Source organism: Hordeum vulgare, chromosome 4H (genome assembly GCF_904849725.1).
Source record: "Hordeum vulgare subsp. vulgare chromosome 4H, MorexV3_pseudomolecules_assembly, whole genome shotgun sequence".
NCBI classification, from domain to species: Eukaryota; Viridiplantae; Streptophyta; class Magnoliopsida; order Poales; family Poaceae; genus Hordeum; species Hordeum vulgare.
Window position 1 is genome coordinate 7,306,768 of NC_058521.1, and position 72,089 is coordinate 7,378,856.

At 45.2% G+C, this 72,089-nt stretch overlaps 1 protein-coding gene across 1 annotated transcript; it reads right to left on the reverse strand.

The window, feature by feature from the left end:
* Nucleotides 1-42,930: 42,930 nt before the first annotated feature.
* Nucleotides 42,931-43,506, reverse strand: LOC123450957 (ethylene-responsive transcription factor 2-like). Its single transcript, XM_045127972.1, has one exon. The coding sequence runs from the start codon at nt 43,504-43,506 to the stop codon at nt 42,931-42,933; it is 576 nt and encodes a 191-aa protein (XP_044983907.1).
* Nucleotides 43,507-72,089: the final 28,583 nt, after the last annotated feature.

Here is a 72,089-nt window from a genome sequence, read left to right on the forward strand (position 1 = left end):
TGGGAAAAATGTAGCACAAGTAGAAAAAGGGCCTTTTGTCCCGGTTAGTAAGGGCCTTCTCTCCCGGTTTTGGAACCGGGACTAAAAGGTCGTTACTAATGCCCTTGGCCTTTAGTCCCGGTTCTTACACGAACCGGGACAGATGGGCCTCCACGTGGCCGGTGCGGCGAGCCCGGGCAGGGGGCCTTTAGTCCCGGTTGGTGACACCAACCGGGACCAAAAGGCATCCACACGTCAGCATTTCAGGTGCTGGGTTTTTTTTGAAAGGGGGGGAGTGGGTTTAGGGGGTTTTGGGGGGTTAATTTAGGTGTTTCATATATTGTGTTAGCTAGCTAATGAATAGAGAGAAGTGTGCTCTCTTATCTCCGTGCTTGGTCGACGCTACATACTATACGTATAGAGAGGACTAGACACGCTAGCTAGTAAGCAAATGAAGGAAAGAGAAGATCGTCATGAACATATGCATACAAAGAGAAGTGATATCGACCACCTCTCCTTCTCTGAGAGATTGGTCGAACAACAAGTTCTCGTATATCTATCCGACGCTACTGGCTACATATATACAATATAATTATCTCTTACAATATAATCTCCTAATTAAAATTCAACTGATTACGGTTCACATGGTATTCTCAGTCTTCAGGGATCACGTGGTCAAGAAAGAATGCCGCCATACGATCTCCTGGTAGGAGTTCATTCCACATCCGATATAGCTAATTTGAAGAAGGGGGTCAATACAAATATATGAATAAATGAAACTGACCACAAATGATGGTAATAAAATAAAATTGTGAATATTATTATTTACGCACGTCATATTGTTTGTCACAGTAGCCCCCGCTCACAGGTCACGTGGCGGATGGACTCGAAAATGTAGTATCCACAGTAATCATTCCCTGGTTCCTGCCACAACCACTTTAGAAGAAATAGAGGTCAATCAAACTGATAGTTAGCAAGCATTCTAAATGGTATTGATGAAACTAGCGCTTGAATCACTAGGAGATGCGTGGAACATGCTACTATAGTACTTGCTTTCGGGTGTCTAAATTGCAGCTTCTTCGGCAGTCCCGGAGTTTTTGCGGTGAATTTTTTCCAAACCCTGTCAGACAAAGAAAACAACTACTTGATATCAGGAAATGAACAAAGTTGCCGATATGGTGCGATAATGATCGATTTAACTTACTTCTCTAGAATTTCAGTCATGTCTGAATACTCGTTGGGATCTTTTCGTCTTGAGTCCAAGACGGTTGCTAGTCCCTGCTCAAGCTTAATCTCTAGGAGAATATAGTGGAAGCTGCGCACGCATGCATAACTCATCAATTACATTACTATAACCTTGACTAATAAGGGAAACCGAATATGCACAAGACAGTAACACTCACTGGAATTCGTAAGGGAAGAGTATTATAGCTTTGTTTTGATTCAATACAAACGATTGTAGCAGGTTGGCCTCGGTATCTTTGGCCTCAGATTAGTCATAAATGCATCTACGAGATTTGTGTTAAGGAACCCAATATTACCGATTTGTCTTTTCTTCAATTCGACGATCTTCAATCTGCATATAATATAGTGAGGATAATTAAAAATACATGCAATGAAAGAGCTGACCTATATATAGAGACTTAATGACAGAAGTAGTACTACTTACAGGCAGTAGCAAGTGATCATTAATTTATCGAGGGCCTTTAGATTGAAAAACGGGAAGAACTCCTCAAATGGAACCATCAACAGTTCAAGTCCAACGAGGTCATGCTCCTTTCTAACTCCCAGCGTCAAAATATTACTCCCCCAGACTCTTTGCAAGTTTTCATGTACGAATCATGGAATCTTCGCATCATCGTTGTTAGAGATCTTTCATCTTTGACGAGAGGCTTCCCGTACACGTATTTGTGTTCTTCCACCTCCAATAAATCAAAATGTGCATCATCGGGCAGGTAATCTGCAGGATTGGTACCGGGCAACAAGATCCCCGGATGATTAGCGACGATATCGCTAGACACCTTGAGCGGGGGGAACGATTGGTTTGCTTGTTCGCCGAGCTGGGCAACTTTTTTCCCAGCTCGTCATTCTGCTAACCTTTGATCACTGACAGTACTTCCCGGCCGCTGCTCTTCGATAAATGACTTTGTAATAATGCGCTCATAGTTGCCTTTCCTGGGAGACTTTGGTGGTTTCTTCAGGGCAGCCAGAGTACGCTTTGCTTTTACCGGATCTATCTTCTCCTCCGGAGGTGGATGTTTTTTTGCTTTCACCCCTTCAAAGAAGTTCTTCACTTCGGCTTCCACGATCTTCTCGTTTTCCTCCGGGCTCCTCTCGTATGGTAACTTCTCTGGAGGCTTTTAGAGAAGGACCGTATTTGTATTGCCTGCCTCTGGCTGTAGTGCTACACGTCGGAGCAGATGGAGCGGCTGCGACTGTCTTTCCTTTTGAAAGGATCGATATGGTTGGCTAGAGGGGGGGTGAATAGACAACGACCACTTTTTAATTAATCTTAGCAAGTTAAGGTAAACAACATACGGGTTCACAAATAATACGACAATGAGGTGAACCCTAAAGAAGCTAACAACGAGAACTATTAAGACAAGTAAGATATAGTCACAAGCATAAGCAAATACAAAGTAAAGGATAGATATAACCACAAGTGGAACCGATGGAGACGAGGATGTGTTACCGAAGTTCCTTCCCTTTGATAGGAAGTACGTCTCCATTGGAGCGGTGTGGAGGCACAATGCTCCCCAAAAAGCCACTAAGGCCACCGTATTCTCCTCATGCCCTCGCACGATGCAAGGTACCGTGATTCCACTATAGGTGCCCTTCAAGGAGGCGACCGAACCTTTACAAACAAGGTTGGGGCAACTCCACACAAAGCTTGGAGGCTCCCAACTAGACCACGAAGCTTCACCACAATGGATTATGGCTTCGAGGTGACCTCAACCGTCTAGGATGCTCAAACACCCAAGAGTAACAAGATCCGCAAGGGATTGGTGGGGGAATCAACTTTTCTCTTGGTGGAAGTGTGGATCTAGGCCTTCTCAACCAATCCCTAAAGAATCAACAAGTTTGATTGGCTAGGGAGAGAGATCGGGCACTTTTGAGCTTGGGGCGCAACAATGGAGCTTGGGAAGGTAAGAGGTGAGGTTCCACAGCTAGAAGAACCCTTTATATAGTGGGGGAAAAATCAGATCGTTTTCCCACTCTCTGCCCGAGCTCCAGCGCTACTACCACTGGCTGCAGCGGAACTACCGCTGGCACTCCAGTGGTACTACCGCTGACCAGGGGCGGTACTACCGCCGCCTAGCGGTACTACCGCTGGATGAAGCGGTACTACCGCTGGAACTCCAGCGGTACTACCGCTGGCCCCAGCGGTACTACCTCTGGGCCCCTGGTAGTGCGAAAGCACTACCACCGCCAAGAAAGTCTTCGCAAAAAGGTCCGTCCACGAACAACCGCTAGGCAGGCTGTACTAAGCTCCTGGAGCGGTACTACCACTCACAAGGGGCGGTACTACCGCCAGCCAGCGGTACTACCGCTAGCATTCCAGCGGTACTACCGCTGGGGATCATTTTGCAAGGAGGAAAGAAACAAAGTGGCGGGGGGCGCTCCAAAGATGAAGGTAAGGAAGAATATGTGAAGTGTGCGCGTGCAAAGATAGATTCCACCCAAACCTTTCCACTACGGATCCCCTCTTAATAGTACGGCTTTCCTATGACTCAAATAAAGAGAATCGTAGTGAGCGTCTTGCTTCCGTTCCGTGAATGAGGAGACGAGTCGTCTTGTGCCGTTGACGTGTGTTATCTGAAACCTTAACACACACGGTTAGTCCTTTACGGTACTGTCATCAATCACCAAAATTACTTAGGCATAAACTATGCCCCAACAATCTCCCCCTTTTTGGTGGATTGATGACAATACCGTATTTGCATAGAGAATAATATGAGAACAAAAAGATAGAGATATATGACAATACGGGGCATATGACTCACAACATATGAGGGAAATAAATCTCACATAAGTTCATGTCTCACAAACGATAGCAAACTAGAAGCAAACCAAGTTCGAAGAAAACCATGAAAGAAAGCAAAGCAAAACAAAGTTCGACTATGAAAGCAAATCCAGCTCCTAGACTCTCTCCCCCTTTGGCACAAGACACCAAAAAGGGGCACACCTAACGCAACAGGTGGTTACTCTTCATCCTCAGCATCGCCAAACTCGTCGGTACCCTCCTGATCGTCCTGCTCCTCCTCTGCCTCCTCATCGCCAGACCACTGGTAACCTTGAGCCTACATCCAAGCAGCCTCTGGAGTGATGTCGTCCTCGGATCCGCTGGAGATGTCCACATCAAGAGTCCTGAGAACACGCTTGTGCCTCTGGCGGCTCTCCTTCTGAGCCATGTGCGTCTGGTACTGACCCTTAGCCTGCATACAGAATAGAGTCTTCATCTTATCCTGCAGTTTGATGGCCCAAGATGGCATGGCAGAAGAGCGGGACTGAGAGGCGGTTCCTCTGTCAGCAGCAGTCTCTCTGTCAGTATCCATGTGCTGAGAGGAAGTTGACGGGTTGGCCCATTTATCCTTGATGCGAAGCTTGATCGGGTCGTGCACAATGTAGTCAGACTGAGCGTAGAGCACCTCCTCCGGAAAAGTCTCTTGCCACTTCTGACAAATATAAGCGAAGAGATAGGGCCCGTAGATGGGAACCTTACGCATGATGATGCAGTTCCAGAGCTCCGTGAACATCACATCAGAAATATCAAGAGGGGCAGACTCCTTAGTCATAGCCTCCTCACAAAGCAGCAGCATCTCAGCCAAAGAGCCATGAACCTCGTCGAAGTTACCAATGCGAGGGAAGAGGGTGTTGCGAAGGATCCGATGCATGATGTCCAGATGCTTGGGGAGCACACCCTTCCTCACATAGAGTTGCTGCAATCTGTCCTTTGCGGGGGGCCTATCGGTGGGGGCTGCAGCATGAGGACGCAACCCAAGTGGAGTGTCAGCTCCCTGGAATTCACGCCAGGTACCGGTCATCTTCTGAGTCCCAGTCATCCATACCATAGAGCGCTCTTCATCAGGAGAGAAGTGGACCGTGACATAGAACTGAGCAACAACAGTGGGGTCAAAATCTGTCTTGAAAGTGATGATGTCCTTGATGCCCAGTTTGTCAATCAGAGAGAGGGCATCACCAAAATAGTCCAGGTTCCGCTGAAGATGAGCGAGGTCAATCCACTGAACGGGGACATATTTCTTCTTGAATTGCATGACAATATCACGGTAGATCCGGCATTGATCCTTTGCCCAAACATGGTCAACATTCTTGATCACAGCCTTCTCTTTGAGATAATGGTTCTGAGTGCGAAACTGCAGAAAGTCCTTGGGGGGCATTGTTCGGACATTGATCCCCTTATCCTTGTTCGCGTCCTTCTTGAAGGACTGCTTTTTGGGTTGCAGACCTGAAGTGGCAGACCCCTCTGGAGCTTCTGGGTTGCGATAGTGCTTTGACTGCGTGTCCCGTGGGGGGTTCGAACGGCGAGAACCACCTGTGATACAAAACACACAGCGAAAAGAAGCAACAAAAAGAGTCAAGGCAACGAACTAGAAAAAGCAGAAAAATAAACACTCATTGCTAAGCACAAAAAAATGCACAGTGAATCCTCCCAGCAGTAGTACCGCTACCCCTGGCGGTAGTACCGCTACCCCTGGCGGTAGTACCGCTACCCATGGCGGTAGTACCGCTGGGGGTCCTAGCGGTAGTACCGCTACCCATGGCGGTAGTACCGCTGGGGTTTGACTTTCAGATCTGACAGATAAAAATAGACCTCATGCATAGGGCTACATGATTTCTACGAGGGGCATAGGCCGTATATGAACACTAAGAACTCCACCACAGCCCTACTCACATGAGGATCACAGGAATCACCGAAATAAGTATATGCCTAGGCAAGAGAGAGCAAGTTTTAGATCTAATCCAAACATAGTTCAAGTGCTAGATCTAAAACAAGTAAATCCTAGGGCATGGCAAAATAATCAGCAAGGATCCATAGGACCTATACTCCCCTCAAATATCTCCTTCATGCCATCCAAGAACAGGGCACAAGATTAAAGACACGGATCCAATCCCCCAATGCTCCTAACCCTAGAACAAGAACATCAACCAATAGAAGAAGGGGAGGAGTTTTACCGGGATTCATGGCCCTTGAAGGAGGAAGGAGAAGTGGAGCAACCCCTCCAATCCAACGGAGAGAAGGAGCTCCACGAAACGAGATCAAAACAGGGGGATTTCGGGCTAGGGGAGGGAGGAGCCGCGAGGAAGAAGAAACAGCCTGAGAAAAATGGGCTCCCCCTCCTTTATATAGCCCAAGGGATACGGGCCAGCGGTAGTACCGCTAAGGACCTAGCGGTAGTACCGCTGCCTGGCGGTAGTGTTGGGTAACGTAGCATAAATTCAAAAAAATTCCTACGCGTGTTCAGATCTTCCTATGGAGAGACCAGCAACGAGAGAGGGGTAAGATCATCTTCGTACCTTTGAAGATCGCTAAGCGGAAGCGTTGCTAGAACGCGGTTGATGGAGTCGTACTCGCAGCGATTCCGAGCTAGTGCCGAACAACGGCACCTCCGCGTTGAACACACGTGCAGCCCGGTGACGTCTCCCGCACCTTGATCCAGCAAGGAGGAGGGAGAGGTTGGGGAAGAAGTCCAGCAACACGACGGCGTGGTGTCGGTGGAGAGACGAGGTCTCCCGGCAGGGCTTCGCCAAGCACCGGCAGAGAGGAGGTGGGAGAGGAGCAGGGCTGCGCCGAGAGAGAGAGATGAAACCGTGTGTCAAACAGCCCCGAACCCTCAACTATATATAGGGGGAGAGGGAGGGGGCGCAGCCCTTAGGGTTCCCACCCCCAAGGGGTGCGGCAGCCCTAGATGGGAGAGGGGGCGGCGGCCAGGGCAGGGAGGAGGGGTGGCGCACCCCTCTGGTGGGCCTTAGGCCCACCTATGCTAGGGTTCCCCCCTTCCCCCCTTTCTCTGGTGCGCATGGGCTGGGTGGGGGCGCACCAGCCCACTTAGGGGCTGGTTCCCTTCCCCACTTAGCCCATCTAGCCTCCCGGGGTCGTTGCCCCCCTTCGGTGGTCCCCCGGGACCACCTCCGGTGGTCCCGGTGGTCCCGGTACATTACCGGTGACGCCCGAAACACTTCCGGTGTCCAAAACCATCTGTCCTATATATCAATCTTTACCTCCGGACCATTCCGGAGCTCCTCGTGACGTCCGGGATCTCATCCGGGACTCCGAACAACTTTCGGTAACCTCGTACAACAATTCCCTATAACCCTAGCGTCATCGAACCTTAAGTGTGTAGACCCTACGGGTTCGGGAGACAGGCAGACATGATCGAGACACCTCTCTGGCCAATAACCATCAGCGGGGTCTGGATACCCATGGTGGCTCCCACTTGCTCCACGATGATCTCATCGGATGAACCACGATGTCAAGGATTCAATCAATCCCGTATACGATTCCCTTTGTCTGTGGGTATAGAACTTGCCCGAGATTCGATCGTCGGTATACCTATACCTTGTTCAATCTCGTTACCGGTAAGTCTCTTTACTCGTTCCGTAGCACGTCATCGTGTGACTAACTCCTTAGTCACATTGAGCTCATGATGATGTTCTATCGAGTGGGCCCAGAGGTACCTCTCCGTCACACGAAGTGACAAATCCCGATCTCGATTCGTGCCAACCCAACAGACACTTTCGGAGGTACCCGTAGTGCACCTTTATAGTCACCCAGTTACGTTGTGACGTTTGATACACCCAAAGCACTCCTACGGTATCCGGGAGTTGCACAATCTCACGGTCGAAGGAAAAGATACTTGACATTAGAAAAAGCATTAGCATACGAACAATACGATCTAGTGCTAGGCTTAGGATTGGGTCTTGTCCATCACATCATTCTCCCAATGATGTGATCCCGTTATCAATGACATCTAATGCCCATGATCAGGAAACCATGATCATCTATTGACTAACGAGCTAGCCAACTAGAGGCTTGCTAGGGACACATTGTGATCTATTCATTCACACATGTATTACTGTTTCCTGTTAATACAATTATAGCATGAACAATAGACGATTATCATGAAGAGGGAAATATGATAATAACTATTTTATTATTGCCTCTAGGGCATATTTCCAACAGTCTCCCACTTGCACTAGAGTCAATAATCTAGTTACATTGTGATGTATCGAACACCCATAGCATTATGGTGTTGATCATGTTTTGTTCGTGGAAGAGGTTTAGTCAACGGGTCTGCAATATTCAGATCCATCTGTACTTTACAAATATCTATCACTCCACTCTGGACATGGTCCTGGATGGAGTTGTAGCGGCGCTTGATATGCTTCGTCTTCCGGTGAAACCTGGGCTCCTTGGCTATGGCAATGGCTCCAGTGTTATCACAGAAGAGTGTCATAGGACCCGACGCGCTTGGAACCACTCCAAGGTCGGTGATGAGCTCCTTCATCCAAATTCCTTCATGAGCCGCTTCTGAAGCAGCTATGTACTCTGCTTCACATGTAGATGCTGCCACGACTTCTTGCTTGCTGCTGCACCAGCTCACTGCCCCACCATTCAACACATACACGTATCCGGTCTGTGACTTAGAGTCATCCGGATCTGTGTCGAAGCTAGCGTCGACGTAACCCTTTACGACGAGCTCTTCGTCACCTCCATAAACGAGAAACATTTCCTTAGTCCTTTTCAGGTACTTAAGGATATTCTTGACCACTGTCCAGTGTTCCGCACCGGGATTACTTTGGTACCTCCCTACCAAGCTTATGGCAAGGTTTATATCAGGTCTGGTACACAGCATGGCATACATTAGAGAGCCCACGGCTGAAGCGTAGGGGACAGAACTCATCTTCTCTCTATCTGCTGTCGTGGTCCGCGACTGAGTCTTACTCAATCTCATACCTTGCAAAACTGGCAAGAACCCTTTCTTTGAGTTTTCCATATTGAACTTCTTCAATATCTTGTCAAGGTATGTACTTTGCGAAAGACCTATGAGGCGTCTCGATCTATCTCTATAGATCTTGATGCCTAATATGTATGCAGCTTCTCCAAGGTCCTTCATTGAAAAACTCTTGTTCAAATAGGCCTTTATGCTCTCCAACATCTCTATATTATTCCCCATCAATAATATGTCATCCACATATAGTACGAGGAAAGATACAGAGCTCCCACTCACTTTCTTGTACAGACAGGCTTCTCCATAAACCTGTATGAACCCAAACGCTTTAATCACCTCATTAAAGCGAATGTTCCAACTCCGAGATGCTTGCACCAGCCCATAGATGGAGCGCTGGAGCTTGCACACTTTGTTAGCACCCTTAGGATCGACAAAACCTTCTGGTTGCATCATATACAACTCTTCCTTAAGGTTCCCGTTAAGGAACGCTGTTTTGACGTCCATTTGCCAAATTTCATAATCATAAAAGGCAGCAATTGCTAACATGATTCGGACTGATTTCAGCTTCGCTACGGGAGAGAAAGTCTCTTCGTAGTCAACTCCTTGAATTTGTCGAAAACCCTTTGCGACAAGTCGAGCTTTGTAAACGGTTACATTACCGTTTGCATCAGTCTTCTTCTTGAAGATCCATTTATTTTATATGGCTCGCCGGTCATCGGGCAAGTCCACCAAAGTCCATACTTTGTTTTCATACATGGATCCTATCTTGGATTTCATAGCCTCAAGCCATTTGTTGGAATCCGGGCCCGCCATTGCTTCTTCATAGTTCGAAGGTTCACCGTTGTCTAACAACATGATTTCCATCACAGGGTTGCCGTACCACTCTGGTGCGGAGCGTGCCCTTGTGGACCTTCGCGGTTCAGTAGTAACTTGATCCGAAGCTTCATGATCATCATCATTAACTTCCTCTTCAGTCGGTGTAGGCGCCACAGGAACAGCTTCCCGCGCTGCGCTACTATCCTGTTCGAGAGGGGGTGCAACTACCTCATCAAGTTCTACCTTCCTCCCACTTACTTCTTTCGAGAGAAACTCTTTCTCTAGAAAGGATCCGTTCTTGGCAACAAAGGTTTTACCTTCGGATCTAAGATAGAAGGTATACCCAATAGTTTCCTTATGGTATCCTATGAATACGCATTTCTCCGCTTTGGGTTCGAGCTTTTCTGGTTGAAGTTTCTTCACATAAGCATCGCAGCCCCAAACTTTAAGAAACGACAACTTAGGTTTCTTGCCAAACCATAGTTCATACGGTGTCATCTCAACGGATTTAGACGATGCCCTATTTAAAGTGAATGCTGCAGTTTCTAATGCGTATCCCCAAAATGATAGCGGCAAGTCGGTGAGAGACATCATAGATCGTACCATATCTAATAAAGTGCAATTACGACGTTCAGACACTCCGTTGCGCTGCGGTGTGCCAGGCGGCGTCAGTTGTGAAATGATTCCACACTTCCTTAGGTGTGTGCCAAACTCGTGACTCAAATATTCTCCTCCACGATCAGATCATAGACATTTAATTTTTCTGTCACGTTGATTCTCAACCTCACTCTGAAATTCCTTGAACTTTTCAAGCGTCTCAGGTTTGTGCTTCATCAAGTAGATATACCCATACCTACTCAAATCATCGGTGAGAGTGAGAACATAACGATAACCACCGCGAGCCTCAACGTTCATTGGACCACACACATCAGTATGTATTATTTCCAATAAGTCGGTTGCTCTCTCCATTATTCCTGAGAATGGAGTCTTAGTCATCTTGCCCATGAGGCACGGTTCGCATGTGTCAAATGATTCAAAGTCAAGAGACTCTAATAGTCCATCGGTATGGAGCTTCTTCATGCGCTTAACGCCGATATGACCAAGGCGGCAGTGCCACAAGTATGTGGGACTATCATTATCAACTTTGCATCTTTTGGTACTCACACTATGAATATGTGTAACATCACGAACGAGATTCATCAAGAATAAACCATTCACCAGCGGAGCATGACCATAAAACATATCACTCATATAAATAGAACAACCATTATTCTTTGACTTAAATGAGTTGCCGTCTCGCATTAAGAAAGACCCTGATACAATGTTCATTCTTAAAGCTGGTACTAAATAACAATTATTAAGGTTTAAAACTAATCCCGATGGTAGATGTAGAGGCAGCGTGCCGACGGCGATCACATCGACCTTTGAACCATTCCCGACGCGCATCGTCACCTCGTCCTTGGCCAGTCTCCGCTTATTCCGCACTTCCTGCTTTGAGTTGCAAATGTGAGCAACAGCACCGGTATCAAATACCCAGGAGCTACTACGAGCGCTGGTAAGGTACACATCAATAACATGTATATCAAATATACCTTTAACGTTGCCGGCCTTCTTGTCCGCTAAGTATTTGGGGTAGTTCCGCTTCCAGTGACCCTTTCCCTTGCAATAGAAGCACTCAGTCTCAGGCTTGGGTCCATTCTTTTTCTTCTTCCCGGCATCTGGCTTACCGGGCGCGGCAACAGCTTTGCCATCTTTCTTGAAGTTCTTCTTACCCTTGCCTTTCTTGAAACTAGTGGTCTTGTTGACCATCAACACTTGATGCTCTTTCTTGATTTCTACTTCTGCAGATTTGAGCATCGAGTACAACTCGGGAATGGTCTTCTCCATCCCTTGCATGTTGTAGTTAAGCACAAAGCCTTTGTAGCTTGGTGGGAGAGACTGGAGGATTCTGTCAATTATAGCATCATCCGGAAGTTCGACTCCAAGTGAAGTCAGACGACCGTGTAACCCAGACATTTTGAGTATGTGCTCACTGACAGAACTGTTCTCCTCCATCTTACAGCTAAAGAACTTGTCGGAGACTTCATATCTCTCGACACGGGCATGAGCTTGAAAAACTAGCTTCAGCTCTTGGAACATCTCATATGCCCCGTGTTGCTCAAAACGCCTTTGGAGCCTCGTTTCTAAACTGTATAACATCCCACACCTGACCAGAGAGTAGTCATCACTCCGCGCTTGCCAGACGTTCAGAATGTCCTGGGCTGCTGCGGGAGCGGGAGGGTCACCTAGCGGCGCATTAAGGACATAAGGCTTTTTAGCTGCTTCAAGGATGAGCTTCAAGTTGCGAACCCAGTCCGCATAGTTGCTACCATCATCTTTCAGCTTGTTTTTCTCTAGGAATGCGTTGAAGTTGAGGTTGACGTTGGACATCTACAATATTTATAAAGACAACTTTTAGACTAAGTTCATGACAATTAAGTTCATTTAATCAAATTAAGTATGAACTCCCACTTAAATCGACATCCCTCTAGTCATCTAAGTGATACATGATCCATGTTGACTAACCCGTGTCCGATCATCACGTGAGACGGACTAGTCACCATGGTGAGCAACTTCATGCTGATCGTATTCAACCATACGACTCATGTTCGACCTTTCGGTCTCTTGTATTCGAGGTCATGTCTGTACATGCTAAGCTCGTCGAGTCAACCTAGGTGTTTCGCGTGTGTAAATCTGGCTTACACCCGTTGTATGCGAACGTTAGAATCTATCACACCCGATCATCACGTGGTGCTTCGAGACAACGAACCTTCGCAACGGTGCACACTTAGGGGAATACGTTCTCGAAATTTTAAGAGGGATCATCTTATTATGCTACCGTCGTTTTAAGCAATAAGATGTAAAACATGATAAACATCACAATGCAATCATATAGTGACATGATATGGCCATTATCATCTTTGCTCTTTCGATCTCCATCTTCAGGCATCGCATGATCATCATCGTCACCGGCGTGACACCATGATCTCCATCATCATGATCTCCATCATCGTGTCTCCGTAAAGTCGTCACGCCAACTACTACTATCACTACTACTATAGCTAACCGTTAGCAATGAAGTAAAAGTAGTAAGCACATGGCGTTGCATCTCATACAATAAATTAAGACAATTCCTATGGCTCCTGCCGGTTGTCATACTCATCGACATGCAAGTCGTGAAACCTATTACAATAACATGATCATCTCATACATCATACATGCAACATCACAACTTTGGCCATATCACATCACATGTCAAACCCTGCAAAAACAAGTTAGACGTCCTCTAATTGTTGTTGCAAGTTTTACGTGGCTGATTTGGGTTTCTAGCAAGAACGCCTTCTTACCTACGTGACAGCCACAACGATGATATGCCAAAGCTATTTACCCTTCATAAGGACCCTTTTCATCAAATCCAATCCGACTAGAGTAGGAGAGACAGACACCCGCTAGCCACCTTTATGCACGGTGTGCATGTCTGTCGGTGGAACCAGTCTCACGTAAGTGTACGTGTAAAGTTGGTCCGGGCCGCTTCATCCCACAATACCGCCGGAAAAGAATAAGACTAGTAGCGGCAAGCAAATTGACAAATCATCGCCCAAAACTTTTGTGTTCTACTCGTGCATAGAATCTATGCATAGAAAACCTGGCTCGGATGCCACTGTTGGGTAACGTAGCATAAATTAAAAAAAATTCCTACGCATGTTCAGATCTTCCTATGGAGAGACCAGCAACAAGAGAGGGGTAAGAGCATCTTCGTACCTTTGAAGATCGGTAAGAGGAAGCGTTGCTAGAACGCGGTTGATGGAGTCGTACTCGCAGCGATTCCGATCTAGTGCCGAACAACGGCACCTCCGCGTTGAACACACGTGCAGCCCGGTGACGTCTCCCGCACCTTGATCCAGCAAGGAGGAGGGAGAGGTTGGGGAAGAAGTCCAGCAACACGACGGCGTGGTGTCGGTGGAGAGACGAGGTCTCCCGGCAGGGCTTCGCCAAGCGCCGGCAGAGAGGAGGAGGGAGAGGAGCAGGGCTGCGCCGAGAGAGAGATGAAACCGTGTGTCAAACAGCCCCGAACCCTCAACTATATATAGGGGGAGAGGGAGGGGGCGCAGCCCTTAGGGTTCCCACGCCCAAGGGGTGCGGCAGCCCTAGATGGGAGAGGGGGCGGCGGCCAGGGCAGGGAGGAGGGGTGGCGCACCCCTCTGGTGGGCCTTAGGCCCACCTATGCTAGGGTTCCCCCCTTCCCCCCTTTCTGTGGTGCGCATGGGCTGGGTGGGGGCGCACCAACCCACTTAGGGGCTGGTTCCCTTCCCCACTTAGCCCATCTAGCCTCCCGGGGTCGTTGCCCCCCTTCGGTGGTCCCCCGGGACCACCTCCGGTGGTCCCGGTGGTCCCGGTACATTACCGGTGACGCCCGAAACACTTCCGGTGTCCAAAACCATCTGTCCTATATATCAATCTTTACCTCCGGACCATTCCGGAGCTCCTCGTGACGTCCGGGATCTCATCCGGGACTCCGAACAACTTTCGGTAACCTCGTACAACAATTCCCTATAACCCTAGCGTCATCGAACCTTAAGTGTGTAGACCCTCCGGGTTCGGGAGACAGGCAGACATGACCGAGACACCTCTCTGGCCAATAACCATCAGTGGGGTCTGGATACCCATGGTGGCTCCCACTTGCTCCACGATGATCTCATCGGATGAACCACGATGTAAAGGATTCAATCAATCCCGTATACGATTCCCTTTGTCTGTCGGTATAGAACTTGCCCGAGATTCGATCGTCGGTATACCTATACCTTGTTCAATCTCGTTACCGGTAAGTCTCTTTACTCGTTCCGTAGCACGTCATCGTGTGACTAACTCCTTAGTCACATTGAGCTCATGATGATGTTCTACCGAGTGGGCCCAGAGATACCTCTCCGTCACATGGAGTGACAAATCCCGATCTCGATTCGTGCCAACCCAACAGACACTTTCGGAGGTACCCGTAGTGCACCTTTATAGTCACCCAGATACGTTGTGACGTTTGATACACCCAAAGCACTCCTACGGTATCCGGGATTTGCACAATCTCACGGTCGAAGGAAAAGATACTTGACATTAGAAAAGCATTAGCATACGAACAATACGATCTAGTGCTAGGCTTAGGATTGGGTCTTGTCCATCACATCATTCTCCCAATGATGTGATCCCGTTATCAATGACATCTAATGCCCATGATCAGGAAACCATGATCATCTATTGACTAACGAGCTAGCCAACTAGAGGCTTGCTAGGGACACATTGTGATCTATTCATTCACACATGTATTACTATTTCCTGTTAATACAATTATAGCATGAACAATAGACGATTATCATGAACAGGGAAATATGATAATAACTATTTTATTATTGCCTCTAGGGCATATTTCCAACAGGTAGTACCGCTCCCCCTTGAGACAGCCCTAAAAATTTCCTAGCAGGTCGTGTTAGATGGGAATCCTGGCGGTAGTACCGCCATACCTAGCGGTAGTACCGCTGGGGTCCTGGCGGTAGTACCGCTACCCCTGGCGGTAGTACCGCTGGGGTCCTGGCGGTAGTACCGCTGGAAATGTCACAACGCGTCCTAGGATAAGAGAAGAACTTGGGCAAATGACAAGTAAGTAAAAAGAGATAGCACCTAAAAAAATATACTGACTTGTCATTGTATATCTTTTCTTCTATACAAAAGAAAGGTAGGAGGGGCGGTGGCCGAGGCCATCTATGTTTGAGACAATGGTATAACACTGTGAAGAATTATCCTTGGGTTCATGACCAATGCTCGTCTTTGAAGCACAAGTGCCATTTGACAATGTCTAAAGTGAAAGACTAGGTTGATTTATGCATAATGGGGGGAGGGAGAGTTCATTGAGAGAACAACACTCCCCCTATGTCCATGCCTACATCTAGACCAAGATGGAATGCAAAGTGAGGTGCAACATGCCTAGTTTCAATCCACATTACTTGAATCAATGATATTTAGCTCATGCCTTAACTCCCGGAACCTTGCTTCATCTAGAGGCTTAGTGAAAATATCTGCAAGTTGCTCTTCAGTGTGGATGAAGTGAACCTCCATATCACCTAGCTTGATATGTTCACGAATGAAGTGATGACGAATATCAATATGTTTGGTTTTGCTATGTTGCACTGGGTTGAGGGAAATCTTGATAGCACTTTGATTGTCACATAGAAGAGGCACTTTGTCACAAGTGACACCGTAATCCTTTAAAGTTTGCCTCATCCATAGCAATTGTGCACAACAACTTGCAGCTGCCACATACTCAGCTTCGGTGGATGATAAGGAGACACAATTCTGCTTCTTTGACGGCCAACTTACCAATGAGCGACCAAGGAATTGGCATCCTCCAGACGTTGACTTCCTCTCCACACAATCTCCTGCCCGATCTGAGTCAGAATAGCCAACTAGATTGAAGTTTGCTCCTTTGGGATACTAGAGGCCAAAGTTTGGGGTATGAGCCAAATATCGAAAGATTCGCTTAACATCCATGTAATGGCTTTCTTTTGGTGCGTATTGAAACCGTGCACATATCCCTACACTCAACATAATATCCGGTCTAGATGCACAAAGGTAAAGGAGGGATCCAATCATGGAGCGATATACCTTTTGATCCACTGCTTTACCATTCGGATCACTGTCAAGCTTGCATCTTGTTGGCATGGGGAACTTGACCGGTTTGACATCTTCGAGCTCAAACCGTTTGAGCATGTCTTGAGTGTACTTGGCTTGTTTGATGAATGTCCCTTCTAGACCTTGTGTAATCTCGAACCCGAGGAAGAACTTCAACTCTCCCATCATGGACATCTCAAACTTCTCAGTCATTAGTGCAGCAAATTCTTCATTGAAGGAAATGTTAGGAGAGCCAAAGATAATATCATCAACATATAGTTGGCATATAAACAAGTCCCCTTTAACCCTCTTAGTAAAAAGAGTGGGATCTATTTTCCCAATTTCAAACCCACGATCTTGTAACAACTCAGTAAGATACTCATACCACGCGCGTGGGGCTTGTTTAAGGCCATAGAGTGCCTTATTGAGTTTGTACACATGATTGGGGAGCTTGGGATGTTCGAATCCCGGGGGTTGTTTGACATAGACCAACTCATTCAAAGGACCATTAAGAAAGGCACTTTTCACATCCATTTGTTGTAACTTGAAGTTATGATGAGAAGCAAATGCAAGCAACATGCGAATAGATTCTAGACGAGCAACAGGGGCAAAGGTTTCACCGTAGTCGATACCCTCGACTTGGGAGTAGCCTTGAGCCACCAATCTTGCCTTGTTTCGAATCACAATTCCATTGGCATCTTGCTTGTTCTTGAATATCCATTTGGTCCCGATGACATTATGTTCCTCCGTTGGCCTAGGCACTAAATCCCAGACTTGGTTGCGCTCGAAGTCGTTAAGTTCTTCGTGCATGGCCATAAGCCAATCCTCATCATCGAGCGCTTCCTGTACCTGTTGAGGTTCACAATACGAAACAAACGCGTGATGCTCACAATAAATCCAAATCTTTGACGAGTGGATACTCCCCTTTTTATACTGCCAAGTACATTCTTCATAAGATGTGACTTGACTCTGAGCTTGTTCGCAATCTTGGCTGCTCGACGCTCCAAGAGTTCTTCATTAGATAACGGGGGAGCATCAACTTGTTTCCTTTGCTTGCCCTTGCGTCTTGAGCCGGCTGTTGGTGCTCCAGAAGGGAATTGTGAGACAGTCTCCTGATCATATTGTCCTTCGACTTGAGCAGGTTCACTAGTTTGTTCTTGTATTTGTGGTTGCTCTTGATCTTGATCTTGTGCTTCTACTTGGTCTGGATCTCGGGGTTGCACTTGATCTTGATCATGAGCAGGTTCGGAGTCTTGGGGTAGTGCTTGAATATCCCGAGACACATCATTATTGTTGGGCAATCTATCTTGACCTTGAGCTTGTTTATTTTGTTGAGAGTCTTCTCTTTGTTCATCGGAAGCGTGTGGGGCTTGTGGAGGTGATGGCTCCACTTGAGTAGAGCATTGTCCTTCTCCTTCAGCCACAAGGGGTTCCTCAATGGGGAGTATTTGACCAATCCCCATTCTTCTTATGGCTTGGGGAGGAATTTCATCACCTACATCACAAAGACCACTTTGCTCCACTTGGGAGCCATTATTTTCATCAAACTCTACGTTACACGTCTCCTCTATTAGTCCGGTGGACTTGTTGAGGACACGGTAAGCATGAGAGTTTGTAGCATAACCAACAAAGATACCCTCGTGTGCTCTAGAATCAAATTTAGCTAACCGTGCTCCTTTCTTGAGAATGAAACACTTACAACCGAATACCCGGAAGTACTTGAGATTGGGTTTGTTTCCAGTTAGAATCTCATACGGAGTCTTGTTCAAGCCTTTGCGGATGTAGAACCGATTGGATGCATGACATGCTGTTTTGATGGCCTCTGCCCAGAAGTTATATGGAGATTTGAATTCTGCCATCATTGTCCTTGCAGCATCTATCAAGGTCCGGTTCTTCCTTTCTGCCACGCCGTTTTGCTGAGGGGTATATGGTGCAGAATATTGGTGTTTTATTCCCTCATCACCTAGAAACTCATCTAAGGTGTAGTTCTTGAACTCGGTGCCGTTGTCACTCCTAATCATCAAGATCTTTGCTTCATGTTGACGTTGCGCTTCATTAGCAAAGTTGATGACCGTTTGTTGAGTTTCACTCTTCTTTTTAAAGAAATATACCCAGGTATATCTTGAGTAGTCGTCAACAATCACTAAGCAATACTTTCTGCCTCCAAGACTATCAAATGATGGAGGACCAAACAGATCCATATGGAGAAGTTCCAATGGCCTCTTAGTGTAGATAATAGTCGTTGGACGATGAGCAGTTTCATGAATCTTTCCTTCAATGCAGGAACTGCAAACACGATCTTTAGCAAAGCTCACATTTGTTAGTCCACGAACATGGTCCCCTGTCAGAAGGCTTTGCAAAGATCTCATATTGACATGAGCTAAACGGCGATGCCAAAGCCAGCCCACGTCAACTTTAGCCATTAAACATGTCGCAGTCTTAGTGGGTCGCTTTGAGAAGTTCACCACATAAAGACCATTTTCGACATGTCCAACATAGGCTACTTTAAGAGTCTTGCTTCTCAGGAGGACCACAGTATCAATATTAAAGAATGTGGAAAAACCCATAATTGCGAGTTGACGAACCGAAAGTAAATTGTAGGCAAGTGACTCAACAAGCATGACCTTCTCAATAGATAAATCTTGAGAGACGACCACCTTACCAAATCCCAATACCTTTGAAGAGGATGCATCGGCGAATTGGACATGGGTGGGCATAGATGGAGAAGGATGCACATCCACCACTAAGTCCTTGCTTCATGTTAGAGACAAGGGTCTTAGGAACCCAGATAGCCCATTCAATATCCTCATCGTAGGAACCAACAAATCTGGCATAAACATGCCCATCACTAGCACAACAAAAGACATAAGAAGAATTGAGTTTGCCGGCTGTGTTAGTAGGAACGGTTTTGCCCTTCTTGAGGTTCCCATAGTCCACCTTGTTCCTGTTCACCTCCTGAGTCCCCTCATCCTCTTTGACAAAGATGTCCATGAGGGTGGGAGATCGTTTGTTCTTGTTCCTCCTTTTACCTTTTGACTTGGAGGTAAGTCCAAGTCCTTCCTTTCCTACAACACCCTTTTCAGTGCTCAAGAGATCGTTCAAACTCTTCTCACCTTGTATGCATGTCACAAGGCCCTTCTCAAGTTTCTTCTTTAACTTGGCATTTTCCTCCACAAGATGTACATGCTCACAACAGGGGTTAGTTGCACAAGCATTATCAATTAACACAAAGGGAGGACAAGTAGAGATCTCCTTGGTAAGCTTTGCTTGGAGTTGATCATGAGACTCTTTCAGAGAGAAATGAGGACCTTTCAAGGCCTTGTGGGCCTTGTCAAGTATGTCAAACTCCTCTTTGAGTCTGTCATGGCCAACCCCAAGAGCATACTTTTCAGATTTAAGCATACGAGTAAGAACAACATCATGATCTAGTTTCTTTTGCATTTTAGCGCACTCGTCGTTATATGACTCCTCAAGAGCCAAATGAAGAGTGTGCTCCTCTTCTAGAGCATTAGATAATTCGGCAATTTCATCGGCATAGTCACGACTGTGTCCCTGAAGCTCGGAGATGGTCTCCTCATGAGACTCAATGAGGTCAGTGGCCTCACCCAGTTGTTCCAAGAGCGCAACAAAGTGCCTCTTGGGTTCTCCCTTAATAGTGCACAGAAACTTGTCGAGATCATGCTCATTAAGTTCCCCAACATCACTATCTTCAACAGAATTTAACAATGAAGGAGCAGAAGCAATGTTGGTCTTAATGATGGGAGTTACCTGATTGATACCTTTTGCCATGAGGCACTTGGTGATGTGGCTCTCGTTGGGGGCATTGAAGAGAGACACCTTCTGGGGAGAGGTAGTGGCAATAGCAACAGTTGTCGTTGCCACTGTATCATCACCATCACCATCATCATCTGAAGGATACCCTTCAAGGGCCACCATCCCTTTTGGGTGAGGTTTCTTCACAAAGTTGTTCTTGATTGGAAATGATTTGGTTTTTTCTTTGCGAATGAGCTTGCCTCCGTTGTCTTCCCTTTTCTCATAGGGACATTTGGCCACGAAGTGACTCACGTTACCACAGTTATAACATGTCCTTACTCGTTGTTTGGGTTTGAATCCACTCGAGTTGTTCTTAGTGAAGGTGGGTCTTGAGTTCCTCTTGTTGCCCCAGAATTGCCTTGATGCAAGAGCCATGTGCTCATGATAGGCATACTTTGTGTCTTCAGGGAAGCCCTCCTCTTCCTCATCATCTTCTTCTTCTTCAAGCATTGCTTTTGCTTTCAACGCAAGGTTGGGTGAAGTTGTCTTTTATCGAACACGAGCAAGAGCATTGTCGGCTGTTTCGTTCATGATTGACATTGCAATGAATTCATCCAACACCTCACTGGAAGACAAGGAGTGGAAGTCTGGCCGCTGACGAATGACAGATGACATGGCTTTGTTGAAAGGCATGATGGCTTTAAGGAACTTGCGCTTGACCCATGTATCATCCACATCCTTGCTCCCATGATCCTTGAGCGCCACAGCAATAGCAGTCACCCTCCGATAGAGATCACGAGGGTCCTCATCTTCCTTCATCACAAACTCATCGGCCTTATCAAGTATCACTTCATAGTTGGATCGTTGAATGCTTGATCTTCCCTTGTACAACACCATAATATGCTCCCAACAATCCTTGGCCAAAGTGAAGGGACGCAAGTGAGGAAGATCTTCAGGTGGCACTGCAGACTGGAGAATAAACAAAGCAGAGTGATTGTATTGATTGTCTGCATCTTCTCTTGGAGTGAGGTTGCTTGGATCATGGGGATAATATCCTTGCTCGATGATTCTCCACAAGTTTGTTGAGCTGTGATTCAAATGAGACTTAATAGAAAATACCCAGTTAGCAAAGTCACCTTTCACAAGCTTAGGAGGAGGACCAACAGGATTAAGACGAGGTGCGGGAACGGATCCTCCATAGACCATGGGGGTGGAACTGAGGCATATGTTCTAGTCCCATCCTTTTCGTGAGATGAGGAAGGTCGCATACCTTTAGCCGCTTCCTTAGAGGAGTTGGCCTCCGAATCGGTGACGGTGGGTTTAACCACTATAGCCGGTTCGGGTGAACTTTTAAATCCCTCAATTAACTCTTTAAGCATGGTTTTGACTTCGTTCGTCAAGGACGTCTTGAGGGCGGCCATAGCCGTATTCAAGTCATCCCTTGTGACCGAAGTCATGTCCATGGCCTCGGGTTGCCCATGGTTAATTCCCTCTTCGCCTTCCATACTCTTCGGGTGGTTAAACCCTTAATAAAGAGACGTGGCTCTGATACCAATTGAAAGGATCGATGTGGTTGGCTAGAGGAGGGGTGAATAGACAACGACCACTTTTTAATTAATCTTAGCAAGTTAAGGTAAAGAACATACGGGTTCACAAATAATATGACAATGAGGTGAACCCTAAAGAAGCTAACAACGAGAACTATTAAGACAAGTAAGATATAGTCACAAGCATAAGCAAATACAAAGTAAAGGATAGAGATAACCACAAGTGGAACCGATGGAGACGAGGATGTGTTACCGAAGTTCCTTCCCTTTGATAGGAAGTACGTCTCCGTTGGAGCGGTGTGGAGGCACAATGCTCCCCAAAAAGACACTAAGGCCACCGTATTCTCCTCACGCCCTCGCACGATGCAAGGTACCGTGATTCCACTATAGGTGCCCTTCAAGGCGGCGACCGAACCTTTACAAACAAGGTTGGGGAAACTCCACACAAAGCTTGGAGGCTCCCAACTAGACCACGAAGCTTCACCACAATGGACTATGGCTTCGAGGTGACCTCAACCGTCTAGGATGCTCAAACACCCAAGAGTAACAAGATCCGCAAGGGATTGGTGGGGGAATCAACTTTTCTCTTGGTGGAAGTGTGGATCTAGGCCTTCTCAACCAATCCCTAAAGAATCAACAAGTTTGATTGGCTAGGGAGAGAGATCGGGCACTTTTGTGCTTGGGGCGCAACAATGGAGCTTGGGAAGGTAAGAGGTGAGGTTCCACAGCTAGAAGAACCCTTTATATAGTGGGGGGGGAAATCAGACCGTTTTCCCACTCTCTGCCCGAGCTCCAGCGGTACTACCGCTGGCTGCAGCGGTACTACCGCTGGCACTCCAGCGGTACTACCGCTGACAAGGGGTGGTACTACCGCCGCCTAGCGGTACTACCGCTGGAACTCCAGCGGTACTACCGCTGGCCCCAGCGGTACTACCGCTGGGCCCCTGGTAGTGCAAAAGCACTACCACCGCCAAGAAAGTCTTCGCAAAAAGGTCCGTCCACGAACAACCGCTAGGCAGGCGGTACTAAGCTCCTGGAGCGGTACTACCGCTGACCAGGGGCGGTACTACCGCCAGCCAGCGGTACTACCGCTAGGGCAGCGGTACTACCGCTGGGGACCATTTTGCAAGGAGGAAAGAAACACAGTGGCGGGGGCCGCTCCAAAGATGAAGGTAAGGGAGAATATGTGAAGTGTGCGCGTGCAAAGATAGATTCCACCCAAACCTTTCCACTACGGATCCCCTCTTAATAGTACGGCTTTCCTATGACTCAAATAAAGAGAATCGTAGTGAGCGCCGTGCTTCCGTTCCATGAATGAGGAGACGAATCGTCTTGTGCCGTTGACGTGTGTTATCTGAAACCTTAACACACACGGTTAGTCCTTTACGGTACTGTCATCAATCACCAAAATTACTTAGGCATAAACTATGCCCCAACACCTTTCTTACCAAGCGGAGGAGAAGGACTACGCGCCGGAGGAGCCAGAGCGGCGGCGGGTCTCTTCAGCCGTTGTTGACGAGGCGGAGAAGGAGGAGGCAGCTGGCTGCTCGGGCGCGTCGGCGCAGGCGGAGAAGCAGGCGGAGTGCCGTCATGCGCCGGAGAAGGAGGCTGAGTGCCCTGATCACTTGCCGGAGGAGGCGGAGGAGGAGAGGCGGAGGAGGAGGCAGGCCCTGACTCACCGGAGGAGGAGGAGGAGGCAGAGGCGTCTAGTTCGGAAGGTGGATCAGCTCCTTCCGCCATAGGCATGGAGTCTTCAGAGAAGAACCCAGCCGAATCTCCCCTTCACCCGTAGGGTGGTCAAGCTCAAGCTCCTCAAATCCTTCCGTTATTTGATCCACCATCACCCTAGCATATCCTTCTGGAATCGGCTGGCCGTGGTAGGTTGAGCCAGGTTCATTAGGTAAAACAGAGCGAACAGCCGCCTTGACTTTAAATGTCATCCATCGCGCCATAAGGTGGAAATGTTGAGACTCTGTGATAGCATCCACGGGGTAGCACGTGAAGACAGGCTCCAGCTGCTGAGTCTGCTCGGTGGAAGCCACGCTACTTCTCCGTTGAGATGGCGGGGTAGCTTCAGGGGAAGCTTCGGCAGGTCATTTGCTGCGATCTGCTTCTCGTTCCTCTAGCCCTTGTACCCTTTCGTGGAGCGCCTGCAGTTGGCTATGCTCCGCTTTCTTCCTCCTCTCCTGGGTTTTGTAACTCCCTGCGTCCGGAAACCCAGCCTTCCACGGAAGGGAGCCTGGCGTGCCTCGTGTCCGTCCAGGGTGCTCAGGATTCCCGAGGGCCATTGTGAGCTTGTCATTCTCCCTGTCTGGAATGATCACCCCTTCCTGTGATGCGGCGATATAGTGCTGAAGCTTCCTAACGGGTATTCGTAGTTGCTCTTCCGTCCAAACGCACTCCCCTGATACAGGGTCCAAGGTTCCGCCAACCCCGAAGAACCAATTCCGGCAACGGTCTGGCCATCTCAATGTCTCTGGTGTTGGGGAACGTCGCATGGGAAACAAAAATTTTCCTACGCGCACGAAGACCTATCATGGTGATGTCCATCTACGAGAGGGGATTTCCGATCTACGTACCCTTGTAGATCGCACAGAAGAAGCGTTAGTGAACGCGGTTGATGTAGTGGAACGTCCTCACGTCCCTCGATCCACCCCGCGAACCGTCCCACAAACCGTCCCACGATCTAGTGTCGAACGGACGGCAACTCCGCGTTCAGCACACGTACAACTAGACGATGATCTCGGCCTTCTTGATCTATCAAGAGAGACGAAGAGGTAGATGAGTTCTCCGGCAGCGTGATGGCGCTCCGGAGGTTGGTGGTGATCTGATCTCGGCAGGGCTCCGACCGAGCTCCGCAGAAACGCGGTCTAGAGGTAAAACCGTGGAAGTATGTGGTCGGGCTGCCTTTGAAAAGTTGTCTCAAATCAGCCCTAATTGCTCCATATATATAGGAGGAGGGAGGGGAGGCTTGACTTGAGGCTCAAGGAGCCCCAAGGGCTGCGCACCAAGGGGGGGAGGAGTCCTCCTCCAATCCTAGTCCAACTAGGATTGGAAAGTGGAGTCCTTCTCTCCTTTCCCACCTCCTTTTTTTTCTTTCTCTTTGATTTTCTATCCTTGGTGCATAGAGCCTTCTTGGGCTGTCCCACCAGCCCACCAAGGGCTGGTGCGCCACCCTCAAGGCCTATGGGCTTCTCCGGGATGGGTTTCCCCCCTCCCCGGTGAACACCCGGAACCCATTCGTCATTCCCGGTACATTCCCGGTAACTCTGAAAACCTTCCGGTAATCAAATGAGGTCATCCTATATATCAATCTTCGTTTTCGGACCATTCCGGAAACCCTCGTGACGTCCGTGATCTCATCCGGGACTCCGAAAAACATTCGGTAACCAACCATATAACTCAAATACGCATAAAACAACGTCGAACCTTAAGTGTGCAAACCCTGCGGGTTCGAGAACTATGCAGACATGACCCGAGTGACTCCTCGGTCAATATCCAATAGCGGGACCTGGATGCCATATTGGATCCCACATATTCTACGAAGATCTTATCGTTTGAACCTCAGTGCCACGGATTCATATAATCCCGTATGTCATTCCCTTTGTCCTTCGGTATGTTACTTGCCCGAGATTCGATCGTCAGTATCCGCATACCTATTTCAATCTCGTTTATCGGCAAGTCTCTTTACTCGTTCCGTAATACAAGATCCCGCAACTTACACTAAGTCACATTGCTTGCAAGGCTTGTGTGTGATGTTGTATTACCGAGTGGGCCCCGAGATACCTCTCCGTCACACGGAGTGACAAATCCCAGCCTTGATCCATACTAACTCAACGAACACCTTCGGATATACCTGTAGAGCATCTTTATAGTCACCCGGTTACGTTGCGAAGTTTGATACACACAAAGCATTCCTTCGGTGTCAGTGAGTTATATGATCTCATGGTCATAGGAACAAATACTTGACACGCAAAAAACAATAGCAACAAAATGACACGATCAACATGCTACGTCTATTAGTTTGGGTCTAGTCCATCATGTGATTCTCCTAATGATGTGATCCAGTTATCAAGCAACAACACCTTGTTCATAATCAGAAGACCCTGATTATCTTTGATCAACTGGCTAGCCAACTAGAGGCTTGCTAGGGACAGTGTTTTGTCTACGTATCCACACATGTATATAAGTCTTCATTCAATACAATTATAGCATGGATAATAAACGATTATCTTGATACAGGAATTATAATAATAACTATATTTATTATTGCCTCTAGGGCATAATTCCAACAGTCTCCTACTTGCACTAGAGTCAATAATCTAGCCCTCACATCATCATGCGAATTACATTGTAATAAATCTAACACCCATACAGTTCTGGTGTTGATCATGCTTTGCCCATGGAAGAGGTTTAGTCAGCGGGTCTGCTGCATTCAGATCCGTGTGCACTTTGCATATATTTACGTCCTCCCCTTCGACGTAGTCGCGGATGAGGTTAAAGCGGCGTTTGATGTGTATGGTCTTCTTGTGAAACCGTGGTTCCTTTGCTAAGGCAATGGCATCCGTGTTGTCACAGAACAAGGTTATTGGATTCAGTACGCTTGGCACCACTCCAAGATCCGTCATGAACTGCTTCATCCACACACCCTCCTTAGCCGCCTTCGAGGCAGACATGTACTCCGCTTCACATGTAGAATCTGCTACGACGCTTTGCTTGGAATTGCACCAGCTTACCGCAGCCCCATTAAGAATAAATACGTATCCGGTCTGTGACTTAGAGTCGTCCGGATCTGTGTCAAAGCTTGCATCGACGTAACCCTTTACGGCGAGCTCTTCGTCACCTCCATACATGAGAAACATATCTTTAGTCCTTTTCAGGTACTTCAGGATATTCTTGACCGCCGTCCAGTGATCCACTCCTGGATTACTCTGGAACCTGCCTGCCATACTTATGGCCAGGCTAACGTCCGGTCTAGTGCACAGCATTGCATACATGATAGATCCTATGGCTGAAGCATAGGGGACGGTGCTCATATGCTCTCTATCTTTATCAGTTGCTAGGCACTGAGTCTTACTCAATCTCGTACCTTGTAAAACCGGCAAGAACCCTTTCTTGGACTGTTCCATTTTGAACCTCTTCAAAACTTTATCAAGGTATGTGCTTTGTGAAAGTCCTGTCAGGCGTTTCGATCTATCCCTGTAGATCTTAATGCCTAGAATGTAAGCAGCTTCTCCTAGGTCCTTCATAGAGAAATTTTTATTCAAGTAATCCTTTATGCTCTCCAAAAACTCTACGTTGTTTCCAATCAGCAATATGTCATCCACATATAATATTAGAAACGCCACAGAGCTCCCACTCACTTTCTTGTAAATACAAGATTCTCCAACCACTTGTATAAACCCAAATGCTTTGATCACCTCATCAAAGCGTCTGTTCCAACTCCGAGATGCTTGCACCAGTCCATAAATGGATCGCTGGAGCTTGCATACCTTGTTAGCATTCTTAGGATCGACAAAACCTTCGGGTTGCATCATATACAACTCTTCCTTAAGGAAACCATTAAGGAACGCCGTTTTGACATCCATCTGCCAGATTTCATAATCGAAAAATGCAGCTATTCCTAACATGATTCTGACGGACTTAAGCATCGCTACGGGTGAGAATGTCTCATCGTAGTCAACTCCTTGAACTTGTGAAAAACCCTTTGCCACAAGTCGAGCTTTATAAACGGTCACATTGCCGTCAGCATCCGTCTTCTTCTTAAAGATCCATTTGTTCTGAATAGCCTTCCGGCCCTCAGGTAGTACTTCCAAAGTCCACACTTTGTTTTCATACATGGATCCTATCTCGGACTTCATGGCCTCCAGCCATTTGTTGGAATCTGCGCCCACCATTGCTTCTTCATAATTTGCAAGTTCATTGTTGTCTAACAACATGATTGATAAAACGGGATTACCGTACCACTCTGGAACTAGAACCGGAGTTTCATGATCATCATCATTAACTTCCTCCTCAACCGGCGTCGCAACGACACGGGTTTCCCCTTGCCCTGTGCCACCATCTAGAGGGATGAGAGGTTCGACAACCTCATCAAGTTCTATCTTCCTCCCACTCAATTCTCTCGAGAGAAACTCCTTCTCGAGAAAAGCTCCGTTTTTAGCAACAAACACTTTGCCCTCGGATTTGAGATAGAAGGTGTACCCAACTATCTCTTTTGGGTAACCTATGAAGATGCACTTTTCCGCTTTGGGTGCCAGCTTTTTAGGCTGAAGCTTTTTGACATAAGCATCACATCCCCAAACTTTAAGAAACGATAACTTTGGCCTTTTGCCATACCACAGTTCGTATGGTGTCGTCTCAATGGATTTTGATGGTGCCCTATTTAAAGTGAATGCAGCCGTGTCTAATGCATAACCCCAAAATGATAACGGCAAATCGGTAAGAGACATCATAGATCGCACCATCTCTAATAAAGTACGATTACGAGGTTCGGACACACCATTATGCTATGGTGTTCCAGGCGGTGTCAACTGTGAAACAATTCCACATTGTCTTAAGTGAGCACCAAACTCGAAACTCAGATATTCACCCCCACGATCAGACCGTAGGAATTTGATCTTCTTGTTATGATGATTTTCAACTTCACTCTGAAATTCCTTGAACTTTTCAAATGTTTCAGACTTGTGCTTCATTAAGTAGACATAACCATATCTACTCAAATCGTCAGTGAAGGTGAGAAAATAACGATATCCGTCGCGTGCCTCTACGCTCATCGGATCGCACACATCGGTATGTATGATTTCCAACAAGTCACTGGCACGCTCCATTGTTCTAGAGAAAGGAGTTTTAGTCATCTTGCCCATGAGGCATGGTTCGCACGTGTCAAGTGAATCAAAGTCAAGTGACTCCAAAAGTCCATCGGCATGGAGTTTCTTCATGCGCTTTACACCAATATGACCTAAGCGGCAGTGCCACAAAAATATGGCGCTATCATTGTTAACTCTAACTCTTTTGGTCTCAATGTTATGTATATGTGTATTACTATCAAGATTCAATATGAACAATCCTCTCACATTGGGTGCATGACCATAAAAGATGTTACTCATAGAAATAGAACAACCATTATTCTCTAACTTAAAAGAATAACCGTCTCGCAATAAACAAGATCCAGATATAATGTTCATGCTCAACACAGGCACTAAATAATAATTATTCAAGTTCATAACTAATCCCGATGGTAACTGAAGTGAAACTGTGCCGACGGCGATTGCATCAACCATGGAACCATTTCCTACGCGCATCGTCACTTCATCTTTCGCCAGCCTTCGCCTATTCCACAGTTCCTGTTTCGAGTTGCAAATATGAGCAACAGAACCGGTATCGAATACCCAGGCACTACTACGAGAGCCGGTTAAGTACACATCAATAACATGTATATCAAATATACCTGATTTTTCTTTGGCCGCCTTCTTATCAGCCAGATACTTGGGGCAGTTGCGCTTCCAGTGACCCATACCCTTGCAATAGTAGCACTCTGTTTCAGGCTTAGGTCCAACTTTGGGTTTCTTCGTCGGATTGGCAACAGGCTTGCCGCTCTTCTTTGAATTACCCTTCTTGCCTTTGCCGTTTCTTTTGAAACTAGTGGTCTTATTCACCATCAACACTTGATGCTCTTTATGGAGTTCAGACTCTATGACTTTCAGCATCGCAAACAACTCGTCGGGTGACTTGTTCATCCCTTGCATGTTGTAGTTCAACACAAAGCCCTTATAGCTTGGCAGCAGTGATTGAAGAATTATGTCAGTGATAGTCTCTTGCGGGAGTTCAATCCCAAGCTCAGCTAGACGGTTTGAGTACCCAGACATTTTGAGCACATGTTCACTGACAGACGAATTCTCCTCCATCTTGCAAGCATAGAATTTATCGGAGGTCTCATACCTCTCGATCCGGGCGTTCTTCTGAAAGATAAACTTCAACTCCTGGAACATCTCATATGCTCCATGACGCTCAAAGCGACGTTGAAGTCCCGGTTCTAAGCCATACAAGACTGCACATTGAACTACTGAGTAGTCCTCCTTACGTGTTAACCAAGCGTTCTTAGCATCCTGGTCAGCCGTAGCGGGTGGTTCATCTCCTAGCGCAGCATTAAGGACATAATCCTTCTTCCCAGCTTGTAGGATCAACTTAAGATTATGAGCCCAGTCTACAAAGTTGCTTCCATCATCTTTCAACTTAGCTTTCTCTAGGAACGTATTAAAATTCAGGGAGATTGTCGCGTGAGCCATGATCTACAACACAAATATATTCAAAGTGGACTTAGACTATGTTCAAGATAATTAGAGTTTAACTTAATCAAATTACTTGCTAAACTCCCACTCAAAAAGTACATCTCTCTAGTCATTTGAGTGGTTCATGATCCACTTACACTAGCTCAAGTCCGATCATCACGTGAGTTGAGTATAGTTTCAGTGGTAAGCATCCCTATGCTAATCATATCATCTATATGATTCATGATCGACCTATCGGTCTCATGTGTTCCGAGGCCATGTATGCACATGCTAGGTTCGTCAAGCTTAACCCGAGTGTTCCGCGTGTGCAACTGTTTTGCACCCGTTGTATGTGAACGTTGAGTCTATCACACCCGATCATCACGTGGTGTCTCGAAACGACGAACTGTAGCAACGGTGCACAGTCGGGGAGAACACAATTTCGTCCTGAAATTTTAGTGAGAGATCACCTCATACTGCTACCGTCGTTCTAAGCAAAATAAGGTGCATAAAAGGATTAACATCACATGCAATTCATAAGTGACATGATATGGCATCATCACGTGCTCCTTGATCTCCATCACCAAAGCACCGGTACGATCTTCTTGTCACCGACGCCACACCATGATCTCCATCAACGTGTCACCATTGGGGTTGTCGTGCTACTCATGCTATTACTACTAAAGCTACATCCTAGCAAAATAGTAAACGCATCTGCAAGCACAAACGTTAGTTTAAAGACAACCCTATGGCTCCTGCCGGTTGCCGTACCATCGACGTGCAAGTCGATATTATCTATTACAACATGATCATCTCATACATCCAATATATCACATCACATCGTTGGCCATATCACATCACAAGCATACCCTGCAAAAACAAGTTAGACGTCCTCTAATTTTGTTGTTGCATGTTTTACGTGGTGACCATGGGTATCTAGTAGGATCGCATCTTACTTACGCAAACACCACAACGGAGATATATGAATTGCTATTTAACCTTATACAAGGACCTCCTCGATCAAATCCGATTCAACTAAAGTTGGAGAAACCGACACTTGCCAGTCATCTTTGAGCAAGGGGGTTACTCGTAGCGATGAAACCAGTCTCTCGTAAGCGTACGAGTAATGTCGGTCCAAGCCGATTCAATCCAACAATACCGCGGAATCAAGAAAAGACTAAGGAGGGCAACAAAACGCACATCACCACCCACAAAAACTTTTGTGTTCTACTTGAGAAGACATCTACGCATGAACCTAGCTCATGATGCCACTGTTGGGGAACGTCGCATGGGAAACAAAAAATTTCCTACGCGCACGAAGACCTATCATGGTGATGTCCATCTACGAGAGGGGATTTCCAATCTACGTACCCTTGTAGATCACACAGCAGGAGCGTTAGTGAACGCGGTTGATGTAGTGGAACGTCCTCACGTCCCTCGATCCGCCCCGCGAACCGTCCCACGAACCGTCCCGTGATCCGTCCCATGATCTAGTGCCAAATGGACGGCACCTCCGCGTTCAGCACACGTACAGCTCGACGATGATCTCGGCCTTCTTGATCCAGCAAGAGAGATGGAGAGGTAGATGAGTTCTCCGGCAGCGTGACAACGCTCCGGAGGTTGGTGGTGATCTGATCTCGGCAGGGCTCCGCCCGAGCTCCGCAGAAACGTGATCTAGAGGTAAAACCGTGGAGGTATGTGGTCGGGCTGCCTTTGAAAAGTTGTCTCAAATCAGCCCTAATTGCTCCATATATATAGGAGGAGGGAGGGGAGGCTTGCCTTGAGGCTCAAGGAGCCCCAAGGGCTGCGCACCAAGGGGAGGAGGAGTCCTCCTCCAATCCTAGTCCAACTAGGATTGGAAAGTGGAGTCCTTCTCTCCTTTCCCACCTCCTTTTTTTTCTTTCTCTTTGATTTTCTATCCTTGGCGCATAGAGCCTTCTTGGGCTGTCCCACCAGCCCACCAAGGGCTGGTGCGCCACCCTCAAGGCCTATGGGCTTCCCCGGGATGGGTTTCCCCCCTCCCCGGTGAACACCCGGAACCCATTCGTCATTCCCGGTACATTCCCGGTAACTCTGAAAACCTTCCGGTAATCAAATGAGGTCATCCTATATATCAATCTTCGTTTTCGAACCATTCCGGAAACCCTCGTGACGTCCGTGATCTCATCCGGGACTCCGAACAACATTCGGTAACCAACCATATAACTCAAATACGCATAAAACAACGTCGAACCTTAAGTGTGCAGACCCTGCGGGTTCGAGAACTATGCAGACATGACCCGAGTGACTCCTCGGTCAATATCCAATAGCGGGACCTGGATGCCCATATTGGATCCCACATATTCTACGAAGATCTTATCGTTTGAACCTCAGTGCCAAGGATTCATATAATCCCGTATGTCATTCCCTTTGTCCTTCGGTATGTTACTTGCCCGAGATTCGATCGTGAGTATCCGCATACCTATTTCAATCTCGTTTACCGGCAAGTCTCTTTACTCGTTCCGTAATACAAGATCCCGCAACTTACACTAAGTCACATTGCTTGCAAGGCTTGTGTGTGATGTTGTATTACCGAGTGGGCCCCGACATACCTCTCCGTCACACGGAGTGACAAATCCCAGTCTCGATCCATACTAACTCAACGAACACCTTCGGATATACCTGTAGAGCATCTTTATAGTCACCCCGTTACGTTGCGACGTTTGGTACACACAAAGCATTCCTCCGGTGTCACTGAGTTATATGATCTCATGGTCATAGGAACAAATACTTGACACGCAGAAAACAGTAGCAACAAAATGACACGATCAACATGCTACGTCTATTAGTTTGGGTCTAGTCCATCACGTGATTCTCCTAATGACGTGATCCAGTTATCAAGCAACAGCACCTTGTTCATAATGAGAAGACCCTGACTATCTTTGATCAACTGGCTAGCCAACTAGAGGCTTGCTAGGGACAGTGTTTTGTCTATGTATCCACACATGTATATAAGTCTTCATTCAATACAATTATAACATGGATAATAAATGATTATCTTGATACAGGAATTATAATAATAACTATATTTATTATTGCCTCTAGGGCATAATTCCAACATCTGGTTCGACCCCTTTAGCAATCAGGTCATTCTCAGCCTTGTCCCACAAAGGTCAGACTTTGAGGTAACCACCTGACCCCGTGCAATGGTGATGCTTCTTCTTCGCAGCATTTTTCTTGTTTGTCGCTGACATCTTCTTACTCTTTTCCGATGTCTTGTCGGCCACAAATGCGGGCCATTGATCTCTGATCTTCTCAAACCGGTCGGTGGGTGTCTCTTCTTTGTCGACAAACGTTTTCAGCTCATTCTTCCACCTCCTGAATAGTTCTGCCATATTCTTAAGAGCATGAGACTTGATCAATTCCTCTATAACTGGCTTCTCCGGATCCTCCTCTGGCGGTAGGGTGAAATTTTCCTTAAGCGTTGTCCAAAGATCTTCTTTCTGCATATCGGAGACATAAGACGTCGGCACCTCAGGGTCTTCCTTCTTTGGCTTTAACCATTGCTGGATACTGATCGGGATCTTGTCCCTAACAAGAACCCCGCACTGAGCACGAAATGCATCCCTTGTCCGGATGGGTTCAATCGGCTTGCCATCGCGCGCGATTGCTGTGATCTCAAACCTTTCATCCGAGCGCAAATTTTTCTTCGGGCCTCGTTTCTTTACCGAAGTTGAGGTCGACCCGGAGGGCTAGAGAAAAAAGAAGAAAGACGAGAGTTAATTAATATGTGTACATATGAAAACAATGAATGCATCAATTAACTAGTCAGCACGGGCTTAACTAATATATATATACCTGGTCGGACTCGGTTCCGTCAACGGAGCCGTCATGAACGCCCTCTTCTTCACCCGGTCCTTCCAGATCATCATGAACGCCCTCTTCTTCACCCGTTCCTTCCAGATCATCATGAACATAGCCCTCTTCTTCACCCAGTCCTTCCAGACCATCGGTGTCTCTGAGAAACGATGCAACGACATCACTTCCTTGTGCGATTATCTCCCCCAACATCGCTTCTGTTGCTTCGTCTCGGGAGTGATCCATAGTTTCTGCAAATATTTACAACATGTCAATTATTATTCAAACATGGTACAGATGGATATATATTAGTGGCAAACGTAGAACTAGCTAGCTAATCACAATAAGGAATCATGTTAGTGGCCTCGACGCTGCTTCTCTAGGGTTTGGGGTGGCCTAGACAACGCTTCAAGGGTTTGGGGTGGCCTCGACACAACGCTTCAAGGGTTTGGGGTGGCCTCGACGACAACAATCTTTTAACTTGGTAAATTTGGGTGGCCTCGAGAGAGTTTGTCGGGTAGGGGTGCGGCGGGAGGGGGTAGGAGACCAACATCGTTTTTTCTCTAGGGTTTGGGTGTCCTCGAGAGTTTTTGTCGAGCGAGAGGGCCGAGGGGGGGTGCTCCCGTGGTATAAGTTATCACGGTCGAGAGTGGGTATATATATCGACCGCGCCTCATGTCAAAGTTATCCGGGAGGGGGTTATATCGACAACGACGCAACATACATATACATGGGAAAATAATGTTATTGCGGAGGGGGTATATCGGTACCCCCCCCCTCGTGTTGAAGTTTGATCGGGAGGGGGTATATCGACAACGACATACCCGATAAAAAATAAGAAGACAAAAGAAGAAATAAAAAGAGGAGAAGAAGAAAGGAATAGAAGAGAAGCAATCGAAGAAAAAAAAAGAAAAAAAAAGGAGAAGAAGAAAGGAATAGAGGAGAAAGAAGAAAAAAATAGAAATTTTTCTATTTTTTTCTTCTTTCTCCTCTATTCCTTTCTTCTTCTCCTCTTCTTTTTCTTCTTTTTTCCTCTTCTTATTTATTTCTCCTCTTCTTCCTCTCCTCTTCTTCTCCTTTCTTCCTCTTCTTATTTTCCTTTTTCTCCTCTCATTCTTTTTCTTCTTCTTCGTTATCTTCCTAGCTATATATAATACTTTTCTAAAAATGTAACTTTTGCATATATAAAACTTTTTCTTCTTGTTCCTTCTTCCTTCTTCCTTCTCTTCCTTCTTTTCCTAGATATATAAAACTTTTCAAAAAGTGAAACTAACCTAAAATGTACTAAATCAGAGAACATATATAGATAAAACTAACCTAAAATGTACCCAAATGTACTAAAAATCTAACTTTTATATGCACAGAGAACATACATACATATATACATTTTTATAAAAATGCAAAAAACAAATCATCATTTATATGAACAAAGGAGAGGACAGGGTGGGCGGCGTCGGCCTGACCAAGGAGAGGCACGACGCCGGCGTCGGTGTAGAGGGCGGCGACGGCAGCGTGGTCAGGGCAGGGGCGACGGCGGCGTGGTCGGGGCAGGGGCGACGGCGATCGACGGGGCAAAGGGCGGCGGCGACATCGACGGTGCGGGTAGGGGCGTGGTAGAGGCACGGCGAGGGCGCGCGGCGTGGTCGGGGGGCAGGGGCGACGACGGCATGGTCGGGGCGGGCAACGGCGGCGTGGTCGGGGGCAAGGGCGACGACGGCGAGCTCGGACAGCCTGGCGGCGTCATCAGAGGAATCGAAGAAACTGACGAAATTTTCATAACTGCTGGCTTATATAGCAAAGCCATTGGTACCGGTTCGTGGCACCAACCGATACCAATGCCCCCTTTAGTCCCGGTTGGTTCCACCAACCGGGACCAAATGTCACTTTTCAGCAGCCCAAAGGGCGGGAAGCGGGCAGCCTTTGGTCCCGGTTGGTGGCACCAACCGGGACTAAAGGGTGGGCATTGGTACCGGTTGGTGCCACGAACCGGTACCAAAGGCCCCTGTGCTGCCCGCGTCGCGGTCAAAGTTTAGTCCCACCTCGCTAGTTGAGAGGGGCGCGCAGTGGTTTATAAGCCCCACTGCCGCACCCCTCTCGAGCTCCTCTCCACTGCAGGCTTACGGGCCTACTTGCTAATGCTTTGCCTGATGGGCCTTCTGGGCCTACTGCGGACCTGAATCCTGGCCCATGGATGGATTTCTAGTCGTATTCACGCCGTGGTGGCCCAGTTGGTGGCAAATATTTTATTTTTTCGCAGTTTTTTGTTTTCGTTTTTGCTTTTTTTTTGCATTGGTACCGGTTGCCAGCCACAGCCGTGGTGCGGTGGAATGTTTAGTCCCACCTCGCCAAGCGAAGGGCTTCCAAGCCTGTTTATAAGCTCCGACGCGGCTGCAACGTGGAGAGGAACATCTATTTTTTAATTTTTTCCATTGTTTTTGTTTTGTTTTTTGCTTTATTTTTGTTTTGTTTATTTTTTTAGTTAGCTTATTTTGTTTTGTTTCTCCTTACAACAAAATACTTAATTTTTTTTTTGTTTCTAATTACTTATTTATTTTATTTTACGATAAACTTTTTTGCCATTAAGACCATGAAATTGAAAAGCATTTGAAATGAACTCTGAAAAGGTTCCAAGTTGGCATGGTATCATCATTTCATCCACATAGCATGTGCGAGAAAGTTGAGAGGGTTACGGCAAAAACTGGATGCACTTCGTGTACAAAACGGACAATCTCTTTCGAAGTATCAGGGTTTCATACGGAAACTCGTCTCTTACAAAGGGATTTCATTTTTTTGAACTTATTTGAACTCCATAGTTTTTCTGTGTTCAAAATGCACCATTCAAAGCCACATCATCAATTTACAACCCTTTCTGACTTCATTTATTATTTTTCATGCATTTACTGATTATTTTGAGCTATAAGACCATGAAATTGAAAAGCATTTGAAATGAACTCTGAAAAGGTTCCAAGTTGGCATGGTATCATTATTTCATCCACATAGCATGTGCGAGAAAGTTGAGAGGGTTACGGCAAAACCTGGATGCACTTCGTGTACAAAACGGACAATCTCTTTTGAAGTATCAGGGTTTCATACGGAAACTCGTCTGTTACAAAGGGATTTCATTTTTTTGAACTTATTTGAACTCCATAGTTTTTCTGTATTCAAAATGCACCATTCAAAGCCACATCATCAATTTACAACCCTTTTCCACTCGGGCATTAGTCCCGGTTCGTAATGTACTCCAAAGTGCGTTGGTCACCGTATATCCATTGACGGTTCATCTCTATTATGAAATTAAGTATATATCAAAAAACCATTGCAGAACAAAATGAATAGAGAAATGACCAAATTAATATAAGTTCATCATCACATTAAAACCAAAGCACAATAGTGATCAAATGTTATTATTGAAAAATAAATACATAAAGTTCTCTCATAAAACAACATACAACTATGTAAAACATTTAAATGCAACAACAAACGCGATCAAAATCGCAAGTAAGGTAACAATTGACCCAACAGCATAATGATACCAAGCCTCTTTATCAATGGCATATTTTCTAATATTTCTAATCTTCAAGCGCATTTCATCCATCTTCAAGCGCATTGCATCCATCTTCAACCGCATCGCATCGATCTTCATCTTGCGATCGTCAATGACCTCGGTAACATGCAACTCCATTTCCATATTCTTATCCTCAATTATTTTCAATTTTTTCCTTCAAGTATTTGTTTTCTTTTTCAATCAAAGTTAACTTCTCAAGAAGCATTTCTAGGTGGGTTGGAATTTCCGGTTCACATACCTCCTAGATTGAAAATATATGTCACGTTGGTCATCATAATTGTCATAAACAATAAATGAACCAAATAGTTATGAAAAGATAATATATACCACATCTGAATCATAGACAGGACGAGGGCCGACGGGGGCGGATACCAAAACCATCGCACTGTATAATAACAAGGAATAATAAAAGTAAGAAAAATAGACAAGTATCTATCTGAAGTCAGAATTTTTTTCTTTCAGAAAGAAGATAAGAACAAGAGGCTCACCACGGTGGTGCCGGCAACGAGATCGGCGCGGGCGATCGACGACGGTGAAGACGGGGCGGGGACGGGGCATGACGGACCGCTAAATCTAGACAAGTCTCGTTGAAAATGAAGCTCGGAGGTCGAGTTTCGAGAGAAGAAAGCTTAACTAGTGTGGCTCGGGCATTTCATCGAACACCTCATGTGCATAGGAGGTGAACTAGAGCACCCAAATGCCCTCCCCTTGTCGGCTCGACAAAAACAGAGCACTGTGGAGTGCTCTGCCGCGGCGGTGGGTATATATGTAGGCAAGTTATTTGTCCCGGTTCGTGGCATGAACCGGGACTAAAGGTTGTGGGCCAGCAGCGAGGACCATTGGTCCCGGTTCGTGGCTCGAACCGGGACCAATGCCCACGAGGCCCCGGCCGGCCCCCTGGGCTCACGAACCGGGTCTAATACCCCCCATTGGTCCTGGTTCTTGAAGAACCGGGACTAATGGGCTGGCCAGGGCCGAACTATAGCCCTGTTTTCTACTAGTGTAGGAGTGCAAAGAGTTATTTTCTTGTAAGGAAGGATCTTTACCCTTACAATATTTGGGGCTCCTTCTGGATGAACAAAGGCATGGTAATTCAAAGGGGGCGCTGAGAAAAATAGAGAAAATGATGGGTTGAGGGATTGGAAATTTGTTGTCAATAGGAGACAAGTTTACTTTGGTGAATTCTTGTCTCGGTAGTATCCCATGCATATGCTATTTTTTGTGGAAACTCCAAAAGGGGTGCTCAAACAGATGAACTCTAGCAGGTCTAGAATGGTGTGGCAGGAGACCCAAGATAAGAGAAAGTATCACCTAGTGAATTGGCCTATTGTATGTATGCCAAACGGTTGTTGTGATCTAGGTATCCCAGATCTAGAAGTAATGAATATTTTTTTGCTGATGAAATGGTTATGGAAGTTGAAGAACTCAGAGATACTTTAGCAAGAGTTGTTACGTAATAAATGCCTAGCGGATCTGCCATTATCTGTTGTGAAATGTGGCCCTCGTGACTCACATTTCTGGCAGGGGTTGATGAAGGTTAAGTATATCTTTGTCAACCTTACTAGAAGAGTGGTTGCAAATGGGGCATCAACTCTATTATAGGAAGATGTGTGTCTATGGGATAAGAAGTTGGGTGAAATTTCCCAAGATTGTATAATATCACTTTCAGTAAAATGGTGACAGTGAAAAGTTTGTGGAGGAAGGCTGGGATAGTGTTACTTCTAGAAAAACTATCCATGGAGAAAGTTTGGTACAGTGGAATGAGTTGAGAAGTATTGTAAAAGAATTGAGCTTGTGGGTGAGAGTGATAAAGTGTTATGTGTGCTTAACAGTAAAAACTAGTTTGTGGTTAAGGGACTATATATGTTTCTTAAGTCCTCTCCTTGGTTGGGTACAAAGGGATATGAAAACTAAGAATGTCATTAAATATTAAAATCATTTTATGGTTGATGAGCAAATAAACTATCCTCTGTAAAGATAACCTGATTAAGGGAGGTGGACTAGGAATGAAGAATGTCATTTCTACTGCAGTAAGGAGAACATAGATCATCTACTATTCCAATGTAGCCTGGTCATATGTGTGTGGCAAGTAATTATTTGTGCTTCTAACATGTCTAGACCACCTGATGGAGTCTCATGCATGCTAGGTAAATGGGTTAGATCCTTCCCTAGGAGACAAAGACGTCTCGTGCTTATTGCAAGGTGACTATTTGTTGGACTATATGGAAAACTAGAAGTAGAGTGTGCTTTGAAAAAATAATCCCTGATGACCCTTCTTCTGTGGTTTTCAAACGCTGCCCTATATTCAAATCTTGGAGTATATTGCAGAGAACCCAAGACATAAGCGTGAGTCCGATGCGCTGAAGATGAGGATGGTGTGCAAGAAATTGTCAACAAAAGGCATGGATGGAATCCTTACGGTAGATGAATTTGTGGGTGAAGTGCTTGCTGTGAGGAAAAGCTTCAACGCCCCTTTCCCTTCCTTGGAGTGTTTCATTCTACTTCTGTTGGAGTTGTCCTATTTATGCTTGTTTAGCTCTAAAAATATGTATTTTGGGATGCTTGGTGGTTGGTTGTTTTCTTTTTAAAAGTTAACTGCCTACTTAATTAATTAGTTGCATTAGTGAGTCAGTTTTCAAATTGATTTAGCATGATAAAAATATCTATTAAAAACCTAATTAATAGCATACATAATTAACTGTTTGACTAACTAAATGCATTAATGGCTTGATTTTCAAATTGATTCAACGCTTGGTTTTAAAATTATTTTTACATCAATGAATGCGTCCCAACAATGACTACGTACACATTCCTGTTTAATTTACATATATTAATGGCTTGATTTTCAAATTAATTCAACGCTTGATTTTCAAATTGCTTTTCCATTAATGGTTGTGTCCCAACAACTATTATGTCCACATTCCCTTTTAATAATAGAGATTAGTTGTTGTGTCCCAACAACGACTACGTACGCATTTCCCTTTAATTTAACTAATGACTTTTATGTTTTAGTTACATCTATTTATCAAATCCTATGCAATTTAATCTATCTCAACATCGTTGAGGGATTGACAACCCCTCTACGCGTTGGGTTGCAAGTATTTGTTGTTTATGTGTAGGTGTTGTTTACATAGTATTGCTTGGTTCTTCTACTGAATTGATAACCTTGATTTCATAACTGAGAAAAATATTTATCTCTATTGTGCTGCATCATCCCCTCCTCTTCGAAAATATCCCAACGCAGCTCACAAGTAGCAGAGGTCGAGCGACGACTGGGGAGTGGTGGATCCTGACATATACCGTCGCACCCATGGACAGTGGCGGTGGCCGGATCCCATCAGAAGGGAGGATACAGGGTCAACGGCGGATGCATTCGAGTGGAGGCTGCGGCCATCGCGGCACCAGTGGAGACCGTGGTTTGACAACAATGCGTGTAGAGGAGAATCGAAAGGTTGCAGTCGCCATGACGTCCGTGGTGAATGGGGTGGCGTCCCAGGCAGCAGGGTAAGGGTGAGCGTGGGGTGTGGTGAGTGTGGCTGCGTGCGGAGGATTAGCTTTCGTCATCCATTTTTTGGTTTTCCGCCACGTGCTCCCGCGGGAATAAAAATCGATGGAAGTAGGCGAGGGAGTTCTGACCGATGGGGAGGGTAGTGAGGACGAACGAAACGACATACAAACTATGCAATTAGAAGTAGAGATAGATTGCATGGCAATCAATTTTAAATCTCCATTTAATCATATAGATTTGACTAGTAAAAGGGCCCATGCGTTGCAACGGGAGAAAGAAATACCACACGCTCTTAATTTATAAAAATGGTCTATAATCTGAGAATTTGTAGTTACGACACAAATAAAGATGGTCTTATTCAACAAAAATGCAGTTCAAAATTTCACAGGTCTTCTATTTTAACACGGCTTGCATGTAGATTTAATACGTACAAAGAATCAGTCAAGTGACCTTCAGTTTCATCTCTAATCCTGATTTTGTTGACGTGTTCATCCCCAACCCGGATGAGTACCGGTATGAAAGAAAGACGAATAATGACTTATTTATTAAGATTGCACCCTAGATAGTATTTTTATTAAACGTTTAACAGATAAAATAATATTATATTTAAATTCTACATATCTTTCTAATCAAATTCCATATATAATATGTTAAATTTGGAGTTACGGTTTAAAAGATATGAGTATTTTTAAAAACATTTAATATATACTATGAGTTAAATGTCATAAACAGTAAGAGTTTTCTTATAAAATCACCTTGATGGGTTTTCCGACGGAAGCGATAGCCTTTTTATTATTAGGTAAAGGTAAAAATTGTTAGAAAGGATCCATGCGCTACGAAAAAATAGGATTTAAAATTAATTGCCACATAATTAGATTCCATTGTTTATGCGGTTCCACGGTCAGTTCCTTCCTTGCTTCGACCAACACACAAGAGGAAAAACAACAAAAGAGTTCCGATCGATTATTGCGTGGTTCCAATCCAGAATTATTACACGATAGCGGGTATAATACTACTAGAGGGGGATGAGGCCATGCCACACACGAATCTACGCGCCCGCCGCCACGGCTTGGATCCGGCCGGAGAGTCAACGGACGGGCACGGCCGGCGGCGACCGGCGCCTCACAGGATGGCGCAGGTGGAGGAGGAAGCTTCCTCGACGGCGCCGGATGTGGAGCCGGCGGGCTTGTCGCCGGCGGAGACGCCCGGCCAGTCGCGGCAGGCGCAGTGCTGGCCCTCTGGGATCTGCCGGTGCACGGAGGCCACGTGGCGGCCGCACCCCGCCCACGTGGACTTGCCGCACGTCCCGCACTTCACCTGGTAGCACATCGTCGCGCTCGCTCGGTCGGTCGACTGCTCTGCTGCTGCTGCTGCTGCTCCTGGCTCTCCGGTGGCGATCGATGGATGGAGTCCGTGGGTTGAAGACGACTCGCTGTCTGCGTTATTTATGGACGGGCGGACGCTCGGCGCGGCGGCATTGGCCAGCTTTTCTGTTCTCTTTGTAATTTAGTTTATTTATTAAGTTTGACAGCTCCGTTCCTGCGTTCGAAGAAGAGTTGAAGAATTGACTTTCCTTTTTTACCTTTTCGAAGACGCTGAAGAATTGAATCGATCTTGTGAAACAAGGCATTGGTGTGGCGGCTGGCCTATGCTATTTCTTTTATAAAGGACGAATTTATTACATCTCAAATGTAGCATTAAACGGATACAAATCATGACGAGTAAGAGCATCTTTAATAGATGGTTTAAAATTTAGCGGTCCAAAGTCGAAGATATAAAATTTGGATCGTTAAAAAATGCGTTTTGAAACTCCGAAAAAAGCTCAACTTCACCAGATGGTCTAAATTGATGGTCCAAAAGAGCAGATGGTCCAAAATGAAGATGTAAAATTTCTTAAAACGACAAACTACTAATCCATTCAACATAGTTCAAACATCAAATTCAACATAGTTTCATACATGAACTTCAACTACTACTTCAAACTACTAAACTACTTCTCATTGTCGGAGCTGCGGAACTGCTCCCAGAACTCCTCCTTCTCCAGGTCGTCGCACCCCTTCTCCTCCTCCTCCTTCGAGAAGTGTGCCCAGTCCTCCTCGGAAGAGGACTCGATGGGGATCACCGTCGAGGGACCGACATCGTCCTCCTTCTTCTTCTGCTCCGCCTCACACTTCCAGTAGTGCTCCAGCTCGGCCTGGACGTACTCCGGATGCTCGCGAGCAAACCTCACCATCGCCTCCTCGTCGGTCTCGCCGGCATTGACGACAATCGACGGCTTCTTCTTCGTCTTCTTCTTCGTCGTGATCTCCTTCATCTTGATGCCCTGCGGCACAAGCATCTCCGCTTCCATCCGACTCTTGATCTCTGGGAAGTTGAGGTGCTCCCGAGGCCTCTCGGCACGCCACACCGCCACGTCGTAGGCACGCGCGGCCTTGTGGGCGGAGGGGTACATGTCGATCCAGCAACGCCTCGCGGCATCGGAGAACTCCACTCCCAAGTTACCGGAGGGCTTCTGCCTCACGCCGAAGAAGCCCGACTTGCCCTTCGGCGTCTTCTTCGACGCCATCGGAGAGCGGTGGAGCGGCGGCGGCATGCGGCCGGAGCGGTGGCGGACGGAGCCGGGCGGGGCGGAGCTGCGGGGCGGTGGCAGACGAAGTCGGGCGGGGCGGAGCTGCGGGGCGGTGGCGGACGGAGCCGGGCGGGGCGGAGCTGCGGGGCGGTGGCAGACGAAGTCGGGCGGGGCGGAGCTGCGGGGCGGTGGCGGACGGAGCCGGGCGGGGCGGAGCTGAGGGGTGGCGGACGGGGCGGCGATGCACGGGGCGGGTCGGAGCTACGACGTGCGGGCCCGGACGGACGGGGCAGGGCGGACGGGGCGGCGGCGTGCGTTGCGGCCATGACCGGATCCGCAGTGGGCGGGCGACGGCGCGGCATGGAAACAACGGCGGGGGGCGGGGTGGGCCGGATCTGATGCGGGCGGCGGGCGGCGGGGCGGCGGCGGACGGGCGGGAAAGGAAACGAAGTGATGGTTGGGCGTTCGCGGGCGGCGGCTGGTTTTGGACCAGATGCATCTCGTGATGTAAATTTGGACGGCGAGGTGTTGCATTTTACATCACGAGGAGGCCGTGGTCCATTTTTTTTACATATTGACCGTTTGTTGGAGCTGTGTTTTTGGCCTCAGACGGTCCAAAAGTTAGTTACTTTTACATTTGGACCATCTATTGAAGATGCTCTAATATCCAACCTGTGTTTAATTATTACTCCCTCCGTCACAGTTTAGAAGGCATGAACGTGTATCTATATCGTTAATTTGACTTATATAAAATATATTATTTAACATGAAAATTATATCATTAAAAAATATAACATCTAAAGTTTATAATGATATAGTTTTTTTGTTATATATGTCTCTCATTAAGTTGGTCAAATTGATGACCTAGGTTTATGTGCCGGACTTGTAAACTGAGACGAAGAGAGTAGGATGCAAATAGCCAAACAAAGAAGTCTAACAAAAAACATAAAACAAAATCAACAAATAGACAAATAGTAAAGTCCTATATATCAATACTATGTCTATGTGGAAAGAGATGGTGGATCAGTCCATAGGTTATGATGTCACTCATGTCGGGAAAAAACCTTCGTAGTCATCTGCTTTAATCGTGTATACACCATTTCAAACAACGATTGGTACTCCTCTCGTTGTAGCATAGACTATATACGAATCGGGGTACGTATATCGGAAAATAACTTGTAGAGAAGCACTTATGTTATTAAAATCCAAGTTATTTCTATATAGTCAATGTGACCAAATTAAGGCATATATACACTCTCACCTTATTAGCATCTTGCACCTATTTGGAATATCGTCCAATCAATGACGAAAAATACTGGCAACACTTATGGACGGATACAAATTTTACGTTGTTTGGATGACTGATCACGTAAAACGTGCAAGAAGCAACACATCTTACTCCCTTATCAGTTGCGTCGAACGAAGTTGTCTTTTGTTAACACAACCCCCTACAAAGATATCGCATGAATATTTTCATTTTAGTGGAATCTTGGACTTTAAAATTTTCTTATTATAACTCACGGATACCTTCAAATATGTGAGTGCATGATGCATACAGTCTAGGGTGTAAAATCTTAAAGTAGTAAGGTTCCAGAAAAAAATATCATCCACTTGTTTTGTACTTCCTCTGTCTTAAAATAAATGTTTTAAGCTTAGTATAATTTTATACTCGAGTTATTATAAAATTAAGATAGTTATTTTGAAACGAAGTGAGTACTAATTTTAGTACGCTGCCGTGTGTACAAGGCTTGTCGCGGGCTATGCAAGACCAGAGCAAAATTGCGTAAGTGCGTCACTGATTACCTCAGGCGGGTCGGGTCGGTTCCCATCGCACCATCAACACACACATACACGCACGGCCGCGTGGACCCGCTGACCTCCTGCGAGAAATGCGTGTCGACGAATGTCGCAGTCAATTCAGCGGTCTTTCAAATGTGTTCATAAATGTGGAAAGCATCCAGTGCCTGTGAAAGCAGCTCCTGCTTTGACGATGGATCCGTGGAATCAGCACTTCAAAGCCCATGCTTTGAATTTCACATCATTTTCTCGCTGACCGTGTGGAAATTGCACGATCCAGGCTGTGTTGATTTTTTTAATTTTTTATAGAGGCTCAGACTGTGTTGATTTGGGCCTTCAACGTGAACCTCATGCATGGGCCGGGCCGATATAACCGAAAACCACTATATTTCACTTGTTGAGAGAAAAAGGGTGCCGGCCCAACTTCACACTCGAATGTTATTTCCTTTCTTTTGGTGTTGCTTTATTTCCAGTTTAATTCTATGATTTTCTTTATTTTCATTAATTTCTATTTTATAGGATTTTTATGGCTGCTCTCTTGTTTTTTTTCTTTCCCTTTTTTCTTTTACTATTATCACCTTCCCCTTTTAGTTTTCCTCTGTTCTATTTGAATTTATTTGTTTTTTATTATTTTTAGGTGACTAATACATGCACACTTTTATAAGATAAATGAACACTTTTTTAGATGGATATTTAAATTTTTGACACCTCTAATTATGCTAAACCAAACTCATGGTTTTCTCATCGTGTAAAAAATGTTCAGTGCATGAAAAAAGATATCTCCTGTTGCACAAAAAGTTGTGCATGTGGAAAATAAATGCTCATGAATTTTATTGTTTTTCTATGAAATGCTTTATATACAAACAAATGTTCATATAGCCTGTAAAAGATGTTCATGTTTTAAGAAATATTGTTCACATAAATAAAATAAAAATGTGTTCATATCCCTTTACAAATAAACTTAAGTATTTTTTTCCAAAAGAATGCTGAAAAAATAATCGAAAACAATAGGTGAAAAATAAAACCAGAAATTAGAAAATGAAAAGGAATTGCACTACTAGGCTCGGTACATGTGGGCGAGTGCACCACAATACCTTCAGTGGCAAATATCATGAATGCTTCAGTGGCCAGGGACGGGTACTTCGGTGCAGTCGGTGTGATCGCGAGAGATGAAACTAGAGCATTCATGGGCGCCTCAGCGGTGGTCCTTATTGCATCAGATTGCAAGGTGGCAGTGGATGCTATCAAGGAAGGAAGCAATGCAAATTGCAGTGCTATAGTTCACGAAATAGTAGTTAGGGCTAATGAGTTTTCAGTTTGTATCTTTAGACATGAGTTTAGTGCCTCTAATGTGGAGGTCCATAATCTCATAAAGTACACTTTATCTCTAGGGTTTTGTTTGGTTAGGCCAACCCAAAGATCTCGTATTTGTCTATGTAAACATTGTGACACCGGAATAAACCTTTGTGAGATTTTAGAAGAACTAGTAATATGTGAGGTATAGGAGGCGCCGAAAAAAACATGCCCGTTTCGAAGCCGCTTCTCTGAACTGCGGTCATCGTTTTATATTATATCATGGTCCATAGTCCATTTTCACGGGCTTCTATCATGTGAGTTACGGTCTTAGAGTTACGTAATCAAACATCTACTATGCACATGGACTATATTCGTGTTTTGATTAATTAAGCGTAATATCATCCATGAATATCATATTGTGACTTCATTAATTCATTTGTAGAATCCCAATACAAAGTTCTAAATATAAGATCAGTTTTAAAAATATTTTTCAGTATGCTATAATAATGATATCATTTCTCTCTCACATAGAACTGTAGTATTACATCGTATTTTTATTAAGTGGACTACATGATACTCTTATGATACTTGCAGGGAAAGTAGACCTATTTATTTCATGATACTCTTATGATACTTGCAGCGAAAGCAGACCTATTTATTTCATGATACTCTTATTTATTTATTTATTCGAATAATCACATTATACAGGATCCCAGCATCTCGCCTTCTTCGCCCGCACAACTGAAGCACCATTGGCCTACGTACAACTTTCTAGATCATCTAAACTAGATACAAAACTCCAAACTAAACATGTGATACAAAATATCAAGATTAGTGCTAACAATGAGGTGTGCCCGGTTATTGCCCGTGGGCGTTTGAGAGGGCCTGATTTGATGTGCGCGGCGGTAGATGCTCTTAGTGCCGCCCGGGATCCTGCAGTATGAGATGACCGACATGACACCAAGCGCAGGTTCCATTGACACCAAGCATACACAGCAATACGAGGCAGGACCAGAATGCAGACGCTCCGGGGCGCGGACTCGACACTCGAGCCGTAGCAGAGGCGGCCCCGGCCGGCTCATGCATGCATCTATGACCACGATGCGCGTACGACGGACGGAACGCGGTCTCCGGCCGGCTGCCCAGCCGCCGTCGGCAATGGCTAGAGACCGCGGGACGGTAGGCCCAACGTGCGCACGCGTGCCGTTTCTACACTGCAGAACCCGGCGATCGATTATGTCGGCCTCGCGGAGGGGACGCGGTCGGGATCGCGGAGAGCGACGCGACGCGACGATCCGCACAAGACAAAGTGCATATGTATATCGGCACGTGCTCGCCGTGGCGCCGTTGTACGGCCGTCCCATGGAACATGGGTGGCTTCATCGCCAAGGAAATGGGGGTGATAGGATGGGCGCAGCCCATTTGATTTGACACGGCGAGCGAGCGACCCGGGAACGGACGGCTTGGCCTCATGCATTACTCTTTCAGGAAGGAAACCATCCCTCCCATATATGGCACGGTCGGAGCAGGGACCTGCTGCCTGCTAGCCGGCCGGGACGAGGGGTAGCTAGGAGCACCCTACCCTGCCTGCCTTATTCGTGGCGGAGCGCGACGCCGATACCACCAACTGATCGCTCCGCGGCTTCCCACTCCACCGTGACCCCGATGTGAATGATTGCCCGGGGATGCGTCTTGCTAGGCAAGGAAGAAAGCCACGTGTCGAACTGTGAGACCCTGCCACAGTCCTTCTTCTTTTTCCTTCTGCTTTTCGGAAGTTACAGGGTTCATGGCATCCGTCCAAGGAGACTAGCGCTTCTCTGAACTAAAAAGGGTTTTTTAATAGTCTTTTCGAAGGATTCAAATACTGATGATATCAACCACTAGGTTTTCTTCTCTACATATTCCCAAGCAAATTGTCCTCGAGGGAGAAGAGTTTGACCTCCCCCTAGCGTCGCCCCCTCGTGCGACTCGTGGGCGACTAGGGTTCCGCCGCCGTCACCACTCCTCCACCCCCTCCTGCCCTCGCCGCCATCGGAGACGGTCGTCGGTTCATCAGCGTGGGCGCCGGTGAAGGTGGCGGCGGGGATCTCGGCGCTCAGTTCCCCATCTAATGCATGTGGTATCTAGGGCGGCGGCACTACCGCGGCGGCGCTCGCAGGTGGATGCTGGCCAGCATGCTCGGCCGTGTGGGCGGTGGGCTGTAGGAGGTGTCCGGGCGCGGTGCGGAGTCCCTTTGCGTTAGATCTGGAGGTACGCATCCCCTCTTCCCTGTTCCCTCCCACTTGCCTTGCCTATGGTCGCGACTCGGTCGCTTGGTCTGGCTGTCGTGACGTTTGGTGGAGCAGCTCGGGGTCTGGGGGAAACCTTGGCAGTCCGGCCGGCCCGGTGGCGGCGACGCCCAAGGGCGCCGCTTTCCTCCATGGGGGCGTTGCCGAGGCTCCCCAACTCTCCAGCCCAGGCCCTGCCCGGGTGAAAACCCTCAATCCGCTTGGATTTGGTGACGGCGGCGCCGTGTGCGTCGTGACCTCCCTGGGGGCATCGTTAGTGGCCAGGTGCTCGGATGGGATGATTTGTAGGTGAGGGGATGTGGTTGCTTGTGTCTCGTGCTTGTGCATCTGTGTTGTGGGCTGTAGGCACTGACGTCTCTTCAAGCTGGGTCTCTCTAGTGGCGGTAGGTGTCACTCAGTTCCGGCGGTGCGACGTCTCGATCCTCACGGAAGGGGATAGAGTTTCCCTTCCCGACGGTGGTGACACCACACTCATTGGAGATATCCGAGCTTCACTACGGTGGTGCTCTGATTCCCTTGCCTCTTGCACCAGTACTGTTCCTGTTGCCTCCCCTTTGGAGTTCGATTCCTGAAGCTCTCCGTCTCCAACTAGTTTCCCAATTCGAGGTGGTCACCCTAGTTTCACATGTCGCTACGAGGGGCGCACTCTCCTAGATCTTGGGGGAGCTTCCTGGAATCCCGACGGTACAATGCCTACGAGCCATGGCGAGGGGGTAGGGTCCCTCTTTGGTGACAGAGAAGGAAGATTGTGTTGTCCCCTTGCCCCATATGTGTTGCTAGAGCAAGGTTCATTTTGATGGTGGCAATGACCTGCTCTGCTTCTTCGTCCTTTATTCCGATGATCCTAGTGTGGAGTGCTCGGCCTCGAGCAAGTTGTAATCTTCATTTTCATTTCTTTAGTTGCTTCTGGAGGTTGGTGTTCGGGTTTGCTTTTCAGCGTGCCCCATTGTACCAGTTTGGCCGTTGTAACCTGGGTGTGTTTTGTAATTCCTGGCCGGTTGATGGCTTTGTTAATTCAAAGCCGGGCTCATCGTGAGCCTTCGTTCCAAAAAAAGGGAACAAATCAACCACTCAAATACCCTACCAAGGTTTGTTTGTTTTGCTTTTAGGGTGCCAATTATTTTATGCTTATTCTTGCAGTTTTCCATTCTATAGAAATCAAGAGTACATGACATAATGAAAGGAAACCCAACCCAAGAGGCAAACAGGAAGAGAGAAAGAAAGAGGTGGATGGTTGAGGATGGCGGTGCACAGAGGGATGCAAAGGTTGTGGCTAAGGGTGGGGACGTCGGTCGACTTAAATAGCCGGACTTTAGTCTCGCACAGTGAGTCGGAGCGACGCCACACGATGTTCAAACACCCGCCGGAGGAGATGGCCGTTAGACAATTGGGATTTCGAGGAATTTCGCGTGAGACCCAACCGCCAGTACGATGTGACGGACACCCGAGCCTCCCCATATCCGCCCCATATTTGGGATGGATTATGTCATATGAGAGGTGTGGGCCAGTCTAGGCGTTTGAGGCGTCCATTTGGGTCGGGTTTTTTTTACCGATTAGTCACCGAGCCATCTCCCGAGACGTTTGAAGCGGGTTTGGGGGTGCCCGGCCATAGATGCTCGAAGTGTCAATATTTTTTGTGTGGAGCTTGTTGGAAACATTAGTATGCAATTTATGTCCAAGCGAAAAAAACATCCACTTACATCCATTCCCCGATTTCTATGTTTTGCGTGTGGTGTGCCAAGTTTTTTATGATTATTTGTGCAGTTTTCAGTTCCATAGGATTCAAGAGTACATGTGATACGGAGAATCCCACTATCATCCCCATGGACATATCTCAAGCTACAAGTGGCCCCATGACAAGAGCGCGCACACGTGCCATTGAAACCCAGTGACATCTCTCCTTAATGACTATTCGTTTGATAAAAATGGAACGTGTGTGCTACCTCAAGCGAAGACTCTGTACATGCTCAGGTACGAGGATCAAGGTCTTCAAGACACGACGAAAATGGACTCAAAGACGAACGAGCTAGAGGACCAAAGGAAGGAGAAGTCTCTGATGTCAACTGTTCTTCCCCTTGCAACGACACCAGAAGAATGCTGCTAGCACTCTCCGGCAATCGAAACTAGAAGAATGTTGTTGACGGCCCACCAGCGCGTGGGATCGTAGCAGTTTTCGAGGGTAGAGTATTCGACCCAAATTTGTTCATTCGCCAAACAGGAGGTGAGGGAATACTCTCGAGTATTAGCAGCTGAATTTATCACATTCAACCACACCTGAAAGATTAGTATCTGCAAGCAAAGTAGTAACAGCAAAGTAGTATGATAACAACGGTGTCAGAAACGATCTGTTGACGGCAGACTATTCCTAACTATCGTATCAATGGCGCCAAGTTGCCTCGTTGACGGAAATTGTCAGTTCCCGTCAACGACCAGTGAACCAAAATTGTAGCAGGTAGCGGCAGTGTAACGAGCAATAGCAGCGGCAAGGAAAAGCAGTAGTGACAGTAGTAGCAATTAGCAACAGTAGCAAGCGACAGTAGTAGCAACAGTAGTAGGACAAACTCGTAGGCAATGGGTCGGTGATTTGTTTGGATAATATTCATCATGAAACAGTTATAGCATGGAGAGATATGTGGCTAGCTCCCGCTCGTCAATGTGATGTAGGCATGCATTCCGTGTGTCGTCATACGTGCTTAGGGAAAAGAACTTGCATGACATCTATTGTCCATCCCTCCCGTGGCAGCGGGGTCCAAAAGGAAACTACGGGATATTAAGGTTCTCCTTTTAATAAAGAACCGGACCAACGCATTAGCACTTGGTGAACACATGAACTCCTCAAACTATGGTCATCACCGGGAGTGGTTCCGGTTATTGTCACTCCGGGGTTGCCGGATCATAACACATAGTAGGTAACTACAACTTGCAAGATCGGATCTAAAACACACATATATTGGTGACAACATAATAATTTCAGATCTGATATCATGGCACTCGGGCCCTAGTGACAAGCATTAAGCATGGCAAAGTAGTAGCAACATCAATCTCAGAACATAGTGGATACTAGGGATCAATCCCCATCAAAACTAACTCGATTACATGATAGATCTCATCCTACTCATCACCGTCCAGCGAGCCTACGAATAGATTACTCACGAACGATGAAGAGCTTCATGGAACTGGAGAGGGAAGAAGGTTGATGATGACGATTTCCCCTCTCCGGAGCCCAAGACGGACTCCAGATCTGCCCTCCAGATGAAGAACAGGTGGTGGCGGCGGGTCCGTATCGCAAACGCGACGAAAACTTCTCTTTTTATTTTTTCTGGGACGAAAGTGAACTTATAGACCTGAGGTTGGGGTCGGCAGAGCCGTGTGGGCCCCACAAGCCTGCCCACCGCCACCAGGGGGTGGTGGCGGAGCGAGGGCTTGTGGCCCACTGGCCCACCCCCTCAGGTGGAACTTGGCGCAGATATTTTTCATATTTTCCAAAACTGCTCCCAGTAGATTTTCAGGACGTTTGGAGAACTTTGATTTCTGCACAAAAATAACACCAAGGCAATTCTGCTGAAAACAGCGTCAGTCCAGGTTAGTTCCATTCAAATCGTGCAAATTAGAGTCCAAAACAAGGGCAATAGAATTTGGAAAAGTAGATACGATGGAGACGTATCAACTCCCCCAAGCTTAAAACCTTGCTTGTCCTCAAGCAACTCAGTTGACAAACTGAGAAAGAAAGAAAAACTTTGACAAACTCTGTTTGATCTTGTTGTTGCAACTATGTCTAACTCATAACCAGAATTTCAGCAAGATCACAAGTTAACCACATAAGCAAGTGACACAAAGGTCTCACGGTAAACTAATATCAATGGCATGATCAGCTAACAAGCAAATAATAATGAGTTTCAAATACCAACACTTCAATCAAAACAAGCATGAAGCAATATGAATAGATGGTATCTTGCTAGCTCTTTGTGAGACCGCAAAACATAAATGCAGAGCACTTTCAAAGACTAAGGGCTGACTAAACATTATAATTCATAGCAACGAAGATCCAGTCATAGTCATACTCAATATCAATCAAAAGCAAAGCAAAAAAATGACAGAGGTGCTCTCTAATTGGTGCTTATATAAGAAGAGGATGACTCGACAGGAAAATAAATAGACACGCCCTTCGCAGAGGGAAGCATTGATTTGCAGAGGTGCCGGAGCTCAAGCTTTGAAAACAGAGATAATAATTTTGGGTGGCATGCTTTCATTGTCAACGCGATGACCAAGAGTTCTCAATATCTTCCATGCTACTCATGCTATAGGCGGTTCCCAAACAGAAAATTAAAGTTTTAACTCCCCCACCACCAATCAATCACACTCCACGGCTAGCCGAATCCTCGGGTACCGTCCATACTAACATCAATCCGGGGGGAGTCTTGTTTTACAATTATATTTTTGATTTAAGCGTGGAACTGGGCATTCCAATTACCGGCCCCTTTCTCGTGAATGACAGTGAATAAACACATGTCGAGGATAACACTCCTAGCATGGAAGATACCAATAGACCCCTGTGACCACATGAGCAGTTCGGGCATGCAAAACAGATTATTTCTTGAAGGTTTAGAGAATGGCACATGCAAATTTACTTGGAACGGCAGGTAAATACCGCAAATAGGTAGGTATGGTGGACTCTCATGGAAAAACTTTTGGGTTTATGGAAGTGGATGCACAAGCAGTATTCCGCTTAGTACAAGTGAAGGCTAGCAAGAGACTGGGAAGCGACCAACTAAAGAGCGACAACAGTCATCAAGATGCAATGAGTTTGACTAACATTGAATGCAAGCATGAACAGGATATAAATCACCATGAACACGAACATCATAGAGGCTATGTTGATTTTGTTTCAACTACATGCATGAACATGCGCCAAGTCAAGCCACTTGAAACATTCAAAGGAGAATACCATCCTATCATACTACATCATAGTCATCTCAAAATCTATGTTGGCATTCAAGACAAACCATTATAAACTCTCAGCTAAATAAGCATGGCATCAGAAACTATGATCTCTAAGTTGTCATTGCAAACATGGTTCTCTCACAACAAAGCTGAATCTGGGTCGACAAGCTAGTCATATTTACAAAAACAAAATAGATAGAGTTCATACCAGCTTTTCAGTCTGAGTCACTTCATCATATATCATCATTGTTGCCTTTCATTTGCACGATCGAACGATGTGAACAATAATAAGCGCATTGGACTAAGCTGAATCTGCAGGCAAACACAAAGGAGAAGACAAATTAATATGGCTCTTTTGAAAGCTAAACAGGTAAGCATGCAAGAACCACTAAGCATTGTAACCAATATCTTCTACCTTGACACAAAGAAAAAGAAAACTATTTACACGGGAAAGCTCCCAACAAGCAAAAGAAGAAAGAAAAATCTTTTTGGGTTTTCTCAAAAGGACACAAAACAAGAAAACGAAAATAAACTAGCATGGATAATACAGTGGCAAAGTGTAAACACCGGCTAACAAAGTGAAAGCATAAGCATGAATGTAAAGTCGGTGATAACACGTTCTCCCCCAAGCTTAGGCTTTTGGCCTAGCTTGGTCTACTCCCATGGTGGGAAATAACCAGCTCCAGGATACTCCGGAGCAGACTGTGGATGCCACTGCTGTGTGAGCTCCTCTGGCTCTCACTGATAAACTGGCGTCTGGTACTCGACTGGCGGCTCGGGCACGGGCGCCTGTGGTTGGACCAAACCCCAATATGCGTAGATGTTCTAGGGCATAATAGTGTACCTGCCTGCATGAAGATCGAACAAAGAAGGAGCAGGCAAAGTAATAGTCTCTCGAGTACCCTGACTAAATACCAGGTTATAAATCATCTGTCTACTAGCATCTCTATCCAGAAAATAATGGCAAACCATGCTGTCATAATCCAGATATTTCTCAGGGAGAAGCATCTCTCCTTCCTCTCCCAGTCTAATGAGTATCTCAAAGTGTCTGGCAAGACGGGTAGCATAGATACCTCCATAGACAACACCTTTAGAACGGTTCAGGTTCAACCGTTGAGCTACTATAGCGCCCAAGCTATAAGTCTTATCGTTATAAAGGCCTTCGCGCAAAACCGCAAGGTCTGGAGAACTAAGTGATCCAGCCTCCCCACGGCCAATCAAACATTTTCCCACAAATAGTGAGAAGTACCGAAGCACAGGAAAATGTATGCTAGCAATTCTAGCGCGAGACACTCCTCTCTCCTCTCCAACAGCAATAGTACCAATGAAATCCTCCAAGTCCCGTGGACGAGGGTCACAGATATCCCCAACATAAGGTAATTTGCATACATTGCAAAAATCCTGTAGTGTCATGCACTGGGGAACATCGTATATCATGAACTCAACCATGGGAGGATTCTTCCTCGGATAAAAGTTGAAGCTTTGACCGCAAATATTGGTGAGGAGGAGGTATTGTGAGCACTTATCTGCAACGAACGCAGTAAGACCTGCGTTCTCCACCAAGTAATAAAAGTCTTCATAAAGTCCGGCGGTGCGCAAAAATTCATCACTTGGCCACTCGCACGCTCGAACTTCTGTGACTCGAGGGACTATGTAGTTGGGGTGGTTCTTCTCATCCTCCTTGGGGTTACGGCTTGAAGAGACTCTCAAGAACCTCCTCATCTTTTCATTTTTCTAGCTCCAAAAAATTCTGAAATTTTTAGAGACTTCGAAAGAAAAGTGAATAAAGATTAACCCAACTTGTAGCAACTACTCCTACTAGTGCCTAGAGACCGTATCACGCGCTAAAACTACTTGCAACCAGCTAAAATCAACATTTCTAGCTCAAGAACAGGGTCACCAAGGTAGCAAGAATACACGAAGGATAAAGCACTAGAGCAAAAACTAATTGGACCAATGGAGGAGTCACTTACCAAGGAGTAATTTCCCCAAAACGGTTTGGAGAATGGTGCTTTGAGCAAGGAGATCGAAAATCAGAGCCAAATGAGCAAGAACACGGGTTTGAGCTGCAAAACAATTTTTTCTGGAGGTGGAAGAAGAGGCTGAGAGCTGGAATGAGTGGAGGGGGTGCCTGTGGGCCCCACAAGCTTGCACTCCGGCACTAGGGGGGTTGGTGGCGGTGGCAGGGCTTGTGACCCACTGGTCTGGCCCCCAGGCTAGCTCTGAGGCCCATAAATTTTCAAAAATTCCAGAAAAAATCATACTAAATTTTCACGACCATCGGAGAACTTTTATTTTCGAGGTATTTTTCTCCGGGACGCCAAAACAGAAAACAGGAAAAGCTAAATTAACTACATCATTTTTCTTCTAAGCAACAGAAAATGAAAGCTTAAAACAGAGGTATGTGACTCTTTGATTCATCCGTTTCATGGTCATCGAAAGAAATCCGTCAATGGGGTTGATCAAATCCTTATGACAAAACTTTCACGAATCGCAAGAGAGAACGAAGAATTTTCAAATAGCCACTAAGTCACCTCAATGGGGATATGTATCTCCCCAACTAGCAAATCATACTTCATCTTGACACGAGGAATAGGGCATTCAAAGCTCCCAATTAGAATCGATGAAGTCTTTTCGATAGCATTGATGCAATGTACTGGATATCGTTTCTTCGGAAAGTGCACTGTGTGCTCATTACCGTTGACGTGGAAAGTGACATTGCCTTTGTTGCAATCTATAACAGCCCCTGCAGTGTTTGAAAAGGGTCTTCCAAGGATGACAGCCATGGCATCGTCCTCGGGAATATCCAAGATAACAAAGTCTGTTAAGATAGTGGTGTTAGCAACCACAACAGGCACATCCTCGCAAATGCCGATAGGGTAAGCAGTTGATTTGTCGGCCATTTGCAGACAAATTTCAGTGTGTGTCAACTTATCCAATTCAAGTCTACGATAAAGAGAGAGCGACATAACACTAACACCGGCTCCAAGGTCACATAAGGCAGTTCTTACGTAGTTTCCTTTAATGGAGCAAGGTATAGTGGGCACTCCGGGATCACCAAGTTTCTTAGGAGTTCCACCTTTAATAGTGTAATTGGCAAGCATGGTGGAGATCTCAAGATCTGGTATCTTCCATTTATTAGTCACGATATCTTTCATGTACTTGGCATACGGAGACATATTGAGCATATCAGTTAACCGCATCTGCAGAAAGATGGGTCTTATCATCTCAACGAAGTGCTCAAAATCCTCATCATCCTTTTTCTTGGATGGCTTAGGAGGAAAGGGCAAGGTCTCTGAACCCATGGCTCCCTTTCTTTACCATGCTTCCTAGCAGTGAAGTCATTCTTATCGTATTTCTTAGGTTGTGGGTTATTAGGATTAACCGAAGGTTCAATCTCCGCATCCTCATCATTGCTAGGTTGAGCATTATTATGAACATCACTGTCCATATTGTCACCAGGTTCATGTTCATCACCAGATTGTGTTTCTGCATCAGACGCAGAAATATCATTAGGTTCTTCAGGTGTGACAGTATTTGGTGAACTGGCATGTAGGTTTCTATCAACCTTCTTCTTCTCCTTAGGATGACCTTGAGAATCTTGATCAATTCTCTTAGGATGACCTTCAGGATACAAAGGTTCCTGAGTCATTTTGCCTCCTCTAGTAATGACTCTGACAGAGTTGTCATTTAATTCATTGAGCAAGTCATTCTGAGCTTTAAGTACTTGTTCTACCTGAGTAGTAATCATAGAGGCATGTTTACTCAAAAGCTTCAGATCGTTGACATTTCTGTCTACACAAGCACTTAAATGGCTAAGCATACGAGTACTTTGTTCCAAATGTCTGCTAACATAATCATTGAAACTCTGTTGTTTGGCAACAAAGTTGTCAAATTCATCAAAGCATAGGCTAGCAGGTTTGTCAAAAGGAATATCACTCTCATCAAACCTACACAGAGAATTCAATTCTACTACATGTATCGGGTTATCGAGACCATGGATCTCTTCGATAGGTGGTAGATTTTTGACATCTTCAGATCTAATGCCTTCCGCTTGTATAGATTTCTTGGCTTCTTGCATATCTGATACGTCTCCAACGTATCTATAATTTTTTATGGTTCCATGCTATTATCTTGTCAACTTTGGATGTTTTATATGCATGAATATGCTATTTTATATATTTTTTGGGACTAACCTATTAACTCAGTGCCAAGTGCCAGTTTCTGTTTTTTTCGTGTTTTTGGCCCATTTTCAGACGGAGTCCAAATGGAATGAAACTTTACGATGATTTTTTGAACCAAAAGAGACTCCCGAAGCTTTGGAAGAAGGCCAGATGGGCCACGAGGGAGTCACAAGCCCTCACGTCGCCACCACCCCCCCCCCCCCGTGGTGGCGAGCAGGCTTGTGACCTCCTCGTGGGCCCAACTGACACAATTCCACCGCCATAAATTCCTATAAATTCAGAAACCCCTAAAAAGAAACCTAGATCAGGAGTTCCGCCGCCGCAAGCCTCTGTAGCCACAAAAAACCAATCTGGAGCCCGTTCCGGCACCCTGCCGAAGGGGGAATCCATCTCCGTGGCCATCTTCATCATCCCGGCGATCTCCATGACGAGGAGGGAGTAGTTCTCCCTCGGAGCTGAGGGTATGTACCAGTAGCTATGTGTTTGATCTCTCTTTTTCATGTTCTTTAGATGTCTTGATCTCGATGTACCATGGGATTTGCTACTATAGTTGGATCTTATGATGCTCTTCCCCCTCTCCCTCTTGTAATGAATTGAGTTTACCCTTTGGAGTTATCTTATCGGATTGAGTCTTTGAGAACACTTGATGTATGTTTTGGTGATCAACTTGCGGGTTCGTGACATTGGGAACCTATGCACAGGGGTTGGCACACGTTTTGACTCTCTGGTAGAAACTTTGGGGCACTCTTTGAAGTTCTATGTGTTGGTTGAATAGATGATTCTGAGATTATGTTATGCATATCGTATAATCATGCCCACGGATACTTGAGGTGACAATGGAGTATCTAGGTGACATTAGGGTCTTGGTTGATATGTATCTTAAGGTGTTATTCTAGTACGAACTCTTGAATAGATCGATCAGAAAGAATAACTTTGTGGTGGTTTCATACCCGACAATAATCTCTTCGTTTGTTCCCCGTTATTAGTGACTTTGGGGTGACTCTTTGTTGCATGTTGAGGGCTATTTATATGATCCAATTATGTTATCATTGTTGAGAGAACTTCACTAGTGAAATTATGAACCCTAGGCCTTGTTTCCACGCATTGCAATACCGTTCGTGCTCACTTTTACCTTTTGCTACCTTGCTGTTTTTCTAATTTCAGATTACAAAAACCTATATCTACCATCCATATTGCACTTGTATCACCATCTCTTCGCCGAACTAGTGCACCTATACAACTTACCATTGTATTGGGTGTGTTGGGGACACAAGAGACTCTTTTTTATTTGGTTGCAGGGTTGCTTGAGAGAGACCATCTTCATCCTACGCCTCGTGCGGATTGATAAACTTAGGTCACCCACTTGAGGGAAAATTGCTACTGTCCTACAAACCTCTGCGCTTGGAGGCCCAACCACGTCTACAAGGAGAAGGTTGCGTAGTAGACATCAAGCTCTTTTCTGGCGCCGTTGCCAGGGTGGTTAGCGCTTGAAGGTATATCTTTAGATCTTGCAATCTAATCTTTTTGTTTCTTGTTCTTTCATTGAAAACTACAAAAAAATGGAATTGAGGATGCCTCATATGCTCCATCTTTTCAGTGTCTTTCGTGAGCATGATGGGAAGGAAAATTGTGCTCAATTGCTGAAAGAAGAATTACATAGAATGCTTGGCATAGAATATGTGAATGATGAGCATGATTGCAATGTTGTTAGCACCAATTCTTTGAATACCCATGATGCTAATGATATGCAAAACCACAAGCTTGGGGATGCTATATTTGATGAAGATGATCATTTTAGTTCTTCCACTTTGAATGATCAAAATTATTTTGATGAAAGCATGCCCCCTATCTATGATGATTATTGTGAGGATACTTATGATTTGAAGAAGAGGGATGATAAAGCTTGTCATACTTTCGAAAACCCCTTTGCTAAACCTTGCTTTTTCATTGTGGACACAATTTGTAGTGCTCAAGTCTTTTACGATACTCCCACTACTATTCTTGAGAATAGATTTCCTTATGTGGAGAATAGTAAAAATTTTATGCTTGTAGATCATGAAAATAATGATTTAGATGCTGGTTATATTGTTGAATTCATTCATGATGCTACTGAAAATTACTATGAGATAGGATCATATGCTTCTACTTATTGCAATAGTATCAAGCTTCCTCTCCATATGTTGAAATTTTTGAAGCTATGCTTGTTTTGCCTTCCTATGCTAGTTGATTCTTGCTCCAATAAATTGTTTGATCACAAAATCCCTATGCATAGGAAGTGGGTTAGACTCAAATGTGTTAGACATTTGCTCCATGATGCTCTCGTTGTGTTTCAATCCTTACCTTTTATGTGAGCATCATTAAAATCAATGCCAAGCTAAGGGCGTTAAACGATAGCGCTTGTTGGGAGGCAACCCAATGAATGAATTTTTATTTGTTTTTTTCTTCCTGTTTTGTTTTATCCACACCATCATAATTCTGTTATGATTGTGTCTTTTGTGTTTCTTTTTGTGTTTGTGCCAAGCAAAACCGTTATGATTAGTCTTGGTGATGATTGTTTGATCATGCTGGAAAAAGACAGAAACTTTCTGCTCACGAAAAGAATTGTAATTTTTATTCTGTAAGAGATTTTGAGTTGATTCTTTTTGCTGATGATTTCTATGGAACTTCTTAAGACTTTCGTAATTTTTCAGAATTTTTTAAGTACCAGAGGTATACGAAATATACAGATTTCTACAGACTGGTCTGCTGTTAGCAGATTCTGTTTTTGTTGTGTTGGTTGCTTATTTTGATAAAACTATGGATAGTATCGGGGGGTATTAGCCATGGAAGATTGAAACTAAAGTAATCCAACATCAGCATAAGTAGAATTTAAGTTTTCTACAGTACCTAAGGAAGTGGTGGTTTGCTTTCTCATACTAATGTTATCACGAGTTTCTGTTTAAGTTTCGTGTTGTGAAGTTTTCAAGTTTTGGGTGAAGTTCTTATGGACAAAGAGATAAAGAGTGGCAAGAGCTCAAGCTTGGGGATTCCCAAGGCACCCCAAGTTGATTCAAGTATTCCGTAAAAGCCTATGCTTGGGGATGCCCCGGGAAGGCATCCCCTCTTTCGTCTTTGATCCATCGGTAACGTTACTTGGGGCTATATTTTTATTCACCACATGTTATGTGTTTTGCTTGGAGCATCTTGTACCGTAGGTGTCTTTTATTTTTTGTTGTGTCACAATAATCCTTGCTGCACACCTAGATAGATAGACATGCACTCACCGTGATTTTGTCGAGCTTCACTTATATCCTTTGGTAGACAATTCAGCTCACATGTGCTTCACTTATATCTTTTGAGCTAGATACTTTTGCTCTATGTGCTTCACTTATATATTTTAGAGCACAGCGGTGCGTGGCTTGGTAGTTGATCTATTCTTTGAAAGTAGTCTCAAAAGGGGTATTTATCCAAAGGGATACGAAAACTTCCACCTTCATGTGCATTGAATAGTTAGAGAAGTTTGATTCATCTCAATTAGTTTTGAGTTGTGGTTTTGGTAATATTGAAGTCATGCTAGTAAGGTGTTGTGGATCTAGAAATACTTGTGTTGAAGTTAGTGATTCCCGTAGCATGCACGTATGGTGAACCGCTATGTGATGAAGTCTGAGCATGATTAGTCTTTTGATTGTCATCCTTTGCGTGGCGGTCGGGATCGCGCGATGGTTTATACCTACCAACCCTTCCCCTAGGAGTATGCGTTGAATGCTTTGTTTCGATTACTAATAAAACTTTTGCAACAAGTATATGAGTTCTTCATGACTAATGTTGATTCCATGGTTTAGATGCACTTTCACCTTCCACGATCACTATCTTCTTAGTGCCGTGCAACTTTCGCCGGTGCACAAAACCCACCATTATCCTCCCTCAAAACAGCCACCATACCTACCTACTATGGCTTTTTCAAAGTCATTCCGAGATATATTGCCATGCAACTACCACCATAACATGTTCCATCACGTCTACATTGCCATTGCATAATCGTAAGATAGCTAGCATGATGTTTCCATTAATGTCTATGCCATGCTAGATCATTGTCACGGTACACTACCGAAGGCATTCCATATAGAGTCATCGTTGCTCTAAGTTTTGAGTTGAAAGTGTGATGATCATCATTGATGGAGCATTGTCCCATGTGAGGAAATAAAAGAGGCCAAAGATGCCTACCACAAAAAAAAGAGGCCAAAGAGCCCACCAAACAAAATATGAGAGAAAAAGAGAGAAGGGACAATGCTACCACCTTTCCACACTTGTGCATATTAAGCACCATGATCTTCATGATTGAGAGTCTCTCGTTTTGTCACCACCATATAGCTAGTGGGAAATTTTCATTATATAACTTGGCTTGTATATTCCAATGATAGGCTTCCTCAAAATTGCCTTAGGTCTTCGTAAGAAAGCAAGTTGGATGCACGCCCACTAGTTTTCTTTAAGAGCTTTCACATACTCCTAGCTCTAGTGCATCATTTGTATGGCAATCCCTACTTATTCGCGTTGATATATATTGATGAGCATCTCCATAGCTCATTGATATGCCTAGTCAATGTGACCATCTTCTCCTTGTTTGCCTTGCAACCTCCACCACACTCCACACCACTTATAGTGCTAAAACCATGGCTCACGCTCATGTATTGCGTGAGAGTCGAAAAAGTTTGAGAAAGTAAAGGTGTGAAAACAATTACTTGGCCAATACCGAGGTTGTGCATGATTTAAATTCGTTGTGCAATGATGATAGAGCATAGCCAGACTATATGCTTTTGAAGGGATAACTTTCTTTTGGCCTTGTTATTTTGAAAGTTCATGATTACCTTGCTAGTTTGCTTGAATTATTATTGTCTCCACGTCAATAGCAAACTATTGTTTTGAATCTAACAGATCTGAACATTCATGTCACGTGAGAGAAGTTACAAAGGACAACTATGCTAGGTAGCATGCAACATCAAAAATTCATTCTTTATCACTTCCCTACTCGAGGACGAGCAGGAGTTAAGCTTGGGGATGCTTGATACGTCTCCAACGTATCTATAATTTTTGATAGTTCCATGCTATTATCTTGTCAACTTTTGATGTTTTATATGCATCAATATGCTATTTTATATCTTTTTGGGGACTAACCTATTAACTCAGTGCCAAGTGCCAGTTTCTGTTTTTTCGTGTTTTTGGCCCATTTTCAGACGGAGTCCAAATGGAATGAAACTTTACGATGATTTTTTGGACCAAAAGAGACCCCTGAAGCTTTGGAAGAAGGTCAGATGGGCCACGAGGGAGTCACAAGCCCTCACGCCGCCACCCCCCCCTCCGGTGGTGGCGAGCAGGCTTGTGACCTCCTCGTGGGCCCAACTGACGCAATTCCACCGCCATAAATTCCTATAAATTCAGAACCCCCAAAAAGAAACCTAGATCGGGAGTTCCGCCGCCGCAAGCCTCTGTAGCCACAAAAAACCAATCTGGAGCCCGTTCCGGCACCCTGCCGGAGGGGGAATCCATCTCCGGTGGCCATATTCATCATCCCGGCAGTCTCCATGACGAGGAGGGGGTAGTTCTCCCTCGGGGCTGAGGGTATGTACCAGTAGCTATGTGTTTGATCTCTCTCTCTCGTGTTCTTGAGATGTCTTGATCTCGATGTACCATGGGCTTTGCTACTATAGTTGGATCTTATGATGCTCTTCCCCCTCTCCCTCTTGTAATGAATTGAGTTTCCCCTTTGGAGTTATCTTATCGGATTGAGTCTTTGAGAAAACTTGATGTATGTTTTGGTGATCAACTTGCGGGTTCGTGACATTGGGAACCTATGCACAGGGGTTGGCACACGTTTTGACTCTCTGATAGAAACTTTGGGGCACTCTTTGAAGTTCTATGTGTTGGTTGAATAGATGATTCTGAGATTATGTTATGCATATCGTATAATCATGCCCATGGATACTTGAGGTGACAATGAGGTATCTAGGTGACATTAGGGTCTTGGTTGATATGTATATTAAGGTGTTATTCTAGTACGAACTCTTGACTAGATCGATCAGAAAGAATAACTTTGTGGTGGTTTCGTACCCGACAATAATGTCTTCGTTTGTTCCCCGCTATTAGTGACTTTCGAGTGACTCTTTGTTGCATGTTGAGGGATAGTTATATGATCCAGTTATGTTATCATTGTTGAGAGAACTTCACTAGAAAAAGTATGAACCCTAGGCCTTGTTTCCACGCATTGCAATACCGTTCGTGCTCACTTTTACCTTTTGTGACCTTGCTGTTTTTGTAATTTCAGATTACAAAAAACTATATCTACCATCCATATTGCACTTGTATCACCATCTCTTCGCCGAACTAGTGCACCTATACAACTTACCATTGTATTGGGTGTGTTGGGGACACAAGAGACTCTTTGTTATTTGGTTGCACGGTTGCTTGAGAGAGACCATCTTCATCCTACACCTCCCGCGGATTGATAAACCTTAGGTCACCCACTTGAGGGAAAATTGCTACTGTCCTACAAACCTCTGCGCTTGGAGGCCCAACAACGTCTACAAGGAGAAGGTTGCGTAGTAGACATCAAGCTCTTTTCTTAGAAAAGAGTCTTGATGACCCACAAGTATAGGGGATCAATCGTAGTCCTTTCGATAAGTAAGAGTGTCGAATCGAACGAGGAGCAGAAGGCTCTGATAAACGGATTTCAGCAAGGTAATAATTGCAAGCACTGAAAGTAGCGGTAACAAGTGATTGTGTAGCGAGGTGAAACGTAACGAGCAAAGAGTAACAAGTAACAAGTAGTAGCAACGGTGTAGCAAGTGGCCCAATCCCTTTTGTAGCAAGGGACAAGCCTGAACAAAGTCTTATAGGAGGAAAACGCTCCCGAAGACACACGAGAATTTCTGTCATGCTAGTTTCATCATGTTCATATGATTCACGTTCGTTACTTTGATAGTTTGATATGTGGGTGGACCGGCGCTTGGGTACTGCCCTTACTTGGACAAGAATCCCACTTATGATTAACCTCTCTCGCAAGCATCCGCAACTACAAAAGAAGAATTAAGACAAAGTCTAACCATAGCATTAAACTAGTGGATCCAAATCAGCCCCTCACGAAGCAACGCATAGACTGGGGTTTAAGATTCTGTCACTCCAGCAACCCATCATCTACTTACTACTTCCCAATGCCTTCCTCTAGGCCCAAATATGGTGAAGTGTTATGTAGTCGACGTTCAGATAACACCACTAGAGGAAAAGACAACATACATCATATCAAAATACCGAACGAATATCCAATTCACATGACTATTATTAACATGACTTATCCCATGTCCTCAGGAACAAAAGTAACTACTCACAAGACATAATCATAATCATGACCAGAGGTGTAATGAATAGCATCAAGGATCTGAACATAAACTCTTCCACCAAGTAATCCAACTAGCATCAACTACAAAGAGTAATCAACACTACTAGCAACCTTACAAGTACCAATCGGAGTTGCGAGACGAAGATTGGTTACAAGACATGAACTAGGGATTGGAGAGGAGATGGTGCTGATGAAGATGTTGATGAAGATGCCTCCCCTCCGACGAGAGGAGTGTTGGTGATGACGATGGCGATGATTTCCCCCTCCGGGAGGGAAGTTTCCCCGGCAGGATCGTCCTGCCGGAGCTCTAGATTGGATCTGCTCAAGTTCCGCCTCGTGGCGGCGGCGAAACCACGAAAAAGCTCCCGATTGATTTTTTTTGCAGACCAAAACCCTTCATATAGCAAAAGGGGGGAGCTACTGGGCCGTCAGGCAGCCCACAAGCTTGCCCTGCGCCACCAGGGGTTGGTGGCGGTGGGCAGGCTTGTGGAGCCCTGGTGGCCCCCCTCCGGTAGTTCTTTCGCACAGTATTTTTTATATAATACAGAAAAAATCCACGTAACTTTTTAGGGCATTTGGAGATGTGCAGAATAGTGGACTAGGATTTGCTCCTTTTCCAGTCCAGAATTCCAGCTGCCTGAATTCTCCCTCTTTAAATAAACCTTGCAAAATAAGAGAGAAAAGGCATAAATATGGTACCACAAGTAATATAACAGCCCAAAAAGCAATAAATATCAACATGAAAGCATGATGCAAAATGGACGTATCAACTCCGCCAAGCTTAGACCTCACTTGTCCTCGAGCGAAAACCAAGTTCCATAAACATGTCCACATGTTGAGGGACGAAGGTGTCGATAAAACATAATATGGACATGAGGGCATCATGATCACTCATAGAACAGCAATACATCATAAAGATTCTTATGGGAAAGTAACAATTCCTTCACAAAGCAAAGCATGAAGCAAAAACCTTACCGAGAAGTAACCAACAATAATCCATAGTCACTGAAGCAATTGCAATTTCTCACAACATCAGAAAGAGTCAAATAAGAGCTTGTAAGGCAAACCCACATACTCAATCATCTCTTTTGTTTTCCACAATTGTTACAACTCACGTGGTACTCATGGTGTCAAAGTTTCAGCTGGACACAGAGGAAGATAGGGGCTTATAGTTTTGCCTCCCAACCATTTACCTCAAGGGTAAAGTCAACAACAATAAAGCATAAGTACTCAACTCCAAGTTGATATATGAATGTAGATCTTTCCCAAACATGTGACGGTAGCCAAGACAAAGGCAAAAAGGGAATTGGTGATGATCACCATGACTCTTACAAGGGCAAAAAGTAAAGGTACAAGATAGGCCCTTCGCAGAGGGAAGCAGAGGTTGTCATGCGCTTTTGAGGTTTGAATGTGTGTCCTCTTAGTGCAGAGGAATGTCACTTTAAATTGCCTCATGTGATAAAGAACTTTATTGTGCAGTCTGTCGCTTTTATGTCTTCCTCATCACAGGTTCGTACAAAGCTTATTTCCCACACACTAATAGATCATACATATTAGAGAGCAATTTTTATTGCTTGCACCGATGACAACTTACTTGAAGGATCTTATTCAATCCATAGGTAGGTATGGTGGACTCTCATGGCAAAACTGGGTGAAGGTTTATGGATGCACAAGTAGTATCTCTACTTGGTGCGGGAGTTTTGGCTAATATGAGGTGGAAGCAATCGTCACATGCTAAGGGGTCTCTAATCATATAACATTGTTTGGAACCAAGTAAACACAATTCATTATGTTGTCTTCCTTGTCCAACATCTACTCCTAGGCATGTAATAGTTTGGTGAGTGCTCACAATTGTAAAAAGTGTCTAAGATGATATATTTATATATGGACCTCTCTTCCCTATTACTTGTTATTAATTGCAACAATGACTAAGGTCTATGTTGATTTATTCTCAACAAGTTTCAATCATCATACGTGTCATAAGCGAAGTTATCACTTTCCATAAGATCGTCTCATAATCTTTCATGCTATCGTTCTTTTCATACTTTTGATCATGGCACAAAGCAAAGCCCTTGACTAAGAAACTCTTTATTATAAAGCTCGTAAGCTCGAATACATCAGGGGAGAGACAAAAGCAAAAGACTCAAACTAAAAACTAAAGACTTATTCCTCTAAGAGAAGAAATAAAAACTGAAAGGAAAGAACTAAAACAAAGGTAAAAGCAAAAGATATAAAGGTGATAGGATACCAGGGTAACTCCCCCAAGCTTGGCAGAAGCCAAGGGGATTGCCCATACCAATGCTTAGTTGTATTCCTTTGGTGGTGAAGGTGTTGTTGTTGTCGCCTTTGATTCCAAGAGAGCTATCAATCTTTGATTTTACCTTTGAGATATGTGACATGGTTTTCCAGCAAAACAACTTCACGAGAAAGAGAAATATTGCGAGCACGAGTTGTTTCGCAAAACCTCAAGAGTTCAATCAAGGATGGGGACAACACGTGGAGGAAGGGTTGGAGAAAATCTACTCCTTCAACGTCTTCAATGTTGAACGTAGGATGAACTTCCTCCCTAGCTTGGGTTTTCTCCTTAGCTTGGTCCCTGGCTTCCGTGACTTCTACTCTTTTCAGATCAGCATCTACTTCCTCATGAACTTGGTGAAGATCATTCTCCCCAATAGATTCCTGAGACATCTTTGCTCTAAATCTGCGGCAGACAACAAGCTCGAAACGAAAACAGAGGAAAACTGCGCGATACGGAGATCAAATCCTTCGGGTGACTATATATTGATTTTTTTTTCTGGGCCAGAAGGAGTCCTCCGCAAGAAAACGGAGTCCGGGAGGCACACGAGGTGCCCACAAGCTTGCCCTCCGCCACCAGGGGGTAGGGGGCGATGGCAGGGCTTGTGGCTGCCTCGTTCGCTCTCCGGACTACTTTTTATTTCTCTAATTTTCCAAAAATTCCAAAACAGAAGAAATTTCCTATTGGAAAAGTATCGGAGTCCAATTTCTTGCCAAAACAGATACATCTTCATTTTCAAGGTCTGAAACAGGCTGATAAACATCCCTTATGTACTCCTCTGGAGTTATTACATTGATGATATTGGTCTCAACATTTATGGGAGTACCAGAGATGTAATGCTTGATTCTTTGCCCATTTACCACTCTAGGAAAATTTCCTTCCGTGTTATTGATTTTGATGGCACCGGAACGATATACTTCCTCGACAACATAGGGACCTTCCCATTTAGAGAGAAGCTTGCCTGCAAAGAATCTCAAACGAGAATTGTATAGCAAGACATAATCACCTACATTGAACTCTCGTTTCTGTATTCATTTGTCGTGCCATCTCTTAACCTTTTCCTTGAACAACTTGGCATTCTCATATGCCTGGGCTCTCCATTCATCTAACGAGCTGATATCAAACAACTGCTTCTCACCGGCAAGTTTGAAATCAAAGTTGAGCTCTTTGATTGCCGAATAAGCTTTGTGTTCCAGCTCAAGAGGTAAATGACATGCCTTACCGTAAACCATTTTATACGGTGACATGCCCATGGGATTCTTATAAGCATTCCTATAAGCCCATAGTGCATCGTCAAGTTTGCTAGACCAGTTCTTTCGAGATCTATTGACGGTCTTTTGTAGGATCAACTTGATCTCCCTATTACTCAACTCCACTTGACCACTAGACCGAGGATGATAAGAAGATGCAACTCTATGGTTGACATCATACTTAGCTAGCATCTTGCGGAAAACACCATGAATGAAGTGTGAACCGCCATCAGTCATCAAGTATCTAGGGACTCCAAATCTTGGGAATATGACTTCTTTAAGCATCTTAATAGAGGTGTGGTGATAAACATTTTTAGTGGGGATAGCTTCTACCCACTTAGTAACGTAATCCACAGCAACTAAGATGTGAGTGTACCCATTGGAACTCGGGAAGGGTCCCATATAATCAAAGCCCCGGACATCAAATGGTTCAATGACAAGTGAATAGTTCATAGGCATCTCTTGACGCTTACAGATGTTCCCTATCCTTTGGCATTCGTCACAAGACAAGACAAACTTACGATCATCCTTGAAGAGAGTGGGCCAATAGAAACCTGATTGCAATACCTTATGGGCAGTTCTATCTCTAGCGTGGTGTCCTCCGTAGGCTTCGGAATGACACTTCTGCAGGATCTGTCCCTGTTCATGTTCAGGCACACAACGTCTAATAACACCATCTACTCCTTCCTTATAAAGGTGAGGATCATCCCAAAAGTAGTGTCTCAAATCAAAGAAGAATTTCTTCTTTTGTTGATAGGTGAAACTGGGTGGTATGTACTTGGCTACGATATAGTTTGCATAATCAGCATACCACGGTGCACTATGTGAAGTGCGGATGACATTTAGATGCTCATCAGGAAAGCTGTCATCAATAGGTAGTGGGTCATCAAGGACATTCTCTAGCCTAGACAAGTTATCTGCTACAGGGTTATCAGCACCCTTTCGGTCAACGACGTGCAAATCAAATTCCTATAGCAGGAGAACCCATCTGATCAGCCTAGGCTTAGCGTCCTTATTCTCCATGAGGTACTTAATAGCAGCATGATCAGAGTGAATCGTGACTTTGGAGTCAACTATGTAAGATCTGAACTTTTCACATGCAAACACGACTGCTAAAAATTCCTTCTCTGTAGTGGCATAGTTTCTTTGGGCACTGTCTAGAGTTTTACTAGCATAGTGAATGACATTCAACTTCTTGTCAACTCTTTGTCCTAGAGCAGCACCAACAGCATAATCACTAGCGTTCACACATGATTTCAAAGGGCAAGTTCCAGTCAGGTGGTTGAACAATAGGTGTGGTTATCAAAGCCTTCTTAAGTATTTCAAAGGCTTCCTCACAATCCTCATCAAAAACAAAAGGAACATCCTTCTTCAAGAGGTTGGTAAGAGGCCTAGAAATCTTAGAGAAGTCTTTAATGAACCTTCTATAGAAACCAGCATGACCTAGGAAACTTCGTATACCTCTGATATCTGTGGGGCAAGGCATTTTCTCCATTGCATCAACCTTAGCCTTATCAACTTCAATGCCTCTCTCAGAAATTTTGTGTCCTAAGACGATACCTTCATTAACCATAAAGTGGCACTTCTCCCAATTCAAGACGAGGTTGGTTTCTTTGCATCTCTGTAAGACTCGGTCAAGGTTGCTGAGGCAATCATCAAAGGAAGACCTGTAAACGGAGAAGTCATCCATGAAAACCTCGACGGTCTTTTCAGAAAAGTCAGAGAATATAGCCATCATACATCTTTGGAAGGTGGCAGGTGCATTACATAAGCCAAAAGGCATACGTCTATAGGCAAAGGTACCGAAGGGGCAGGTGAAAGTGGTTTTCTCTTGATCAGGTTGTGCAACAGGTATCTGCGAGAAACCTGAATAACCGTCTAGAAAGCAGAAGTGTGTGTGTTTTGATAGCCTTTCTAGCATTTGGTCGATAAACGACAAAGGATAATGATCTTTCCTGGTTGCCTCGTTCAGTTTCCGGAAGTCTATCACCATTCTATAGCCGGTAATAATCCTTTGTGGGATCAGTTCATCCTTATCATTAGGAACGACGGTGATACCTCCCTTCTTAGGTACGCAATGTACTGGACTTACCCAATCACTATGAGTAACAGGATAAATGATTCCTGCTTCCAAAAGCTTTAATATTTCTTTTCTAACGACCTCTTTCATCTTAGGATTTAATCTCCTTTGATGATCAGCAACTGGTCAGGATCGGTTTTAATCTTGTGCTGACATAGAGTAGGACTAATACCCTTAAGATCATCAAGAGTATATCCAATAGCAGCGCGGTGCTTACTCAAAGTTTTTAGTAACTTTTTCTCTTCGCGCTCTGAGAGGAGAGCACTGATAATGATAGGATATATCTCCTTCTCATCAAGATAGGCATACTTAAGAGTATCAGGAAACTGTTTAAGCTCGAACACAGGATCACCCATTGGTGGGGGAGGATCCCCAAGCAGCTCAACAGGCAGATTATTCTTGAGAATAGGATATTGTTCTAAGACAATTTTATCTATCTCATCTCTCTCCTCCATATGCATATCATTTTCATGCTCAAGCAGATATTGCTCTAAAGGATCCGTAGGAGGTACAACAATAGAGGCCAGAGCAATGATTTCATCCCTACCAGACGACTCTCTTTCATGGGTTTGTCTTCCAAACTTGGAGAAGTTAAATTCATGAGACACACCCTCGAAACTAACTGTGACAGTCTGCTTAATGCAATCAATGTGAGCATTGACAGTGTTGAGAAAGGGTATACCAAATATGATGGGACAAAAGCTATCTTGTGCAGTACCAAGGACGAGGAAATCAGTAGGATACTTCGTCTTACCACACAGGACTTCTACGTCTCTCACAATTCCCACAGGGCAAATAGTGTCTCTATTAGCTAGCATAATAGTGACATCAATTGGTTCTAACTCAACAGGTGCAATCTCATCTTTGATTTCATCATATAGAAAACGGGGTATTGCACTAACACTAGCTCCCATATCACATAAACCATGGTAACAGTGATCTCCTATCTTAACAGAAACAACGGGCAGGCCAACTACAGGTTCGTGTTTGTCTTTCGCGTGAGGTTTTGCAATTCTAGCGGAGTCCTCACAGAATTTGATAACATGCCCATCTATGTCTTCGGCTAAGAGATCTTTGAT

Bases quoted from the DNA above. Each gene is read 5' to 3' on its own strand.
- LOC123450957 (XM_045127972.1), bottom strand. From the start codon at position 43,506: ATGGCGTCGAAGAAGACGCCGAAGGGCAAGTCGGGCTTCTTCGGCGTG.